The 69,864-nt window shown below is 39.2% G+C and overlaps 6 protein-coding genes and 2 long non-coding RNA genes across 12 annotated transcripts in view; 3 read left to right on the top strand and 5 right to left on the bottom strand.

Moving 5' to 3' along the window:
• tecrb (trans-2,3-enoyl-CoA reductase b) overlaps positions 1 to 3,420 on the bottom strand; it is a 13,193-nt gene extending 9,773 nt beyond the window's left edge. The window contains exons 1-2 of one of the 2 annotated variants that reach the window (XM_053615326.1): positions 3,164 to 3,420; positions 1 to 51 (exon numbers count right to left, since the gene is read on the bottom strand). In XM_053615326.1, the coding sequence (XP_053471301.1) occupies positions 1 to 51; positions 3,164 to 3,178 (66 nt within the window). In that variant the 5' untranslated portion in view covers positions 3,179 to 3,420. Of the gene's footprint in view, positions 613 to 3,163 lie in introns of those variants that run through there. The other variant, XM_053615325.1, reaches the window with a different exon arrangement.
• Positions 3,421 to 6,217: 2,797 nt separating this feature from the next.
• On the top strand, positions 6,218 to 12,218 carry dnajb1b (DnaJ heat shock protein family (Hsp40) member B1b). The gene is made up of 3 exons (XM_053615327.1): positions 6,218 to 6,635; positions 8,449 to 8,990; positions 9,443 to 12,218. Exons 1-3 carry the CDS (start codon positions 6,416 to 6,418, stop codon positions 9,674 to 9,676), a joined length of 996 nt encoding a protein of 331 aa, XP_053471302.1. The 5' UTR covers positions 6,218 to 6,415; the 3' UTR covers positions 9,677 to 12,218.
• Positions 12,219 to 12,551: 333 nt separating this feature from the next.
• LOC128601897 (CMRF35-like molecule 7) lies at positions 12,552 to 17,863 on the bottom strand. Its single transcript, XM_053615328.1, has 6 exons — positions 17,819 to 17,863; positions 17,419 to 17,739; positions 16,454 to 16,522; positions 13,024 to 13,128; positions 12,824 to 12,879; positions 12,552 to 12,735 (listed from the first exon to the last, which is right to left on the bottom strand). The coding sequence occupies exons 1-6, from the start codon at positions 17,853 to 17,855 to the stop codon at positions 12,559 to 12,561; spliced, it is 765 nt and encodes a 254-aa protein (XP_053471303.1). The 5' UTR covers positions 17,856 to 17,863; the 3' UTR covers positions 12,552 to 12,558.
• LOC128601902 (uncharacterized) lies at positions 13,166 to 29,382 on the top strand. 2 transcript variants are annotated; one of them, XR_008384760.1, is made up of 6 exons: positions 13,166 to 13,889; positions 15,058 to 15,166; positions 15,482 to 15,727; positions 15,960 to 16,125; positions 26,126 to 27,852; positions 28,024 to 29,382. It is a non-coding gene; the product is annotated as an uncharacterized LOC128601902 (long non-coding RNA). The 2 variants fall into 2 exon arrangements; XR_008384761.1 differs by lacking the exons at positions 15,482 to 15,727; positions 15,960 to 16,125 and having other exon boundaries at positions 13,170 to 13,889.
• LOC128601901 (B-cell receptor CD22-like) lies at positions 20,797 to 39,949 on the bottom strand. The gene is made up of 13 exons (XM_053615334.1): positions 39,879 to 39,949; positions 39,171 to 39,237; positions 38,506 to 38,853; positions 37,633 to 37,881; positions 36,770 to 36,955; positions 25,110 to 25,193; positions 22,633 to 22,884; positions 22,285 to 22,536; positions 21,928 to 22,188; positions 21,754 to 21,841; positions 21,624 to 21,669; positions 21,086 to 21,366; positions 20,797 to 20,961 (listed from the first exon to the last, which is right to left on the bottom strand). The coding sequence occupies exons 2-13, from the start codon at positions 39,226 to 39,228 to the stop codon at positions 20,913 to 20,915; spliced, it is 2,154 nt and encodes a 717-aa protein (XP_053471309.1). The 5' UTR covers positions 39,229 to 39,237; positions 39,879 to 39,949; the 3' UTR covers positions 20,797 to 20,912.
• On the bottom strand, positions 28,300 to 29,861 carry LOC128601904 (uncharacterized). The gene is made up of 3 exons (XR_008384763.1): positions 29,408 to 29,861; positions 28,746 to 28,812; positions 28,300 to 28,385 (listed from the first exon to the last, which is right to left on the bottom strand). It is a non-coding gene; the product is annotated as an uncharacterized LOC128601904 (long non-coding RNA).
• Positions 39,950 to 42,408: 2,459 nt separating the features above from the next.
• Positions 42,409 to 53,627, top strand: LOC128601891 (golgin subfamily A member 6-like protein 24). Of its 2 annotated transcripts, none has more exons than XM_053615315.1 (6): positions 42,409 to 42,508; positions 47,275 to 47,361; positions 47,460 to 47,585; positions 49,919 to 50,990; positions 51,263 to 51,344; positions 51,496 to 53,627. In XM_053615315.1, exons 3-6 carry the CDS (start codon positions 47,506 to 47,508, stop codon positions 52,587 to 52,589), a joined length of 2,328 nt encoding a protein of 775 aa, XP_053471290.1. In that variant the 5' UTR covers positions 42,409 to 42,508; positions 47,275 to 47,361; positions 47,460 to 47,505; the 3' UTR covers positions 52,590 to 53,627. The 2 variants fall into 2 exon arrangements, with proteins under 2 accessions (XP_053471290.1, XP_053471291.1); XM_053615316.1 differs by lacking the exon at positions 42,409 to 42,508 and adding an exon at positions 46,394 to 46,967.
• Positions 53,628 to 53,704: 77 nt separating this feature from the next.
• Positions 53,705 to 68,947, bottom strand: LOC128601890 (NACHT, LRR and PYD domains-containing protein 3-like). 2 transcript variants are annotated; one of them, XM_053615312.1, is made up of 10 exons: positions 68,806 to 68,947; positions 67,466 to 67,844; positions 65,129 to 66,905; positions 64,670 to 64,843; positions 62,670 to 62,840; positions 57,161 to 57,328; positions 56,780 to 56,953; positions 56,319 to 56,492; positions 55,764 to 55,810; positions 53,705 to 55,596 (listed from the first exon to the last, which is right to left on the bottom strand). In XM_053615312.1, the coding sequence occupies exons 2-10, from the start codon at positions 67,833 to 67,835 to the stop codon at positions 55,043 to 55,045; spliced, it is 3,609 nt and encodes a 1,202-aa protein (XP_053471287.1). In that variant the 5' UTR covers positions 67,836 to 67,844; positions 68,806 to 68,947; the 3' UTR covers positions 53,705 to 55,042. The 2 variants fall into 2 exon arrangements, with proteins under 2 accessions (XP_053471287.1, XP_053471288.1); XM_053615313.1 differs by lacking the exon at positions 57,161 to 57,328 and having other exon boundaries at positions 68,806 to 68,946.
• Positions 68,948 to 69,864: the final 917 nt, after the last annotated feature.

Below are 69,864 nucleotides of genomic sequence, written 5' to 3'. Positions count from 1 at the left end.
CTTGTCCAAGAAGCAGAGCTTGTCCTTGGTCTTGGCATCCAAAATCTCCACCTCGAAAAAGACAACAGCTTTTTTAGCTTTTTTGGTGGGCTTGCGTTTGCCCGGCACCGGCCCTGGGAGGCCACTGACTGTGGAGGCATTCGGAGCCCGTTTGGGTTGAGTGGCCTCTAATGCCAAGGTGTCCATTCTCTCTCTCTCTCTCTCTCTCTCTCTCTCTCTGTATACTCGGTCTTGTTTCTTTGTGTTTTCTATCTCCCTGCCAGAGGAAATCTGTCTATCTGCCTCTATCTCTCCCCCGCAGCCATCCCCTCTCTCTCGCACACCCTGTAAAAGGAGAGCTGGGAAAACCTCTCTGTCTCTCCCCCAATGCCATCCCTCCTCCACCCTGCCCTCTCTTCTTTCCCTCTAAAAAGATAGCCAGCCAGTTGGGGAAATCTCTCTGACTCCACCCACCTGTCTTTCTCTCCCCCTACCTCATTAGGGTACTAACTTTATTCCAGCAACCCCAGCACACACCCTGAAGCTAATAACACCCTGCAAACTAGGGCCGGTTGATATGAAGATATGATATATCGATTTCACCAAAGATAACATGACAACATGCTTCTCTAAGAGTATTGTTTGGTATATTTGGTACTTCTCTGATGGGGCTACACAATAGTAATATTGGTCTTTGCAATACCAAACCATTTTGTTTTATTGTGGTCTATATATTTTTTTTTAATTATGTAGCATGGCTGTTTAGATGTCCGTCAGTAAACCTGAGTGAAGCTAAATATCGCAACATATATCGTGTACACTCTTATAAATGTGGAAGCCTCTCTTAAAGGTTGTGTGTGGTACCCAAAACAGAGAGTTTACCTATCAGTACGTTTTCCAAGTATAACCCTTTTTGGAAGATAATAACCCTTAATTATCCACTAAACACTTAGAGAACTGGCTGAATTGATCAACTGCAGAAATCTGTGGACCAACTGACTGTAGGATTTTTTATTTATTTTTGTAATTGCTATAAAACGAACATCAGTCCGTGTCCACTCTGCAGTTCATCCTGCCCTTTTCTTTTCTATTGACTCACACGCTCAAAGTCAAAGTTCTCCTAGATAAACTTGGCACAAAGAGAACGCTACGTGTTTTTCACAGCCTGTGTCCCTTCCCCTTCAGTGAATAAACTGTTCTTCTGGGTGAATTTTATTTGCATTTGCTCTGACCACTTTTTTTGACCCATTTTCTTGAAGAAAAACAACCCAGAAAAGCTTCATTTTCAGATAGCTCCCTTGCTTTCCGTAGCAACAGATCAAAAATGTTAACTGCTAAGCCTGAACCATACATGCTTCTCCCTTCTGTAACTTAAATTTTAATAAAACTGATATTAAAGTGCTGTTAATATGATATAGACTTTTTAATGTACAGTTTAACACAGGTTTGGGTTCTGAGAGTATGAAGTTCTTGAATAAAACTCCTTTATAATTCAGATTCGATTCAATTCATAAAATAAATCCGTGCTGCAGTCACTGTGGATATTTGTGATTTTACACTGACAGGATCCCTGGCCACAAAAAGCTTAAGACCTGTTCCTCTATGACACGATAAGTTTACCAGGTGTGAAAATATGATAGCAGTTATGGTGCTTGATGCTTATGCAAACACACACACCTCAAGAGGTAATGTAAAAAAATGTCCTTGCTCCCACTAACACCTCCCCCTTATAAATGCAACCAGTGCTAATTATAACCTGCCTACTGGCAATGAAAAACACACACACACACACACACACACACACACACACACACACACACACACACACACAGTGCGCAGACAGGGGATCAGCTTTAAGCTTGTCATAATAACTCTTAAACAGTGCTGCACAGTTATATTGCTTGTTAATCATTACCACAATTTTATTAGCACTGCAACATCTAATCAATAAACATGGTGTTGTCTGATCATCCTGTCTGATATCAGCTGCTCCACATTTCTGGGTCTGGATTAGAGTTGATGATGATTCATGCCCACCCTTGATTTATATGGCATGCAGCATTCACTCACACACACATACACACATACACACACACACACACACACACACAAATCTGTTTAGAATAAAATAACAGGCTAAATTTGAACCACTGATTGGGTGGGTTTTAAATACGTCACAATCGCATAACTAGGTATAGGCAAAGAATCTGATTTTAATCTTGATCACAATATTTGGTATTCTAAAATAATAAACCAGGTGAGATATTAGTGAACTTCTCTACGTCTGCTGCATTGAATCAGCCTCAGGTCAGGAGAATCTGGTCTACACATTGGGACGTATTAGATTAAAATCAGCCCATATTTCTTTCATTTTACTCTCTAGCTGGATTTTCCATACATATCTTTGTGTTGGTGAAAGTCCTTTTTTCTGGAATGAGACCAGTTTTGCCAGTTCGCTTATTTATGCTTGATTCTTTGGCTCCACCACGTGGTTACTTTGGATTAACGTCTCTAAAAAAACACATTTCATTCAGAAACGTGTCGTTTAAATGGTTTATATGGCTAATATCTGGTTCATGCGTGTCGTACGGGGATTGTGTCTATGAACCAGTTGGTTCAAGTTAAACTAGTTTGATGTGACAAGTTTATTTGGGTTCTTTGTATAAAAAAAAAATAATACCCAACTTCCGGGAGTCTGACAGCGTCCGCATGGTCGCTTGGTGCATTAATTCATAATATAAACCTTCAGTAGCTGTTGTGGTCCATAGACTCGTTTACTAGGTTACAATGACTAATCAAAACCATGCCTTTTTATGATAATATTAGTGTGGGCTATACATGAACCTGTCATACCATAAACGCCCATTGAGTGTTACAAAGCAATACAATTAAATGCTACATTATAACGAGGCTGAATCACACGAGTCACTGCTAACATCTCCATCACCATCTCCATTAACCCAATGATTTTCCATTATAAATCTTCTATAACGATTTATTCATGTGCGAGTATTGTCCAATCAATTAAGTGGAGTCTAATCTGTCCTTCACCGTCTGCCCTGCGTCACCAAATTACACATTTGACTAAAAAAATACCTCTATTAACAACACACGCCTTTATCATCATTTAAAAACAAAACAAAAAAAATGATGAAAGTCTGATCATTTGCAGAAACGATCTTACCTCGTAATGCTTCATTTTGCCTGCAGTTTGAACTCGTTGTCATCCGATATAACTGACAGATTCAACGCCAAATCAGAGTGCTCGACCAACATCGCGCGATCCAATGAGCGCCGGGATTGTCGTTGCTCAAACCGGAAGTTATGCAAGATTATAGACAGGTCAGCCGTTGGACAAAGAAACGCATGGGACACGCCCACTCCGTCCTCCTGTCTGAATGAAATCTCACATTGTCTAACCTACTATACAGTGCATTTTTTTAGTTATTTTTTTAGTCGTGTAAGCAAAATGTATATATTGGAGATGCGCAATTTTTGCACAAAGCACTGCTTAGGGTTGATGTCCCTAGAGGGTGCAAAATACCCAGAATGCACTTTGCTGATGAAGAGATTAGGAAGTAGGGCAGGATATGGAACAAAGGGTAAGTGTCATTAGTGCATTCTCACTGTGATTAATAACAAGCTTTAGAATAATTAACAAACAAAACAGAGTGTCGTTTTGAAGTTATGTTATCTCCCACCGCCCCCCCCCCCAAAAAAAACTAAGTTCAACACATTAAAACATTTATTTTGCCAATTTACTAAAAATGTAAATAATTTTTTTTTTAAATAAATAAATCAAACCAGCCATTTCAGTGCCAGCTTCTTCCCCACAGCCATTACCCTGCTGAACACTACACCGTTAGGCCAATGACGTTTTAGTGCCTGTAATCATCCTGCAGCTCTATACTGTATATTCTGTATTATCTCTATATAATTGTAGGTTCATAGTTTATTCCCTAGGTCATCTTTATATATCTGTATATACATTGTATATTATCCATGGAGAGTCTGGGTATATACATTGTACATTTCTCTTACATTTATTACATATCATGGGTGCACAAGGCTCATTGATGTCTGTGAGGAGTGCAGGCTAGCCCGACAGATCCGATGCCACAGAGGAGCTACTGTAGCACAAATTGCTGAAAAAGTTGATGATGGCTCTAATAGATAGGAGTCAGAACACACAGTATCACAGTTTGCTGCGTATGGAGCTGCGTAGCTGCAGACCAGTCAGAGTGCCCATGCTGACCCCTGTCCACCACCGAAACACCTACAATGGGCATGTGAGCATCAGAACTGGACCATGGAGCAATGGAAGAAGATTGCCTGGTCTGATAAATCACGTTTTTTTTTACATTGTGTGGATGGTCAGGTGTGTGTGAGTCGCTTACCTGAGTAAGAGATGGCACCAGGATGCACTATGGGAAGAAGGCAAACCGGTGGAGGAAGTGTGATGCTCTGGGGAATGTTTTGCTGGGAAACCTCGGGTCTTGGCATTCATGTGGATGTTACTTTGACACATACCACCTACCTATACATTGCTGCAGACCAAGTACACGTCTTCATGGCAGTGGTATTCCCTAATGTCAGTGTCCTCTTTCAGCAGGATAATACACCCTGCTACACTGCAAAAACTGTTCAGGAACAGTTTGAGGAACATGACAAAGAGTTCAAGGTGTTGACTCGGCATCCAAATTCCCCAGATCTCAATCGGATCAAGCGTCTGTGGGATGAGATGGACAAACCAGTCTGATCCATGGAGGCCTCAACTCGCAGCTTACGGGACTTAAAGTATCTGCTGCTAACGTCTTGGTGCCAGATACCACAGCACACCTTCAGAGGTCTTGTGGAGTGCATGTCTTGACAGGTCAGAGCTGTTTTGGCAGCACAAGACACACACACACACACACACACACACACACACACACACACACATATATATATATATATGTAATGATATGTTTTATGATAATGTTTGGACATTGTTGTAGCTCATTGTCTTTACTTTTGGGAGTGAAAAAAATTATCCTGCTTTAACCAGCTAGTGTGAGGATATATTCATACACATTTTCAACACATTTGATGTTTTCTGAAGCTGTAAATACATCTGGATCTTTTTGGAGTAAAATTCACAAACCAGTGTGAGAGACGTCTGGGTAAATCATAACCACAATTCATTAGAAATACATTTAAAAGTGAGTTGAAAATAAATTTTGAACACCAATGTGATGTAACCTGCAAACCATTTTTTTTTTTTAACTTACTAGCTCATTATTCTGGTTTACTAAATTGAGTCAAAATTGTATTGAAATCTTGACCTTTTTAAATCTCAAATGAATGAGTTTTAGTCTCAAAATGTCATCCTAACATTTTGACTCAATATTAATTAAAATGATCTATTATATTGACTTTTTATATTCTTCTAACTTTTTTGTGAAAGAAACGTTTGTGATGGTTTAAAAGGTCCGCAAGCCACCCGCATTGTGGATGACCCCACGCACCCCTCTCACAAATTATTCACCTTCTGCATTCTGACAAAAGGTATCGAAGCGTTACATTGACATTATTTATTATTACATTATAATATCTCTGTGTTTTGCACCTTATTCCACGCAATAACCGTGTACTGGTCGGCTCTGCACTGTCCTTTGCTGTGTCTATTGTCCGGTTTAGTAATTGTTGTACTGTCTTGCTCTGTTTGCACACATGCACTTTCTGTAGTCCTGTGTAGTTCTGTGTAGTCTCATGTAGCTCTGTGTTGTTTTATGCAGCACTGTATATGGTTGAAATGACAGTAAAGCCACTTGAACTTAGCAATAATGCAAATTAGCAACAATGTATCTGTATAATAATAAGAATAATAATAATTTTCTCCTTATTATTATTATTATTATTATTATTATTATTAGTTAGTTGGTCATCAATAACAGGTCCACAGCTGTAACTAGGCGTGGCAGCCCTGTTTTCGTAACTCAGCAGCTTTGACGCTGTCTGGCTTTGAATCTCATCCAATCAGAGACCGAGCTTTTTGCACGCATTGTGACGTTTCTCCTCCAATCCAGGCTGTGTTCTAAATCCCACCCTTTCCTCTTACTCAGGCGGACTCTGTCCGTTCTGCCACTATAGTATTCTACACACTTTCTAGTGCACTACAGGCGGATTGGGATTTAGCCTGGAAGTTACCGCTCGGAAAGCTCTTGATACTACTAGACTTTTCTCGAACTTTCGGAAATGCTTTAAAAAGGGAGCCCATGGCTTCTGGCATTCAGGTTTCAGAACTGCACCCTGACGGAATAATCTGACTATCATCCTGAGCACAACTGCGGGAATTAACGCTGTGTTCGGACGATTTGTAACTTTGTCAAACTTCTGGTCAAGTTTTATTATTATTATTATTATTATTACTTTAAACTTATAGATAAATCTCTAGATGGTGAAGATGGGAAAAGACTACTACAGCATATTAGGGATTCAGAAAGGTGCGTCTGATGACGAGATCAAGAAAGCGTACCGCAAACAAGCTTTAAAATATCATCCGGATAAAAACAAGTCGCCCAACGCCGAAGAGAAGTTCAAGGAGATCGCGGAAGCCTACGACGTCCTGAGTGATCCAAAAAAGAAGGACATCTATGACAAGTTCGGTGAAGAAGGTGAGCTGTTTGTAGATCTTTCAGTTTAACCAAGTTTTCCAAGTAGTTCCTTTTAGTTTAGGAATAATTTCTCACGTAGCCTAGTATGGTCGGTGTGTCGAATCCTAAATCCCTTTATAGGTGAACTCACTATGTAGAGTAAATGGTTTATAAACCCTATAAGAAGGTCATTTGGGATGTGGATTAAACGTCAACTCGTTCGTATGATGGTGAAGAAAACCCCTCAAGCTGTAGTCCGTTATTCCTAATCATCCGACCTGAAAACACGAACATATGGGCTGTTAAAGTTGAAATATCGCGATACTACGCGGTACCGTTGATACCTAAGACCGAACATTTCATCTGTGAGAAACCGTTTCTAAAACGGACTGAAACTACTTGCGAGTCTAGCTTAAAGTGTTTTTAATGAAATGCCCGACCTCCTGAAGTTGAATACATTTGAAACCCAAACCTGTCAGAAAACTTAGTTAGCTTAGCATCTCCGTTAGGCGAATTCGACGACGTTACGCTCGTTATTTAGCAAATCAAAACTAATGTAAGAACACAGAACTGATTAAGCTCCAGCTAATCTGGCTAACTGTGTTTTTTATATATATATAAAAAAAAATAAAATAAAAAAAAATAATAATAATAATAATAATAATAATAATAATAATAATAAAATAATTTAAAAAAAAAAACAGTTGCTGGTGTCTCGCGCAACTGTGTTACGTCACTGCTGCTTCTGCTGCTGGAAGATTCCAGCGCGCGCTGCTGCTGATGATGGAAGATTCCAGAGCGCTCTGGAATCTTCTGCCTGGCTTCATGAAGGCAGTGGAAAGTGAAACCGGGTGTTGTGTTGTGTTATCTTTTATTTACACTTTCACGCAACGCATGTTAGATTAAAAGTGATATGAATGAACTTTAAAGCCATTACACGCAGGCCAATGCAATTATAAAATAAAAAATAAAAATAACTTAAACTGTATACAGATAAGTATGGTTTGTTAGCTTTCACTGGTTTTTTTTTTTTTCTTTTTTTTTCTTTCTTCTTAGTTTGTAACTCCTGGAGGTGTTGTGGTTTTAAAAATTGTGAAAACAATTTATTACAAATTCTTTGTACAAACGTCTATTTGCACATCCATGTGTGTGTGTGTGTGGCAAAAAAATAAATAAAAACGAAACTAACAGGTAAACTACAAGACCTATACTTTTTATTTTTAATTTGAGAATGACTTCCATAAAATCTCTTGCAACATCAGTATTGATCATGTTGTCCTTATAATCTGAAAGTGTCTGTGTGTAAAAAGGCAAAAAAAAAACAAACAAAAAAAAAAACATCCAACTAGCAGTGAAGTAAATAGTGAGGTGACTGATCATACACCGACTAGCCACAAATCATGACACTGCAGTAGAAAGCATTTTACATTTTACATTTTACAAAAATGGGGGGGGGGGAGGAAAAAAAAAAGCTTGAGATTGTCTGACCCTGACATCAATGGCAATTTTTTTTTTGAATGAAGTTAGGATCCAGAACATTGCTGGGTGAACAGGTGCACTCCATTGTGCTATTAAAAGTAAGCAATGTTGACCTGACTCTGTACAATTGTATTGCAGGGCTGTTTATTAACTTGGTGACTACAAATGCCAGTCCTGAAGTAATAGTTGTCAAGTAATTCTTCATGTGTATTTTTGCAGAATTTTTTTAAAGGGTTGTTAAAATGGGCTCTAATGCCGTGCCTGCATTGCTTTAATTATCAATTCATAGCACTTCCCAATTGAAGTTAAATCAATTTCAGGGACGACATAAAGTGAAAATCGGTTCTGTTTGCAGGGCTGAAGGGCGGATCTGGCGGTGGCGGTGGTGGCGGCCCCGGCTTCACGTACACCTTCCAGGGCGACCCGCATGCCATGTTTACCGAGTTCTTTGGTGGGCGGAACCCCTTTGAACACATCTTTAGTCACAGCATGAGTGGCAATGATTACATGGATGTGGATGAGCCATTTGCAAGCTTTGGCATGGGTGGTGGGCACCCCTTTGGTGGGAGGATTAAGAAAAAGCAGGACCCCCCGGTGACCCACGAGCTCCGTGTCAGCCTGGAGGAGGTGTTCAGCGGTTGCACCAAGAAAATGAAAATCTCACGACATAGGCTGAACCCAGACGGCCACAGCACACGCACAGAGGAAAAGATTCTCACGGTGGAGGTGAAGAAGGGCTGGAAGGAGGGAACCAAGATTACTTTCCCTAAAGAAGGTGACCAGATGCCGAACAACATCCCCGCCGACGTCATATTCATCGTGAAGGACAAACCGCATCCGGTGTTTAAGAGAGACGGATCAGACATCATCTACCCAGCTAAGATCTCACTCAAAGAGGTGAGTGGAGTGTGTAGTGCATATGAGTTTAGATTAAAAAGTGGCTTTTTTTTTTTTTTTTTTTTTTTTTTAATTTATTGTAATGTGGTGTTTTAGGACCCATTGCTTGGTTTGGTCGTTTGCCTATTCAGTCGCTTCATTTCAGTGTGAACAGACAACTTGAATTCATGTACAAATTGAGACCAGGTCTCCGAATTGTTAGTCGAATCACGTGAAATGATTTCCTTTGAATTTTCAACAATAAAATATATTCTTGTAGCTTTGTGGACTGTTTATATAACAAATGAAATTAGACATGGTTCATTTGAAGTTTAGAATCTTTTCTTCTAAAACATTTAATGTTTTCAGAAAATACAAATTGCAAACATGGTGTTTAAACAGAAAATAAACAGGACATTAATAAGTGGTGTGTTGTCGTTATAGCTGTTTAACTGTCTTTGTGTTTTTCTCAGGCTCTCTGTGGTTGTACAGTAAAGGCCCCAACGTTGGACAAGCGCACTGTCTCCCTGTCACTGCAAGACGACATCATCCGGCCCGGGACGAAGCGGCGCATCACAGGCGAAGGCCTTCCTTTGCCCAAGAGCCCCGAACGCCGTGGTGATTTAATCATTGAGTTTGAGGTGAAATTTCCTGAGAGATTGACTCGGGACGCCAAGGACACCATTGCACAGGTCTTACCCTCGTAATGGTTGCACTTGATGACGTTGCGTCCACCGACTGAAAGATGTGACGCATGAACCTATGAACTGAGTTACGCTGAATTTCAAGCCGGCGAGTCTTTCTGGATGACCAGTCTTCTTTGCTGCGCTTTGATATTTTGCTCAACTGAAAAGATGTTTCAGTTTTTCATAACTGAGAGCTTGTGTTTGAAATTAGCTTTAAATGTACAGTGAGTAAAACTCCACGTACTACTGGAGGACATTCCACGAAGTGAGCAAACCTGATGAACCAGACTTATTCCATCAAGCCTGGCTAGGTTCTCTCGATTTCGTCTCCATGAAAGAAGCTCAGTTATAATGGCAACATATTCCATTTTGGACAAGACTGCTCAGGCTAATGCTGAAGCTTAGCTGAGTTTGATGAATTGTGACAGCTTCTTGAGTTATTTGGTATCTTAAATGGACTGATTGTTTGAATATGTATTCTGTTGGCCATCTTCTGCCAGGCAGTTTCTATGCCTTTATTACTACGCAGGGTATTTCCCTGTCTTCATGTCTTGTAAAGTTTAATAAACAATCTCTGCTTTACAGGGTGAAAAGGTTGCCCTTTTTTTGCTGTCTTTAGTTGACATTTGTGCAGTTGATTTTCGGGGCAGTTCGGGTATTACGTAGATGTGTGACCATCGATTTGTACAGTTTCTCTGGAATTAGCTTAAACATGTCACACCTGGATTTTGTTAGTGAAAAATCTAAATCACTGAAAAATCACTGAGCCTGGAATCACCTGTCTGGTTAAACGAATCAAGGCTGGGTTTTTTTTTGTTTTGTTTTGTTTTGTTTTGTTTTTTTATTTATTTTTTTTTATTATTTTTTTTTAAATGAGCTTGCTTCGTGGAATAACCTCCTGGTGCTGAGTGGTAGAAAGGACCATTAGGTTCACGGTTCACATAGAACCATGTTTCTCACACACTCTCTCTCGCGCTCTGCTCTGTTCAGTATGCACTTTAGCAGTTTGGGATTATAAGTATTTTTGTATATTCAGTGATGAGTTTAAGGTTTTATTGTGATTAGTATGGACTCACTAAACCCATTTTCTTGCATTTTGATACAACACTAATATTGGTGCTCTGCCTTACACGGATATCCTCACAGGATACTAATGAGTGTGAGCTTCAAGTTACATGAAACACGATGGATGTGAAAGGCAGTGTTAATGAAAACGGTTTGTGTGCAGTCTTGTGCAAAAATTTAGAAAATGTCAAATCTGATCAGATGGTATACAGGTGGAAATCAGTTGAGAGTCTGAGGTAGATACTCTGTTAGATTGTTGCATCATACAGTTTGTTTTTTGCAACAGTGATGTACAGGAACAGCTTGCACTGTGTACATTTTAACAGACCTCACAGTCCATTTTTATTTTCCCCCTCATTTTTTATTTATTTATTATTTTTTAACATACATATTGGGGTGCTGTGAGAGGGTGTATTAGTCCAGATCAATAAACATATAAACTAAACACTCCATCTAACCCCAGTTTAGCATATGAGTAAATGAAGCACTTAACCCTATTGGTGTGTGTTTCTGTCTGATTCATCTGAATTGGATCATAAGGAAGCTCAGGCAAAAAAAAAAAAAATAAAATTCTCAGCATCTGAGAATGGTCACATTAAATGGTAAACACTGGCACAGTGCGTCATAGAAATGACAAAGTTGGTGGTATGTATGAATTTTTTTGGGTAGTGGGGTAAAAAAAAAAAAAAATCAGTTTTGAGAAATAAATAAATGACTAAATGTATCTTAACTACATAATCACCATAAGCTTCCAGATTTTTTAGAGTTTATAATTTAGTTTTGAGCTAAAATTTTCAGTGTAATTCATTACTATGGGCTCACTACCACCCCTGATACATGTCTAACAGGTTGTGCTGGGTGTAGGATTATCCAGATTAGTAGTAGAGATTGGTTTAAAAAAAATAAAAAGATGAAATAGTTCTCTATGGGCTAAATTGTGATAATTCAGGAAGAGTTTGTTTATTTCTCATTACTGAAAAAGAAAAAAAAAAACTTCCTCAAAGTGAATACTGTGCAGTGAGTCTTGTGAAATTCCTCTGTTTTCATCCACTGTTTGACTTGAACTCTTATGATGCTTGTAATATGTTATACGTCACTGTAGGTACTATACACAATACAGTTGGCTACTTGAAATGATATTTGAATCACAGCAATTTATGTTCAAAAGCACCTTGTATTCATGATTTATCTAAAACTCATATTTGAAGACCAAATTTCTCCCTACTAAATTTAGGTATATATTGGTTTTAACAGAGTTATCATTCCTCTTCATTTTTTCCATTTTTGTTTTCTTTAGCTTGGGAATTTATATAAAGTGCCACAAATGAATAATCTGCCCTCCATGGCCAAAAGAACAAAACCTGTGTTTAGCGTTGCTGTGTGAATGCCTCGTTTACTGTGTGTCAGGGAAAATAAAGGAATTGGTGTTTAAAATTTGTAAATGAGTTTCATGCACATTTATTGAGTTGTTTTTTTTTTTTTTTTACAGAATATACAAAACTAGTAGGTGATTTATGACTAAATACAAGAAGTGACATCTATGATAATTTTTCTAATGAACCCTTTTGTAATATGTCTATCTCCTAGATGTTTTATGGTAGCAATTCTATTAAAGTATCTGCAGTTTGAGCTTTTTATTTGACAAGAAAATTACGGGTTATAATAAAATCTAATACAAAAGTTACCAAAATTTTCCAAAGAAACTAAGACTTAAATTTTTGTAATACATCCATTGCATGTACAGTGCAATATTCTAAGTTTAATCACTCCACAGGCTTATTTTTGTTATGCACATAAAGCTCTTTTACTCTGAATCTGTCTGGCTCATTCATCCCCCCTCATTCATCTGATTGGTCAGTACTGGAGAACATAGTCTCATATACAGAATCTATCTGGATGGCTTTAATGTGTAGCGTCTGGTAGACTTGATTTGATTGGCTGAGGTTGGACTCATGATTTACATAGACTAGATTTATAGCGTTTGGGTTTTGGTCTCCTGATGAGCTCTCACTGACCTGAAAGCAAAGATGTTGAGAGTAATCAACAAGGAGAATGAGTTATGTGCATGGGAACACTTCATTTCCTGTCATTCTATTAGCTCACCCTGTTATGTCCTGTGCCTCTGGGTGATGCATTGGAAGAAGACGCTGAGAGACAATCTATATGTAGGAGAGCAGGTATCTGGCATTAGTACTGGCATCTTATAGCGAACGTGCAGCTTTCTTTTGAAAGAATAAATGCCAAAGTTTACAGAAAGGTATACCATATAAATAGTAATACAATCCGTGTGTGTGTGTGGTTACCTGTCAACACATGGCAAGTTTTTACTTGATTGTAGTGAAGTGCCAAAGACAGAACCAGAATAATCAGCAAGCCAAATACACACACGGAAATGTAGTTGTGCCGAGCTGGAAGAGTGATTTATAAAGATTAGCACTGTGTCTACAGATCTATAGTTATAGGGTAACATCCATACATCAATCTATCCATCTTCTACCGCTTACTCCTTCTTCAGGGTCACGGGGGAATCTGGAGCTATAGGGTAACAACCAGTGGTAAAGGTAATCAAAGCCATACACTCTTTTACATAGAATACATACAGTATATTGACCTCTGAAGATGACTTTATATGTTGGCCTACTCTTACTATAGCGTTAAGTTACATGACTCACAAGCCATGAAGTATTTGGGTAGGATGGGTTCCCGTCAAGGTTTCTTCCTGTAAAGCTGCTTTGTGACAATGTCTGTTGTTAAAAGCGCTATACAAATCAAATTGAATTGAACTGAAAAATCTATCACAACTCATAACAAAACTTTGAAAACTATATATCGTAGAGAACACAATATAATGCAACGTATATAATATAAATATTAAAATATGACCACATAAAGCGCTACATTTACAGATTAACTTTAAAAGAAGCTACACTACACGCATGTGACCGGCAGATGTCGCCCCTGTGTTGTGTTTTAGCGTTTTGAACCAATGACTCAATAAAGATATAAAGCTTAAAATCACACAACAAAACTGCCAGGCTGTTTGGAGACAGGAAGCGTAATTTGATTGGTCAATTTCAAATGACGCTTATTTAAGAATTTTGATTGGTTCATTACATCCGACGTCGGATTGCTGCAGACCAGACTTCAGAAACAGAGACCCGGAATTCAGGTAAAAGAAAAAAAAAAAAAGCTTTAGAATAAAACTTGTGAATGTTGATTGATATAAAGGGTAGTGACATGTATTGGGTAACATTAACGTCATCTAGATGTAATTTTCTTAGGCTTTTTTGTTATTAGCGAAGGCAATCGCTAGCTAGCTAGACAGCTAACCGTTGCTAGGCAACTTTCTTCTTTCTAACATCAGCTATGTGAAAGTTAACACGTCATTTTTTCCACTATAATCTTCTTGTTTATCAGTCTCAGTATATGCACTACTTCAGTCTAGACTGAAACACAAGTCAGATTTTTCTCCTGAGGACTGTAAAAATGTCCCAATAATCAATTTTTAAGACTTTTTTCTGTACATATGTAATCTGAGATTTTCAGAAAAATGTCAGAGACAGAAAAGCCAAGGTTTTTATCCCCATTTTACTATATATTTTTCTCTTAATGACATTTTTAGATTTTATATACTTATTATTTTATAAATCTTATGCTTGTAAAGTGACATTGACTCTTAACTTATTGTTCTTATTATTCTTTGTAGTAGTATTGGTACAAATTCACCCACAATAGGATTATTAGGAAAGTCAGATTCTATAAAACAGCAAATATTCAAGAAAAACCTCTTGCTGTAGGGTGCTGTAGGGATGATGTATTTTTGTAGGCCAACCAGGAAGTTAGCATTCCCTCGACAAAAAGCCGATAGGATTTTTTTCCATTAGCTCTTAGATTATTGCAGAACATAATCTCTGCTACTTCCAATTCTGGGTCAGGCGGTTTTGCCATTCTGCACATGTTGTGCAAGACAGCTGTGTCTTTGATGAAAAGAACAACCTTTTCTGGGGAATACTGGAGGTAACCTCCATTAGTGTAATGGCATCTCCAACTAAAATTTACCAATAAGTTTTATTCACTTTAGTTTTCACATTTTGAGTTATTTGTTTATTTTAAAAACTTTATTAAAAATATCTTTGATTATTACTTGATTGTAAACAGGACAAAATGTAATTGTAAATTAAAATGTAAATTATCGCCACTGACATTACTTTATTATTGCTCCTATAGTATAGTATGGTATAGAATAATAGAATGCAGTACAACCAATACCCCCTTATTAAAGATCTACATCCGTATGTCGTACTGCATTTCTGCTGGTGTTTGCTCATTGGTCATAGGAGTCATCAAGAATGGCTTTAAAGGATATCCTGAATCACCTAGCAGCCAACCATTTCGCCAACTTTCCTCCAGATCTGCACTGATGTGACTGCAATAAAGGCTTTTGTGGTAAGGACTATACAGTTAACACATAAGGCTATGAGATGATCATAATAGTATACTGTCAGGAACAAGTAATAACAAAATATGTTAACTATATTCCAGTAATTTTATTAATGGGTTATAATGGTGTATATTAATCATAATTGTATAAATATCCCTTAAAACCCAGGTGGTTAGTAATTTAAATAGATTGGAAATTAGTGGGTGCTATTAAACAAATGTTTAGGTTGTAACTGCAATGAAGCACTCAATAATTTATTTATTTATTAATTGAATGAAATCTGTCATCTAACCCTAACCTATCTTGTATTAAAAATGAAGGCATCATGTGTTGCCTCAGGCTACCGTGCCAACAAATCCCTTATAATCATATTATCTCCTACGGCCTGTACATTGAGAGCATGGGACCCTTTTTGGCACACATACGCCGCCTCATCCTCTCCACTAGGGGCCTACATTGGAAACGGTCAGCCATCCACTAGTCCAATTACCCCGGCATCCTACTTGCTCGGGAAAAACTCGGTTTTGATGGCTGAAAGCTCCTCTCCCCTTGGAAACCGAACGTAGGTAGGTGCGAGAGCATTGATTGTCTTGGCCACTTCTGTTAGATTTTTAGATATATGCCAGGCTGTAACATTTTTTCTATAGAAGCGACGTCAGTTAAGATAAGAAAATGCACTTAGGAAATGTTATTCTGAACTAGCTTTTGTCCTAAATGAGGTCCTAACTGAAAATGCCATGGTTACCAGACAGATAAGATAGGATACTAAAGTTAGGATCTTTCTGTAATACGCCCCAGAACAAGATTTTTACTGCTTGATGTTATTTGGCCAGCAAAGCAGACAGTAGCGGTATAAGCAGGACGTAAGCGGGAAAAAGGTTGACACATCCAAGTGACTGAGCCTGACACACACACACACACACACACACACAAACTAATGCTGCTACAAGCTTACCATGAGAATGTAAGTACACATAAACAGTGACTTTATAATGTAGAAAATAAAAATTAAAAGGTGACAAGTATTGTACAGTGCAATCGACATGTGTGAACGATGTGTGTGTGTGTGTGTGTGTGAGTGAAAAAGAAGAACTGAGGTGAAAGTCATAGTGAGAAATGGTCTTTGTGTGTGTGCGCATATGTGCTACCTTTATTTGAGGAACGGTTGCCAACATTTCTAGGTGAAGTGGCCTCGTGTTCAGCAGCTGCAGTCAGTGACGGTCGAGTTCCAGATCCTCTAGTCACCTGTGTGTGTGTGGGTGAGTGTGTGGGTGTGTGTGCATGTGTGTTACCTTTAACTGATATCCCTGGGCCAAAGGTTGTCAACAATGATGTTTGAAATGTTGCAGTGACTTGAGGGGCTGTGTGTTTGTGTGTGTGTGTGTGTGAGTGAGTGCGCAGGCATGTGTGAGTGGGGGGGGGGGGGGGGGGCGTCGGAAGGTGGTGTAAAAGAAAAAAGGGACAAAAAAAGAGAAATATAACATTCCAAAATAATCCGTAACATTTTTGTTCTTTAAAAAAATTTATAAAAATGACAGAATCCTTCCCATTTTAACGTCACTCAGATCAGGATCGCGGAACTAACAGCACTCATATTTTGTTCGTGGCCGGAATACTCAGAGCTGATGCTCTGTCTGTTCGCTACTAACAACATGGGGAAGTGCAAATTTAATGAAAATTGGCGATTGAACCAGTTTCGCAGCATGGCCGAAACGGTTACCAGGCAATGTATGTAAGTGTTTCAAACCCGGCACGATAGAAATCAAGGCAGTGGAATCCCACATGAAAAGTTGGTCTTCATCCCGAGTGGCATTAAAAATTATCAAGTCTAACTCGTCTTAAGCTGTAGGAACCCTGTTTAAATTCAGATTTAACCCTTTTAATTCACTTTGTTGCTCTTAATCTCAAGATTACCTCAACATCATCATAATATAAATAAGATTCTTATCATAATAATTACAAATTATTAGTTTTTCATGTTTATAGGAGAAATGTCCAAGTGTTGAAGTCGAACAATAAGCTTCTCCTTAATCGCTCCATATACAAACATGTTGTCTGTTTAAATCTTGTGAACCACTGATGACACTCAAAACTTCAACCGCTCAGCTCACGTTTCATAATTTACTTTTTTTTGTAAGATAAATGATGAAAAACAGAACAACTTCAAAGCAATTGAATAAAACAGGAAATATAATTTTTAGTATTGTAAAAATGTAAAAACGAGCCATGTTTCACCCAAATGGCTAAGAATTCTTACCGTCCAGCACTTTAAGGACCACTTCATGATACGTGTCAATGCCAGCTCTCTCTACTCCGCACCAGTACTTCCCCTCGTCTGACTTCTGAAGCCTGTTGATACTGACAGTAAATCGTCCTCCTCTGTCATATAGGGAGTATCGGTCCTTCTTGGCTATCCTCCCCACTCCTACAGATCGGATGAGGACGTCTTGGTCTCTACACTCGAGTCTGCAGAAGTATTTTATGTTTGTTGCGGCCCACGAGTGTGAACAGGTGAAGTTGAGTTGCTCGTTCTCCGTGCCCTTCAGCCTAAGAATAGCCGACATCTCTCTCTGGACAGCTGGAGAGATGGATGAAGATGCAAACTCATCAATACTATCATGTTCTGAAGAAAAACAGAGGATTCACCCCAAACTCACCAAAAAAGAGCCAGCTGAAGACATAGAGCTTCATCATGAGCGTTATTAACCTGACACCGCAACCGTGAAGTTAAAAGCATGATGGATGGTTTCGGAGGTTTTGTGTGTTAGAAGAATGGTTTCGTTATTAATTCACACTTCTCTGGCGGATTTAGAAGGTCTAGACACACTTCTCTTTTATCGTGTACTAATTATATGGTATGTCCCACAGTCCTTGGTTTTTGCAGGTGCATACAGTACATACCACCTACCACATTTTTATAGAGGTTTCTTTGTATTATTAACTATTGTGATTTGAAAGTCATGATGGATTTAGTGCTCTGGTGGCCATTTTACAATTCCCTGCTGACCGAGGGCGAAAACTGTCAAGATGACCCGATGTGCTGCTTTTAACTGCAAAACAACGTTCGCTAAAGGATGTGGAAGTGCCCACAGGTTGTAATTTATACAGACCATGTACCTATTAAGCATGCTCGCATTTTCAATTAGCAAGGGGGGGGGAAATGAGAGTCCAAACAAATAACTAATTACATGTATATAAAGACTGCATTGCGATACTGTATATGCAGACTTCTTTTTTTTTTAAGTGACTGGATGGGTAAAAATCACTCACCCAAAACAGATGATTTCCCAATACATATATATATATATATATATATATATATATATATATATATATATATATATATATATATATAACTGGATAGCTCATGACATCACCAACAGTGAGTTCAGAATGTTAGGGAAAACAAAGATGGCGGCACAGGAGCTTCACTGTTGGTGATGTCATGTCTGTTGGAGAGTTTTATTTATTTATTTGTTTATTTATTTATTTACATCAGTGTTCTCACCCACCAGCCAGCTCTCTGCTGTATCCATATGTTATGGATCCATAAGTACAGCTTGCTAGTGGATAGCTAGTGGATCCTTATGTATCCATAAGTACAGCTTGCAATCACTACAGCTCCCTAATGCCCAAATAATTCAAGCAAACAGCCACAATGAGCATTCACTCATTTCGCACCATTTTGCTTGTGAGAAAGAAATGGCTTTGTGCTGTTCAGACGAGATGAGGGTGACCATTTTAGGCAATATGTGCATCTGTAGCAAGTATTTCAAAGAATCTGACTACTCAGAATCTGTCCATAGCTAGCTACTTTGGCTATGATCTTAACAAACCATTTTATTTGTCTAACAATCACCCATCAAATCTTGTTAGCATTATGGTGCTGTTGAGAGTTTTCTTTCCAGGCTAGCCAGGCAGGGGCCTGCGACCAAAGACAGTAGACAAGGTTCTGGCAGTATTTTTATTAAAATCTCAAGAGTGTGGGCACTGCTCTGAAGTTCATCTAAAATCTACCAAAGTGAGAATGCCACAGGACAGCTATAAATATGGAAGCGGAAGAGAGAAAATATCATTACATAAAATTCATGTTGAAGACAGTTTGTGTTTATGCATTTGCTTTACATATCACACAGATTGAGTTTAGCAGAATGTAGTCATTTTCTTTAATCACAGGTTTATTGCTAGAGGATCTTCATTGTATAATTTGACATCATCATACAGTGTGTTGTAGAATTCAGCCAACATTTTATGGGGATCATCTCGTACAGTGTGACAAGTAACCATTTCTTTAATTATTACTGTTTGCAGAAAACTATTATTACTCTTCTTCCTATAATTGTTCAATTGATATGACTACACAACAAACACCAAATATTTTCTTGAAAAAAAAAAAATTAAATAGTACTGTTTTTCAGATTATTCAAAATCAAACAGGTTTTCCAGTACAAAACACTCACTTAAGCATAAATGTGTACACAAAATTTTTCCTTGTTAAATATGTTTAGAAAAATAAAATCCAAGGAAATTGTAAAAACAGAAGCAGCAGACTCGTAACTTTTAATGCACAAATTATTTGTACATTAATTCCAGCCCAGTTTGTAATAACCCTTTAAACTGATTTATTCACAATGGCCAAAGAGTATGTGGACACCTGACCACCACACCATGTGCCCATTCCAAAACCATTGAAAGTGAAAAACAGTTGGTGTCCACTTTGCTGTTATAACTACTTCCACTCTTCTGGGAAGGTCTTCCACTACATTTTACAGTGTAGCTATGGGAATTTGTGCCACACGAGCATTAGTGAGATCAGCCACTGATGCTGGGTGAGGAGGCCTGGGGTGCAGTCAGTATTCCAATTTTCCCCAAAGGTGTTCAGTAGGGTTGAAGTCAGGGCTCAACATCATGTCTTCATGGAGCTAGTTTTGTGCACAGGGGCATTGTCATGCTGGAATAGGTTTGAGTATCAGTTCCAGTGAAGGGACATTTGTAATTCTATAGAGTACAGAGACATTCTATACATTCTATTTGTGTGATTCCAACTTTGTGGGAACAGATTATGGAAGAACCATATATGGGTGTGATGGTCAGGTGTCCACAGACCTTTGGTCAAAGAGTGTATGATTGTAAATTGTGAATAAATCAATTTAAAGAGTTATTACAAAATGTGCTGGATTTAATATACAAATAATCTGTGCATTTCAAAAAATGCTGACTTGTAAAAAAACAAAACAACTAATAATAATAATAATAATAATAATAATAATAATAATAATAATAATAATCCTGAGTTTTGCAACTGAAACAAGTTGAAGCATAAATCCTTAAAAGTAAATGCAGTCAAAGGCGCAACCTACTGTCCATTTTTGAAACCATAGCATTTTAGAGAGGACAAAATCTGTTTCTTTACTGTGCAAAATGAACCAAAATGCTGTAAGTGGGAAAATATTAATAACAATATTAACCAGTTAAGTCAATACTGGAGTTAAAATAGAATTTTGGATTGCAAATCTTTTCTGTATGTTATACCCTTTTTATAGCAGTCTTCTTGTAATTTAAGTGGTGATTTACAGTAGTATATGGTATATACAAAACAGTCATGCAGAAAATGTAGAATTATTAAAATAATGGATGTAGTTTAAATATCCAACCAGTTGCTTGTCTTCTTTCTTTAGCTGTAGTTACCCATAATTGGGTAAATGTTCAGTTGACATTCATCCTGAACAGATCCTTGGAATTTTGTTTACTTCAGCTGCTGTAAATCACTGATGAATCTTCAAATGCAGGAGCAGCAGACCTGCACAAAAAGAAATACATCCGAAAGTGTTCAAAAGGATGAGGTAATAGTTAAGTTGTATTAAATTATTATTTAGTGGCCAAATAAGTGACTTACACATTCTGATCACATTGGTTTCACTAACCTGTAGGCAACACCAGTGTGATTAAATCTGATATTAGAATACTGATCTTCGTCCTCCTGAGTCTTTCCCACCACTTGGTCACGCTTGTGCTGGACAGTAGCATACTGAACCTCCTCAGCAGCCCCAGAGCCAGAAGTTTGCACTAGAGAACGTTCTGCCCTCCTGGGGTCACGATGGTGCTGTATACTGGCATAATGAACATCACTCTGATTGACCAGATCTGGATCAGGTGTTGGATTGTTGGTTGCAGCACTCAGGTTCACACTGCTGTAGGTATTTTCCTACATTTTAAAGACATTTTGCAGGTAATAAATGAGCCAATCATCTCGCAGTGAGAGAGTTAGGTGGTTAGATGTGTTTGTGCAGGTCATGATAGACTGGTATCTAGTATCTTTGGTATAGCTGGCTACAAGCTTAAGAATATCAATGATTAGTTGTATGTGCAAGTACATATACACTTCTAAACACAGGTCTTAAATGAGAAAACCATCTTAAAAACACCATTGTGTGCCATTCCATAGAGTTTTAGTTGACTTGCCTGACTTGACTTGGCATCTTCACTGGAACCTCCCCTACTCTTTCTCCTAAAAGTAATAATAATGTTATGGTTCACGTTGCAAACATTAAGCTAATGAAAAATGTTGATGAAAAAAGATGCATATGCTTACCTCATATATAAAACACCAAGGATGGCAAGTACACATCCACATCCAACTGTGACTCCAAGAATTGCGTACAGAACTACACTTCTTCCCCCTGTGTGCAGACAAATATTATTCAGCTAGAACTCATTCACCTTTATCAATGCTACAAAGTGTTATTTGTTATGATAACTGTAATACCGTTTGAAGTGAGAGGCACTGCAGCGGTGCTCTGACTCCCGAATTTATTCTGAGCCACACAGTAAAACCATCCACTGCTGCTGAACCTCAACGGGAAGCTGTAACTCTGTCCAGATCCTACAGGTGAGCTTTCATTCACCTTATACCAGTTGTAGGTCTCAGCAGGTGGGTTAGCATCACTGCTGCAGCTCAGAGTCACTACACTGCCCTCCACTATCTCACCAGAGGGACTGATGGACACTGAGACATTCTTAGGGGGATCTGAAAAAAGGGCAATAACAGAAACTTAAAAATAGTTAAGTGAGAACCAGTGGCTCAGTGGATATCAGTTAGTCACCTGCACAATCAGCCACTCACACAAAACGTTTACTGTTGTTTCAGAATATTTCTCTCCGTGTTGATTGCTGGACTTGCACTTGTAATCTCCACTGTCCTCATAGCTGATCTTGTTAACGGTGTAGGTTTTTCCTTTGATTTTAAATGATGTTCCTTTAAACCAGGTATACTCCACAGGTGGGTTGGCATTACTGCTGCAGGTCAGAGTCACTGAACTGCCCTCCACTATCTCACCAGAGGGACTGATGGACACTGAGACATTCTTAGGGGGATCTGAAAAAAGGGCAATAACAGAAGCTTAAGAATAGTTAAGTGAGAACCAGTGGCTCAGTGGATATCAGTCAGTCACCTGCACAATCAGCCACTCACACAAAACATTTACTGTTGTTTCAGAATATTTCTCTCCGTGTTGATTGCTGGACTTGCACTTGTAATCTCCACTGTCCTCAGAGCTGATCTTGTTAACGGTGTAGGTTTTTCCTTTGATTTTAAATGATGTTCCTTTAAACCAGGTATACTCCACAGGTGGGTTAGCATCACTGTTGCAGGTCAGAGTCACTGAACTGCCCTCCACTATCTCACCAGAGGGACTGATGGACACTGACACGTTCTTTGGAGGATCTAGAGATAGAAACACAAACTACACAGTATGAAGGGGTTTTTCGTTATTAATAACCAGACTATGAAAGCCATCGTTACTTCATGTTTTACTGCAGTAACACATTAATTTACCTAAAAATCAACACAAGTGAAATTACTGAAAAATGTCATAAAATCACAAACAGTATATTTTAATTATTTATATTTTCTTTTGGTCGTGTTAGAGATAGAAAAAAGTGTCAAGATGCAACTAAATAGTATTTATACTAGTATACAGGTGTGTATGAGTGTTCTAGTGTTCAAGTATGCTAGTGTTGGAGTGTGCAATAGTGCTAGCATGCAAGTCAGCATACGTTTACATTTATTCATTTAGCAGACGCTTTTATCCAAAGCGACTTACAAATGAGAAAATACAAGCAAAGTGATATATCAAGCAGAGAACAATACAAGTAGTGCTACCATACAAGATCCATTAATTGAGTTCCAGAAGAAGCAAAGTGCGCAGATTAGAGGTGTAAGTGCCAGAGTAATTTTATTTATTTATTTATTTATTTATTTATGGGTTGGTTAGGTGTTGACGGAAGAGGTGGGTCTTTAGCTTTTTTTGAAGATGGTGAGAGATTCTGTGATCCGGATTGAGGTTGGAAGTTCATTCCACCACTGAGGAACAGTTAGTATTAAAATGATCTTGAAAGAGCCCTTGAGCCACGCTGAGTAGGCACTACTATGCATCGGTCGTTGATTGATCGCAGATTGCGTGAGGGAATGTAAGCCTTCAGGAGAGTGTTGAGGTAGGGGGGTGCTGTTCCTGACCAGGTCTTGTAGGTGAGCATCAAGGCCTTGAATTTGATGCGGGCAGCTACAGGAAGCCAGTGGAGGGAGATGAAGAGGGGTTTGACATGGGTTCTCTTGGACTGGTTGAGGACGAGGCGTGCTGCTGCATCGTGAATCATTTGAAGGGGTTTGATGGAGCTGGCCGGGAGACCCGAGAGTAGTGAGATGCAGTAGTTCAGTTTTGAGATAACAAGAGCCTGGACTAGTATCTGTGTAGCCTGTTCGGTGAAATAGAGTCTGATTTCCTTGATGTTGTACAGGATGAACCTACAGGACCGTGCAGTTGTTCAGATGTGGTCTGTGAAGGTCAAGCTGTCATCGAGAATCACCCCAAGGTTCCTGGCCGTCCTGGTTGGCTTGAGTGTGGTTGAGCCGAGCTGTGGTTGATTGAGGGACAGGCTGGGATGATGAGAAGCTCAGATTTTGCCAGGTTGAGCTTAAGGTGGTGTTCCCTCATCCAGACCGAGATGTCCGACAGGGAAGCAGAGATGGCAAGCAACATGTATACTAATGTAAAAGTAATATGCTAATATTCACATATTTTACTGTTAGTATGCTAATTCACATGTATGCTAATATTCAAACAATCTAGCTTGCTAGTATGCTAACTCACATGTATGCTAACATTCAAACATACTAATGAGCTAGTATGTAAGCATGTTAATACACATGTATGCTGATGTTTAAGTATTTTAGGATGCTAGTACATTAATGTGTATGTATGCTATTCTAGTGTGCATTTATGCTAGTCTGTAGTTAGCCGAGTCTGTAAGCTTGCTTTATATTCTGCAAAGGTGTATTTAAACATAGTAATTCTAGTTAGCCATTGTGCAAGTATGCTAATACATTAATATTCTAGTAGGTGTAAGTGTGTCATACTGAAGCTAGTGGCATTGTGGAGTTTTAACCCAGATCAGACAGGTTTAACTCTAGATAACAAGAGAGAACAAGAAGAATCAGCCAGAGCTGAACAGAGAGAGAGAGAGAGACCGACCGCCTGCATGCCCACTTTAATTATTGACATGTAATTACACGTGTGGTTAATGAGTAGCTAATCTATAATAGATTAGATAATATAGATAATGTGTATATATTGGTGCATTGTATAGTTTTGGAGTGAGTTGGCTCTCTGAGATGTGAGCTGCAGGACTGATTCTCTCAGCAGTATTCTGTAGGATTAAAATCGTTAATCACGTACAGTGCAACCCTGATCCGAACACATCCAGTGAAACCTCATATCACCTGATGACTTGTTGGGTATAGGATAATAATTTAAAATGATATCATAACATATTTGTGTTGTTTGCTGTTTGTTACCGCTTGATTACTGATGGGATTTATTTTACATGTGGATTCAGCGTGAACTTTTAGTGTTGCTAGTTTTATGCGTGAATAAATAAATCTGTACTTACACTGGACATCAAGAGTGACAGCAGGGGAGCGATAACTTTGTCCCTGTACACCACACCTGTAATCGCCTGCATTATTCTGACTGACTGATGGAAAACGGAGCGAGTTATAGGAGGAGACGGAAAATAAAGGATGTCCATTTTTATTCCAGGTGAATGCTGGAGTGTCAGTCAGGCTGCAGGTGGTTTTACACGTGAGAGTGACTTCATCTCCCTCAACCACACTAACAGGAATCATCTCCACCTGAAGCTCTGTGAATGAGAGGAAAGAGATGAAACATGCAGTGCAGCCTGTGGGGATTATTGTCCTGTTATTAACTCTTATTATTTAGTTCTGAATCATAAACCTACTGCATATTTACTAGCAGATATTAGCTAGGTGGAGACATGCCTGATGCAGACATCCCACCCAGTAAAAACTCATTTCAGGGAGGTAGCTCCACCGCCACCCCTTTTGGCTTCATCAAGTAGGACATCAATAGAGTAGCTCCATAGCACCTAGCCAGCTAGTTTAAATAACATTAGCTATGCTAATAAACCAGTGACACCTGTTAGCTGTTAAACTCACCTCAACATGTCTTTTGCAATCATTTAACCCACCATGGGCAATCGAAAAGTCGCAGCTGCAAACAGTTTCAGCGAGAAAACTCATTATTTTTCACCCCGATTAAGCAGGGGAACACTTTATTGTAGTCTGGGGTGAAGTGGGTTTTGTATTTTCGATTTTTTTTTGGACACTTCAGCGTTACTGAACTACAGTGGTACACTGAACTGAGAGAGGTCGAAGATAAAACTGATACAGTAGGTCTGGTTAGCTGAAAGGGAGACCAATCAGGATCTGCTCTCTATCACTCTCTCACTACATCTTGTCACTCGCTCTCTGGTCTCTCCAGTGACCATCTATTACTAGACATTCTCCAGTCTCACTCGCTCTCAAAAAAATTGATTTCCAGAATATTGCATATGGGTGCTGTTCATTTCTTATTTGCGCATCCTTGTTTCCTTTCCTCGCTTCTTAGCTCCAACCCCTTAGGATGAGCGGGAAGGATGCAAGGATGAGATGTGAGGAGAGAGGAATTGAAGCAAGCCAAGTGGAAAATCCTCGCTCTCTCAAACGTCACTTCAGAGCCACGGTAATCAATGATGGCTGTGCTCCGCTGGAGGACCTCACTGCACTCCAGGGTCTGCCGTTATATTGTTAGAGCTCGGTTAATAACAACATTCTTAATAAAGCAAGATGCACTGATGGAAATGAATTAATGAACAATAGATAGTTTATCGCATCTTTTGTGCAGCTTTGCATATCCAAACATGCAATTACTTACAATACTCATTTTGAGCATATTATTATTTAATTATATTTCACACACAATTCCATCACATCATCAAAGGACTTCTTGTTTGAGATTGTGTCAGATGTGAAAGAGGAGGGGAATTTATACATGCATCAGGTTTATCACATAGGACACACCTGTGTATCTTCGCTCCTAGCTCCTCTGGAAGCTTCCCCACTCCTCGTTCCTCGTCTCTTTGAGGTGCAATTAGAGAATTGTTGTGTCCTTCAAGATGGCTGATTTCGATTGATTTCTGGGTCACGGGCTGGAGGACGGAGGAGCGAGGAAACGAGGAAGCATCAGTTTGAGTGTGGAGAAACAACCTATAATTTGCGGGCATCAGGGAGCCACTATCGATATGCAGGAGAGTCCCGGAACTTCCAGGAGAGATGGGATGTCTGTTAATATCTATGCTATTTAACTATGCTTTTAATATAAAACACAATGTACAGTTGTGCCCAAAAGTTTGCATACCCCTTGCAGAATCTGCTAAATCTTAATACTGTTAGCAAAATAAGACGGATCATAAAAATCCCATGTTGTTGTTTATTTAGTGCTGTCCTGAATAAGCTATTTCACATAACAGATATTTACATATAGTCCACAAGACAAGATAATAGCTGAATAAATCAAAATTACCCCGTTCAAAAGTTTACACACCCTTGATTCTTAATACTGTCTGTGTTACCTGGATGATCCACGATTGTGTTTATGTTTTGTGATAGTTGTTCATGAGTCCCTTGTTGGTCTTGAGCAGTTAAACTGCCCACTGTTCTTCAGAAAAATCCTCCAGGTCCTGCACATTCTTTACTTTTCCAGCATATTCTGTATATTTGACCCCTTTCCAACAGCGACTATATGATGTTGAGATCCATCTTTTCACACCGAGGACGACTGAGGGACTCGCACATGACTATTACAAAAAGGTGCAAACATTTACTGACGCTCAAGAAGGCAACACGATACATTAAGAGCCAGGGGGGTGTAAACTTTTGAACAGGATGATCGGTGTAAATTGTTATTATTTTGTTTAAAGATCTTTTTTTTTTTCATTTAGTACCGCCCTTCAGATGCTAAATAAGATAGTTACATGTCCCCCAGAAGACAAAATACTAACCATTTACACCGATCATCCTGTTCAAAAGTTTACACCCCCCTGAGTCTTAATGTATCGTGTTACCTTCTTGAGCATCAGTGAATGTTTACTCTGGATCCACCTAGAACCTGACCAGGATAAATTGGTTACTGAATAGAGGAATGAACTGCATGATACTGCATGTAGACTGAAACTCACACATTTAAAAAGTAGTTGCTCAGTTAATCAGTCAGTTACAAGATGCTGAATATCATTAACGTTAACTTGGAAAATGTTTACATTAATATTTTACAGCTTCAACTCAGCTGACATATTGGTGAGTTTTGTAGCTTCTGTTACTGATAACTAGCTAGATAACTAAAGCTAATGCTAGTGCTCACAGAGCTCTTTATCAAGACAAATGTTTTCTTTGTAGAAAATCATGGTAGAAGTGTGTCAGTTTAAAATATTATTTTAATAATGAATAAAGTACAGTGTGTTATTTCAGCTGATGGGACTTACCTATGACAGAAAGATTAACTCCATCTCTACCCTGATACTTTCCTCCACTTCTTCTTGTTATAAATCTGAAGTAGTATTTGCCTCGGTCCTGTTCTGTCACATCACTCAGTCTGAGACTGCAGTTACTCCGTTTGTCTCCGAGGTATTGAACCCTGCCTGTGTACTTTGGGTCTGAAGACAGATCAGGAGGCTCTTTATCTGTAACCAGCTCTCTGCTCCAGAAAACTGTCTGAACTCTGTAATCATCTGGATATGTGTAATTGCAGCCCATGGTTAATGTAGATCCCCTTAGAGCACAGATGTTGCTCTGTGTGTAAGACACACCCCACCCTGGCTGGGAGAGAACTCCTGTAACAAGAAATACAGAAATGTGTTGATAATGCATGTACAGGTCTCAGACAGTGAGAAAGCCTGCGTAAACTCTCCACTGCAAACATCTGAGCTCATTTATAACTCAAAGCTACACAGGTCATGCAGTACAGCAGGAGAGAGAGAGAGAGTGTATGTGTTTGTGTGTGTGTGTGTGAGAGAGAGAGAGAGAGTGTCTAAGAGAGAGAGACAGAGAGAGAGAGAGAAATGCAGAAAAGAGGAACTTAACAGAACTGCTGAACAAACACTAATAGCATAACACACAAGGATAAAATAAAAGCATACACAGTTATATATATTTATGAGAAATAAAATGGTGTACATTTGCAAATGACTCACCTGAAACCATGAGCAGAAACAGCAGAGAAAGGGGAGGAGTCAGTCTGAGTGATGTCATCAGTGCTCCCTGTATAATCATCACATGGAAAAATACTGTTCAGTTTTAAAAACGCCCTTAAATCTGCGGTGTGTTCATAATTGTAAAGCAAAGTGCTGTGGGTTTACACCTGCAGATACATTAATATGCGATATTAAATGTATACACACGTGAAATTTGCTTTTTTTCTTCTTCTTTTTTTTTTTTGAAAGAATCATTTGGGTGAATTGGATGAATCAATTCCCAAATGAGAACAAATCAAATTGTTTTTACACAATAATTAAAAAATCTGCATTGAAAATGTTTTGTTATTCCATTTTAACTACATTTATCCAAGTCTTCAAATGATAATATTTACATCCTTTACTGTGCACAGTGTTTAGATGTGTGTAGTCTCTGTGAGTACTGAATCAACTGAATCAAATCTCACAAAACAGTCCTTGAATCAAATCAGTAAAATGAGACATATTGCTCTGAGACATGTTTTGTAATAGAAATGAATAAAAAAAGTCAACTTAGACTTGACTTATAAAGAGTACCCGCTTTAATTTCAGTTATTATGCGAATAATTGAGAAATTTAATTGTAAAATTCAAACTGAATAAATTGCTAAAAACTTTTCTGACCTCATTAAGAGATGTTCATCTCCTGCATCCAGAGAACAAAAACAGAAATAACCCGTGCAGCTCTGAGGGTTTAAACTGTTCAACTAGTCCAAGGTCACATGTGTTGCTGTTTAACTTTAACACAGACTGGCATGTTTCTTCCTCTTTCTTTACTAAATAAGTTTTCCTTCCTCTACATGTTAAGAAATGCTTACAGTTAAAACTCTTCTTTCATTTTTACCCTCTGTGTTCTCTATGGGAATCACACTAGAGACACAGTCTGTCTTTTGATTTGTATTTCATTTCCTAAAATAATTGACTGATTTATATATTTATAATATTTATTTCTAAGTAAGCTGTAAGTATGTAATCAGGCTGGATATCTGTCTGTAGGTATAGTATATGTGTATTTAAATTTTATTCATTGATTAATGCATTCATTTATTTAAAAAACATTCAACATTTTTTTATTGTTAAAAATGTTTTTTAGGATACAAAAACATTTTGTTAGGATACATGGCATCATGGACTCTATCAAATATCAACAGATATTAAATGAAAACCTGACTGCCTCTGCCAGAAAGCCTCAAATGGGCCGTGGTTGGATCTTCCAGCAGGACAATGATCCAAAACATCATCAAAATCAACCCGAAAATGGTTTACTGACCACAACATCAAGGTCCTGCCATGACCATCCCAGTCCCCTGACCTGAACCCCATAGAAAACCTGTGGGGTGAACTGAAGAGGAGAGTCCACCAGCGTGGACCTCGAAATGTGAAGGATCTCGAGAGATTCTGTATGAAGGAACGCTCTCAGATCCTTCGCCATGTATTCTCCAACCTCATCAGGCATTATAGGAGAAGACTCAGAGCTGTTTTCTTGACAAACGGAGCTAGCACAAAGTATTGACTACCACTTTCCACTTTACTGCACAATAGGGGGAGCATGCCGCAGTACTCTGCATTTAAGATATTTTAAGAACAAACAGGCGATGGGCGATATTTATTGCTCCTAAGATGTTAAACATTTTCAACACATTATTTTATAAACAATTTTACTGTCTTTTAGTAGATTATTAATTGTGTTGAAGCACCACTGTAGCTCAGTGCTGATTCAGGATCAGTTTCCTCTATTTTTTTTTTTTTATAAAGATATTAGTCACAAAATCTGACCCCAGACTAGCACTCCTCTCTCACTCACTAACACATACACACACACACAAATATGATGTGTTCATTGTAGCAGTGTGACGTTTGATGGCATCTAACTTTTATTTACAATGGCCATTATACGCAAGCATTATTTTGAGGTAAACATTTTAAAGTAAAACCCGAACAGATCACCTACTACCTCTGACATTTGTGTTGCTTAATTCACGGCAGATTATAACATTTCCTGTGTGCAATAAATAAGAGGAAAGAGGAAGAAAAGAGTTATTTTGAAAAGTAACACTGTCTACTTCATGTGTGATGTGGCAGTTATCTACCACAGTATGTTATTACAACTTTAGAAGGAGATATAAAACTGTAGACTTCAACTAACTGGTAGACACTACCATGTTATTAGCCTACCTGATTTGGTCAAATGTACTTAAGCAATTAAAAATGTCTCATTTCTAAAATAAAAAAAAGCACAGTTATGAAAACGCCACGTGACAAACACTACAAGGCAAGCAAGAAAGTTCTGCATTAAATGTAACTCTAAACTGATCAAATGTGCAACCTATTAATTTGTCGAATAGCAGATAGCTGTTATCTAAGAATTAATAGAATAGAATAGAATAGAATGCCTTTATTGTCACTATACACATGTACAATGAAATTAAGAGCCACTCCTTTTTTTTTCTGTGCCAACATGTACATAAAATAAATACTAAATACTATAGACACTATATAAATACTATAGACACTATATACCTATACTGTGAAATCAGTACATGTGTGTTTAAAATGGTTATAGCTTTTGGGAAAAAACTATTCTTGAATCTATTAGTCCTTGTTCTGATGCACCTGTAATGTCTCCCTGAGGGCGAAACAGATCAGAGCCAGGGTAAACAGATCAGAGCCAGGGTGAGAGCTGTCCTTAATGATAGTTTTTCCTCTGCTGACGCAACGGGAGGTGTAAATATCCATCAGGGAGGGGAGAGGGCAGCCGATGATCTTCTGTGCTGCTCTTATTACTCTCTGAAGCCTCTCCCTGTCTGCCACGGTGCAGCTGCCATACCATATCGTAATACAGTATGTCAGCAGGCTCTCGACGGACGAGCGGTAGAAGGTCAGCAGCAGATTGGGATCCAGATTGTACTTCCTGAGAACCCTCAGGAAGTGGAGCCGCTTTTGAGCCTTCTTAATAACCGCTGTGATGTTGTCCGTCCAGGAGATGTCAGCGGAGATAAGGACGCCAAGAAACCGGAAGGTGTGGACCCTCTCCACACACTCACCCTTGAGTGACCAATTTGGTGATGAGAGTATTCGGAATGATTGTATTAAAAGCCGAACTGTAATCCACAAAAATCATCCGGATGTAGCTCTGTTGCTGCTCTAGATGTCTCAACACGGAGTGGAGAGCTACGGCGATAGCATCCTCCATGGATCTGTTAGCACAATATGCAAACTGATGAGGATCGAAGTCTGGGGGGAGGTAGTCCTTGATGTGCTGAAGAACCAATCTCTCAAAGCACTTCATAATAACTGGAGTGAGGGCCACAGGACGATAATCATTTAGGCTAATGGTGGGAGACTTCTTTGGCACTGGAATGATTGTGGCTGATTTTAGGCAGGACGGGATGACTGCTTGGGCCAGGGAGAGATTGAAGATTCTGGTAAAGATGTAGGCAAGCTGGTGGGCACACGATCTGAGCACCTTACCAGGTACTCCGTCTGGGCCAGCAGCCTTCCTGGGGTTCACTGCCAGAAACATCTGTCTAACATCGTGTTCCCTCACAGTAAATAGAGTGGAGCAGAAACCAGGAGGGGATGGACGCAGGGCTGGACTGGTTCAGGAGCCAGATGAGGGTGGAGGCAAGGCTGGAGCGGATGAGTGCTGTTGTTGTGATGTTTCAAAGCAAGCAAAGAAGCAATTTATCTCTTCTGCCAGCATCGCACTCAGGTCTCCTGTTGTCGCATCACGGCCTCTATAGTTTGTGATGTCTTGTATGCCCTGCCACACCTCCCGTTTATTTTTACTGGACAGGTGGGACTCTATGCTCCTCTTATGGTCCGCCTTAGCTTCCTTAATACCACCTGTCAGGTTGGCACGAGCGGCTCTATACAGAGCTCTATTACCAGACCTGAAGGCAGTATCGCGGGCTCTGAGGAGTGTGCGGACCTGGTTGGTCATCCAAGGTTTCTGGTTTGGGAAAACCCGAATGTTTTTGTCCACAGTCACATTTCCGATACAGAACTTGATATAGTCCAGTACCGTTCCTGTTAACGTTCTAGCTCCTGGTGTTCAAATAAATCCCAGTCTGCCTGTCTGAAGCAGTCCTGTGGTTTGGAGAATGCATCGTCAGTCCAGGTGGTAACAGTCTTTGTAGTTTGACTTTGTAGTCTTTGACACTGCGTCTGAGGGGGGTGTAGGCAGGGGAGAGCAGGAGGGAGAGATGGTCCGGTTGGCCGAGGTGGGGGAGAGGTATGGCTCTATACGCATGCTTAATGTTAGAGTAAACATGATCCAGAGTGTTCTCCCCTCTAGTAAAACACTTAAAATTTTGATAAAATTTTGGGAGTACAGTCTTCAAGTTCGCCTTATTAAAGTCTGCTGCAATTATGTGAACACCGTCGGGGTAAGCCCGCTGCTGTTCGTTTATGGTGTTCAACAGGAGAGAGGGCGCTGTGTTCACATTGGCGTCGGGTGGAATATACACAGCCGTGATAATCACTACTGTTAGCGCTCTCGGTAGAAAAAAGGGCCGACATCTTACAGACATGTACTCGATGTCAGGGGAACAATGTTTATCTATCATTGTTCCGTTATTACACCAGTTCTCATGCACATACATACAGAGCCCCCCCCGCCCCAGCTCTTACCGGAGTCCTCAGTCCTGTCCCAGCGAAGCATAGTACGACCTGCTATCTGCATGCTAGCATCGGGTATCCCAGGATGAAGCCAGGTTTCAGTGATAATCAAAACACAACAATCACGAACGTAGCGATTTCCAGCTAGTTGTAATTCCAAATCGTCCATTTTATGCACTAGGGATCTAGCATTGGAGAGAAACAGGCTCGGTAAAGGTGGCTTGTGTGGTTGTTTTCTTAGCCTTAACATAACACCGGACCTGCATCCCCGCTTCTGCTTCCTCTCCCTCCTCCGTCTGCGCCGCCTCCTGGACCCGACAACAATCCACGGAGAGCCCGGTAATCTCGCTATGTTGTCTGGGATGTTGTGCGTGTGATGAAAGACTCTCGCAATAGGTATCTGGTGCTGGTCCCCAATATCCATAAGGTTCTGGCTTGTGTAGCGAATTTTCGCAGAACCGATAATACACAAACAAGTAATAAAGAAATAGTAAAAAACTAACAAAAAAGAGCACTGAAAAGGAGAGCTGTGAGCCGCTGCGACTGTGCGCGCCGCCATTTGAATCTTATAACTTATATAACTTATAATTCAATTTAATTTTTATTTAAACTTTCATAAGCATAGTAATGTGATACTTAGAAATGCTTTTTTTTATTTATTAAGATTTAAAATGTTTTCATCTTTTTAAAATGTAGTATAAATTGTGACATCACCAGTATTTCCACTTCAAAATATGGCGGCTTTCATGACCCACAGGAACAATTCTACCTTTGGCCACTAGAGAGCACCCAGACTGTCAGCGCAGAACTTTTTCTTCTGTTGTCTTTCTCCATTTCGTGTTTCACCATTCTCAGGTGTTTTCATTTTCCTGACTGATTAGTGTTCCTATTTAAGTTGCCTGCCGCCCCCCCGCCCGCCCGCCGGCCGCCGGAGAATTGTATTAAGTTAGGTTATGTTTCTGAGTTTTTACCTTTATGATGTTGTTTCAAGCCTTATAAGACTGTGTGTGAAAGGGAAGTTATGTTTTACAAGACAAAATAAAACTGTGACAAGAATAAAGCAGGTCAAAAACGTCATGAATTTTTATTTAAGAACAGAAGTTCTTAACACACATCTCACCCTGGCTTGTTTGTTTTATAGTAAAATCCGGCTGGATTTCACGTCAGGTGATATTAACCTGGCATCCTGAAGTGAGCAATGATCATGGATCAATACAAACACAATAGATTTATTTCAGTTTTATTTATTTTCAGTTTATTTTAACAAGATTTTTAAAAGGTTTCGCAGTTTCATGAAGCAGTGTTTCAAACGCGGCCATCACTAAGAAATAGAAAAATGGTAATCAGATACAGTTAATGTATGAGAGTGGCTGAGTAGTTGCCATTGAATAATAAATTGTCTGCTAATCCGATATCATGACATGACTGTATATTAGCTTCTGTTTTGTGTTATAGAAACCTTGCTTTGTTTCTATTTGGAGAAGGTGGAGAAGGTTCACATCATGCTGTATGTAAAGGACCATAATAAGGATTCGAGTCCAGGAGTTCCCACCACCCTAACCTCCACCCTCCTCTGCTCCACAGCGTATTATAACTCATTATAAATAAACCATACTGAGAGTTTTTACATCATATTTATTGTGTAAAATGTACAAAACGTTATCAGCACACATTTTTGCACGGTGTCTTAGTTTAGCAGGTAAAATATAAACAAAATAATTATTAAAACAGGACAAAAACCTATAGTACACATTTAGTAAAAGAATCAATCAACAGCACATGCAGTCACACACAATATATTGTTCATAGAAGTAAAGCTCTCATTTTTCAGCTATTTGAAGTTTGAATTAATATTTATCCAAAGCGCTTTCTCTCTCTCTCTCTCTCTCTCTCTCTCTCGACATGGTGTTGATGTTGACGATCTCACTGTTGCTTTCTTGCAGGCTAGAAAAACAAACCGTGAGTTGGAAATGTTGAACAAACACACGTATAATACTACAGAAGTCCAGAAAGGCCATGAGTGTTTTTTCCTTGCGATAACAAAAGTTGTTTTCCAAGATCACGTAACATTTAGCATTACATCATTGTGGCCTTAACTGCTTTAAAACTTCAGATTTTATTAATCAAAAGATGAATATTTTTAATTTATTTGATTACAAGCAAAGTGACAAACAAACGGAAACACTCACTGTTAAAGTATCGTAATCAGGAGAGATGGACTGAAAATCCAGAGCTGTGTACGGGTCTTCAGGAGGACTCAGGTGAACGGTCTGTGTGAGAGAACGAGAAATAAATCATGTGTTCATCATTCTTAGTGATTCTTTCCAGATCTGAATGCCTGAAGTGCATCTCTGAAGACACTTACTGCAAGCGTGTCGTACACGTCATTGGAGGACCTGGTCTGAAGATCAAGAGCTGTGTACGGGTCTTCAGGAGGACTCGGGTGAACGGTCTGTGTGAGAGAATGAGAAATAAATCATGTGTTCATCATTCTTAGTGATTCTTTCCAGATGTGAATGCCTGAAGTGCATCTCTGAAGACACTTACTGCAAGCGTGTCGTACACGTCATTGGAGGACTTGGTCTGAAGATCAAGAGCTGTGTACGGGTCTTCAGGAGGACTAGGGTTATTGATCTGTGTGAAGATTATAAAGAATGTGTTTGATGTTTTTCTTTTTTTAGGAATTCCTCCAGATCTGAATGTCTGAAGAAAGAAGCTTGCATTCTGTGACTTAATACATTACAGCATTTTCTACTGTAGCTTTGTTTAGTGATGAAAAGTGCCACATTTTGTAGAAAAAGCTAAAAGTCAGGTTTGTGAGACTAGACCCTGGTGTTTCCTCAGTTCATTATGATTATCACTCTCTATTGTGCTGTTTTGAAGGTAATCATGAGGGGTTTATGTTGCCGTCCAAAGTGGTTACCAAAAACAAATTACTATTGAAGCGATAAGTCACACTGTACCATTCCATCCTGTTACAGTTCACTTACCTGACTAGACGATGATACCTTGGTGTCATTTATTGAACCTCCTCTTCTCTTGCTCCTAAAAAGTAACAACAAGAGGGTTCAGATCACAGATATTGTAAGCAAGTTGAGGAAAAATACACATGCTCACCTCATACATAAAACACCAATGATGGCAAGTAAACATCCACATCCAACTGTGACTCCAAGAACTATGTACAGAACTACACTTCTGCCCCCTGTGTGCAGACAAATATTATTCAGCTAGAACTCATTCACCTTTATCAATGCTACAAAGTGTTATTTGTTATGATAACTGTAATACCGCTTGAAGTGAGAGGCACTGCAGCGGCGCTCTGACTCCCGAATTTATTCTGAGCCACACAGTAAAACCATCCACTGCTGCTGAACCTCAATGGGAAGCTGTAACTCTGTCCAGATCCTACAGGTGAGCTTTCATTCACCTTATACCAGGTGTAGGTCTCCACAGGTGGGTTAGCATCACTGCTGCAGCTCAGAGTCACTGAACTGCCCTCCACTATCTCACCAGAAGGACTGATGGTCACTGACACGTTCTTTGGAGGATCTAGAGATAGAAACACAAACTACACAGTATGAAGGGGTTTTTCGTTATTAATAACCAGACTATGAAAGCCATCATTACTTCATGTTCTACTAGGATTTCTTTAGTTAATTCTGATGTCCGGTGAAACTATCATGTGAATAGCTTCATTGGAAATATATTTACTGAAAAAAAATGTTGACGTGTTCAATACTTATTTCCCCCACTGTACATTCGGCAGGTTCCATTTATAGAGGTTTTTAGAGCTCAGTTGAAAACGTATGTTTTTAACCTACCTTTTGAAGGAAAGGAAAGGAATCTTGAGTACTTGTCTCAGTGTTTGTAGGCAGATTAATTGTTATTTGGTATTTTTTATTATATTGCTCTTTATCTTTTACTATTTACTTTTTATACACTTTTCTAAAATAATTGTGAAGCACTTTTTTCTTTAAATGTGTATATAAATCAATAAAAGTTGAAGTTGAAAGTGCAACCCTGATCCGAATACATCCAGTGAAACCTCATATCACCTGATGACTTGTTGGGTGTAGGATAATAATTTAAAATGATAATCATAACATATTTGTGTTGTTTGCTGTTTGTTACTGCTTGATTACTGATGGGATTTATTTTACATGTGGATTCAGCATGAACTTTTAGTGTTGCTAGTTTTATGAGTCAATAAATAAATCTGTACTTACACTGGACATCAAGAGTGACAGCAGGGGAGCGATAACTCTGTCCCTGTACACCACACCTGTAATCGCCTGCATCCATCTGACTGACTGATGGAAGACGGAGCGGATTAGAGGAATTGACTGAGAATAAAGGACGTAGATTTTTGTGCCAGGTGAATGCTGGAGTGTTAGTCAGGCTGCAGGTGGTTTTACACGTGAGAGTGACTTCATCTCCCTCAACCACACTAACAGGAATCATCTCCACCTGAAGCTCTGTGAATGAGAGGAAAGAGATGAAACATGCAGTGCAGCCTGTGGGGATTATTGTCCTGTTATTAACTCTTATTATTTAGTTCTGAATCATAAACCTACTGCATATTTACTAGCAGATATTAGCTAGGTGGAGACATGCCTGATGCAGACATCCCACCCAGTAAAAACTCATTTCAGGGAGGTAGCTCCACCGCCACCCCTTTTGGCTTCATCAAGTAGGACATCAATAGAGTAGCTCCATAGCACCTAGCCAGCTAGTTTAAATAACATTAGCTATGCTAATAAACCAGTGACACCTGTTAGCTGTTAAACTCACCTCAACATGTCTTTTACAATCATTTAACCCACCATGGGCAATCGAAAAGTCGCAGCTGCAAACAGTTTCAGCGAGAAAACTCATTATTTTTGACCCCGATTAAGCAGCTTCAACTCAGCTGGCATATTGGTGAGTTTTGTAGCTTCTGTTACTGATAACTAGTTAGATAGCTAAAGCTAGTGCTCACAGAGCTCTTTATCAAGACAAACGTTTTCTTTGTAGAAAATCGTGGTAGAAGTGTGTCAGTTTAAAATATTATTTTAATAAAGAATAAAGTACAGTGTGTTATTTCAGCTGATGGGACTTACGTGCGACAGAAAGATTAACTCCATCTGTACCCTGATACCTTCCTCCATCTGTCTTTGTTATAAGTGTGAAGTAGTATTTGCCTCGGTCCTGTTCTGTCACATCACTCAGTCTGAGACTGCAGTTACTCCGTTTGTCTCCGAGGTATTGAACCCTGCCTGTGTACTTTGGGTCTGAAGACAGATCAGGAGGCTCTTTATCTGTAACCAGCTCTCTGCTCCAGAAAACATTCTGAACTGTGTAACCATCTGGATATGTGTAATTGCAGCCCATGGTTAATGTAGATCCCCTTAGAGCACAGATGTTGCTCTGTGTGTAAGACACACCCAACCCTGGCTGGGAGAGAACTCCTGTAACAAGAAATACAGAAATGTGTTGATAATGCATGTACAGGTCTCAGACAGTGAGAAAGCCTGCGTAAACTCTCCACTGCAAACATCTGAGCTCATTTATAACTCAAAGCTACACAGTGAGAAGCTACACAGGTCATGCAGTACAGCAGGAGGGACAGAGAGAGAGAGCAAGAAAGAGAGTGAGAGAGAGATGCAGAAAAGAGGAACTTAACTGCTGAACAAACACTAATAGTATAACGCACAAGGATAAAATAAAAAATATGCACCTATATGTGAAAAATAAAAATGCTAATGCAATTTTGGAAATGACTCACCTGAAACCATGAGCAGAACCAACAGAGAAAGGGGAGGAGACAGTCTGAGTGACATCATCAGTGCTCCCTGTATAATCATCACATGTGGAAAAATACTGTTCAGTTTTCATGTCATAAAAACATCCTTAAATCTGTGTTAATAATTATAAAGCAAAGTGCTGTGGGTTTAAACCTGCAGTTACATTAACTATCCATTACAGGTGTGCCATGCGTTGTATAGTTCAGTGTGTGTGAGTAAAAAAAATGTAAATCCTCCCCTTAATATGCGAAACTACGTGTATACACGCATTTGACACTTGCATTTTTTTTCTTTTTTTTTCTTTGAGAAGGATTCATTTGGGTGAATCGGATGAATCGATTCCTAAATCTGAACGAATCTATTTGGGTTTTTTTTTACACAATAATTCAAACAATCTGCAATAAAATGTTTTGCTATTCCATTTAATTTGCATGTATCTAAGTCTTCGAATTGTAATATTTCCATCCTTTACTGTGCACAGTGTTTAGATGTGTGTAGTCTCTCTGAGTATTGAATCAACTGAATCAAATCTCACAAAACAGCCCTTGAATCAAATCAGTAAAATGAGACATATTGCTCTAAGACATGTTATGTAATAGAAAATTGATTTAATTTCAGTTATAAAGCGAATAATTGAGAAATTCAATTGTAAAATTCAAACTGAATAAATTGCTAAAAACTTTTCTGACCTCATTAAGAGATGTTCATCTCCTGCATCCAGAGAACAAAAACAGAAATAACACGAGCGGCTCTGAGGGTTTAAACTGTTCAACCAGTTTCTTCCTCTTTCTTTACTAAATACGTTTTCCTTCCTCTACATGTTAAGAAATACTTACAGTTAAAACTCTTCTTTTATTTTTTACCCTTTACACCTGACCCTTGCCTGTTCTTTGATGACGCTTTTGGTTTGCATCTTTTGTCCTGTTTGCCAAGTTTAGTAAAACCACTGAGTACTTGAACTTGCTTCCTCAACTGTTATCTGACAGCTGTGACGTAAATCAGACAAAATTAAACATCTCAGGTTTTAAGATGGCACTATGTCTGGTACTCCGACACTTCTTTAAAAAAAAAAAAAAAAAGTTTTAGGCATGTTGCTTCTTCTTTTCTTGCGTGTGGCAATTCAGGTCACTGTAACTGAAGCTTTATAATCGATACGTGCATGCAATTTAAACACATATCTTTGGGAAAGTTTAACATTAGCTCATTCTAGCTTGATTGTGAACTAGAGCGAATAGACGGAGGGAAATATAGTAGGCATAAAAGACAGAAAAAGAGGCATGGGATTAAAAAAAGAGAAGACGGTGAAGTTAGTTTCTTATTCACACATTCACACTTTTTCTCTGAATATACTCTGATTGTCTTGTGTCACTGGAACACTAGGGTCCATAACTCAAGTGCAGTAAATCAGAAAAGTGTGAAATGTTTGATATGACCTCATTTCATGAATAGACTTTGTGGAAATCTTACCCACTATACCTCCCACACAAACACACCGATGAGCTGAATTATAGTATTGAAACATATCCTTAAAACAGTAGCTCAAGTTGTACAACAAAAAGCGCCTTCTATAACACTAGCTGTGGTAATTAAACCTCATATTTTTAAATAATTATAATTCATAATAATTGATACTGAGAAATCTGATACAGTTAATGTATGAGAGTGGCTGAGTAGTTGCTATTGAATAATGAACTGTTTGTATTTCATCATGCATCTTCTTTAGCTTCAACCCTTGAGACTGCATTCACGTGGTAGAGGGCGGGATCTACTTCTTTGTTTCCTGAAGCTGCCTCAATTTCCTGTGAAGGTGATTTACTTGGTGGAATGGAAAGCATTTCACAACTTGCTCCCATTCAGGTTAGTGAGCTACTTCTTTCTTCTTTGCACTAAAGTAATTATTTGATTTCCAAGTTTCTACGTCCTGTGTTAGAAAACATGACACTAGGGAGCTTGCTGGGAAAAACATCTGGGAAAATGCACCGTCCCCTAATAAACTATCTAAAAAATACTGGGATAAATGAGAGACTTTAGTAATTTAGTATGAATATCTAGTGTGTGTGTGTGTGTGTGTGTGTGTGTGTGTGTGTGTGTGTATGTATATATTTATATATTTATTTATTTATTTATTTATTTATTTTTTTATTTATTTACCCTGCCAATCTGCTGCCCACACTCCAGTCCAGTAGGTGGCGGTAATGCACCTTAAGTTGGTTTGCCATCCGACATTAAAACAAATAGAAGTCGTCGTCCTGTGTTGGGGCCTGAAAAAAAGTGTGAATCTGTAACAAGTACTACTTTTTCAGTGTTCCTTCTTATTCACTCTTTGAGGCCTTTTACTACTGCAGTGACTTCTCCTGTTTGTGCTGATTCTTCTATCCTGCCTCTCTTCTGTGCAATGGTTTTTCTTCCCTCCTATAAAATACACCCCCAAGCTGTCTTATTTCCTTTCTTTCCTCCATCAGTGTATAGCCTTGGGCATTTACTTCGTTTAGGATGTTTTTCAGTGGTGCATTCTGGTTTGGACATTTTCTTTTGTTTGAATGGAAACTGTATCATCCAGAACCATCATCCACTGATCCCACCTAAACCCATGAGCGCGAGGTTGATATTTTATTAGGTTCTGCCTAAATCTAGTAATTTCCCATAAGGGTGTATTTATTATTATGAGCTGTTCTCTGGCTACAGCTTTTTAGAGATAATAGCCTTTTGGCGAGCACTTCATACAGGCCATTTATGATGTGTATATAATGATAAATAACATGACATGTTGCATTGGCATTTGAGTTTCATTCAGATTTGAGAATCAGTAAGGGCTAGAATGGCATTTGTAGGCCCATGTGTACCTGTGGTGTCAGGTAGACATTTATTTATTATTTATTTATTTTTATTAAAAAAAAATATTTTTTTACATTTTTCTGTAGTAGGCCTATGTGTGGTGAGTCTGTACTTTAGTTATAAATTCATGTAAATCTATGGTCTTTATAGCCATAGTAAATGTCACTTTTTTTACATGTAAAGTGGGGGGGGGTGGCACTTTAAGTGTGGTCACTCTAGAGCACCACACTGCTTCGTATGCATATTGGCTTCTAAAATAAACGCTGGGCTACATGGCAACACTTTGCTCTCAGCCTATTCTTAATCTGATTGGCCAAAAATTGTTTTTTTCCAATACGAAAGTGAAAGACTGTATCTTCACGTGAAAATGAAACAGTCAAAGTAGAGCACAGCACAAATTCTACCGTCTTTCTGTTTACAGGGGATAAAGACCTTCTCTGAAGATAAAGACCTTCTCTGAAGAGCTATTACATCTTCAGAAGAGGTATTTATGTATTTTATTTGCACTATAGCAGTTGGGCCTCTTTTGTATAAATGTTTTTGTAAGCCAAAGGGAACATAAAGTGTGATTTTCTTCATACGTACGTGCATATGTTGATAACAGGATTTTCACGAATACTTTATATTTGCTTTGTCCCTGTGAATGTTTTACAAAAAATTCACTCGTATCCAGCTTGATTAATGAAGCCAATTATGTGAATGACAAATCAGCTCTTTTTGAATAAAAATTTGTCTTCAGACAAAGCATATTGTTTCAAATAATTCTTTACTTGAACGTCTTTACTTTAATTCTTTAATTAACATCAAAAATGATAGTTTGACCAATCATAAATGGTTCAGAAGTCCTAATTATTTAATTTACTATTGCACAATGTATTTACAAAGTGCCTTGCAGTTAATGTTGAATGTTTTATTGTAGCAGAGGCAATGGCCAGATATCACCCTGGGTCGCATACAGTAAAATACACACATATGTGCGCTGAGGTGCCTATAGTAATTTCACGACTAATACCACAGTGATGCACATTGAACATGATATGCAGAAATGATGCATAAATTAAAAGAAGAAAACCTAGTCATACTTCTAAAAAGTTTCTTTTAAACATTTTATCATTTATTATAGTCTCAAGAATACGAACACTCACTCATGGTGTGAAACTAGTATTTCAGTGCCTGACAAGATGACTGAAGGTGTCAGTTGAGACTTCAGTCATGTCATAATGGAAACCTTATGGTCAGAAACTCGTATGAAAATCATAGTGACCTACAGAAACATTTTTTCTCTCCTTGGAGTGGTACCTTATAAAAGGAGTAAGAGTTAGTGTGTATTTATGGTGGCTGAGCTGCATTATTGGAAGGCTTATTGAACAAGTAGTTTAGTGATGCTTTTTCACTGTTTACTTGGCATTTTGTCTAAATATAAATCAGCTGTGACACAAACGTTTTTGGTAATTTTTAGCCGATTGGCATTTATCAACATACCCATGTGAGTATAAAAAAAATCAGTGTCAGATACATTTTTGTAAATATTCCAGGACTTTTTAGTTCCGTTGGAATTACCAGCAAGAACATGATCATGGGTCCAGCACAGTGTAGAACAGTGTACACAACAGTACCATGATCTCAGCAAGCATCACACTGGGACAGGCACCACTTGCAGAGAGGGGGACATTTGTAATGGTGTTATTTATAAATAATGAAATTATATAGAGGGTTAAGAGGCTATACAAATATATAGAAAATCTCGGAAAGTCTATCTTCGTAACCTAATTAACATAAAATTAAATCATATTGAATGCACAGCCAGCACTTTTGATCTGAAGCTAGGACTATTAAACATTAGTTCTCTTGCGTCTAAGGCTCTTATTGTTAACGACATCATTACTGATCAGGAATGTAATTTAATGTGTTTAACAGAAACTTGGATTAAACCAAACGAGTACATAGCATTAAATGAAGCCAGTCCTCCTGGATACAGTTATGTACATCAGCCTCGTTCAACTGGTAGAGGAGGAGGTGTTGGTCTCATCCATAGTAAAAATCTAGTCGTCACACAAAAACCTAAGCATAAATTTAATTCTTTTGAAATTCTTTATACCAGTATAAGTTATGTAGCCACAAAAAATAAGTCAATTCCTCTAATTATTATTTACAGACCCCCAGGGCCATATACTGAATTTCTTAGTGAATTTGCAGACTTTGTCTCAAACCTGGTTGTGTCTGTAGATAAAGCATTAATCGTCGGAGACTTTAATATTCATTTTGATAACCTGGAAGACCCTCTAAGATTAGCGGTTGTGTCCATCTTGGATTCAGTAGGGATTAATCAGAACGTAATCGGGCCTACTCATAATGGTGGTCACACTCTTGACCTCATACTAACATACGGACTAAGTATAGAAAATATTATCATTCTTCCGCAGTCTGAAGTTGTCTCAGACCATTATCTTATCTCGTTCATAATACGAATTGATCATAATATTTCCACCTCGCCTCGCTACTGCGTAAAACGTACCTACACATCAGCTACTGCACCGAGCTTCATAAATAACCTCGCAGAAACATCAATTAGATTTGGATCACCGTCAGATCACATAGAACTCGATCAGGCGACTGAAAGCTTGGAGTCAACACTCCGCTACACGCTAGATAGAGTGGCTCCACTCAAAAGGAAAATAATTAGAGAAAAAAAATTAGCACCCTGGTATAACGATCAAACGCGAACCTTAAAACAGACAACTCGACAATTAGAACGTAAATGGCGTCAAACCAAACTGGTGATATTTCAAACAGCATGGAAGGAGAGCCTACTGAAATATAGGAAATCTCTTGGCGATGCTAGAAAAATCTATTTCTCCACCTTAATAGGAGACAACAAAAACAATTCTAGATTCCTTTTCAACACAGTAGCAAAATTAACTAGGAATAAAACCACTACAGAGAGAAACACTCAATCATTACATAGCAGTGAAGATTTCATGAAATTTTTCATCGATAAGGTTGAAAATATTAGACGTGAAATACAGGCAATTAAATTAAAACCGGACAGTACTGTAACAAACCCATTACATGACAATGTAGCAATATCAGATCAATGTTTAGAGTATTTTGCTTCGCTTAGAGAGACCGAACTAGCTACATTAATCTCTTCAGCCAATTCATCAACTTGCATACTAGATCCCGTACCTACATGTTTCTTTAAACAGATTTGTCCAGGAGTAATTGAACCACTTCTAAATATAATCAATTCTTCCCTAAGCACTGGCTATGTACCTAAATCACTTAAATTAGCAGTTATTAAACCCTTGATTAAAAAACCTGATCTTGACCCGTCTCAATTGTCCAGCTATAGACCAATATCAAATCTCCCCTTCATCTCTAAGATTTTAGAAAAGGTTGTAGCAGAGCAGTTATGCTCGTACTTAGATAGGAATAACATTCATGAAATGTATCAGTCAGGGTTTAGACCTCATCATAGCACAGAGACAGCATTAGTTAAAGTAGTAAATGACCTTCTACTGACCTACGATCAGGGTTGTGTCTCTCTGCTTGTGTTACTCGACCTTAGTGCAGCTTTTGATACTATAGATCACACTATTCTCCTTGATAGATTAGAAAATGTTGTTGGTATTAAGGGAACAGTCCTCTCCTGGCTCAGGTCTTATCTGACCGATCGTTATCAGTTCGTAGATGTAAATGGTGAATTCTCCATGCGTACTGAGGTTACTTTTGGAGTTCCACAGGGTTCTGTTTTAGGCCCACTGCTCTTTACTTTATATATGCTACCCCTAGGTCAAATTATTCGTAAACATGGAATTAGCTTCCACTGTTATGCTGATGATACACAGTTGTATGTTTCAGCGAAGCCAGAGGACAGACAGAAGCTTAGTAAAGCTGAGGATTGTGTAAAGGACATTAGACATTGGATGTTAACTAACTTCCTTCTACTTAATTCTGATAAAACAGAAATACTTTTATTAGGCCCACGTGTAGCTAGAAGTAATCTTTCTGATCACATGGTTACTCTGGATGGTCTTTCTGTTTCATCATGTGCAGCAGTTAAAGACCTTGGAGTGATTATTGACTCCAGCCTATCATTTGATGCTCATGTAGATAATATTACTAGGATAGCCTTCTTTCATCTCAGAAATATTTCTAAAATAAGAAACATATTGTCACTACATGATGCGGAAATACTAGTTCATGCATTCGTCACCTCTAGATTAGATTACTGTAATGCCTTACTGTCTGGATGTTCCAGTAGGAATATAAATAAGCTCCAGTTAGTCCAGAATGCAGCTGCTAGAGTCCTAACTAGAACTAGAAGGTACGACCATATCACACCGATATTATCAATACTGCATTGGCTCCCAGTAAAATCTCGCATTAACTATAAAATACTTTTATTAACCTATAAAGCACTAAATGGTCTCGCGCCACAATATCTAAGCGACCTTTTGGTTTTATATAATCCGCCACGCCTACTTAGATCAAAAGATGCAGGCTATTTGACGGTACCTCGAATAGTGAAGGCTACAGCAGGGGGAAGAGCTTTCTCTTATAGAGCCCCACAGTTATGGAACAGTCTTCCTATTAGTGTTCGGGACTCAGACACAGTCTCAGTGTTTAAGTCTAGGCTTAAAACGTATTTGTTTACTCAAGCCTACCCTGACTAGATTCTGTTCTACTACTTCGCAGTCATAATAATCTTTTTTCTCCCTCTCTCCTTTCGCCGAGCCCCACATGAATTTATGGAGATACTAGAGATCCAGATCCTTTCTGCCTCTGGATGGAGCTCAAATCTTCTTTAATTCCAGACTGCTGGGACTACGGCTGCTCCTAAGGCCATACAGACTTCATATAAATCCTTAATGAACTTTTTCACACTATCTGTTGTTACCCAGATGAGGATGGGTTCCCTTCTGAGTCGGGTTCCTCTCAAGGTTTCTTCCTCTTAAAACATCTTAGGGAGTTTTTCCTTGCCACCGTCGCCACTCAGTGGCTTGCTCAGTTGGGATAAATTCGCACCTTTAATATCTGTATACCATGTTGATATTTCTGTAAAGCTGCTTTGAGACAATGTCTATTGTAAAAAGCGCTATACAAATAAAATTGAATTGAATTGAATTGAATTAAGATCCTCTCACTTTGCTCTGGTTGTTCATACTGTTGCTCTGTGAAAGAAGCCAGCCCAATTCTGTTCAAATTTAAATTAATTTAAGATTCTTTTCTGTATTATTTTCCTACCAGTGCCATGAATGTCTCAGAGACTGACTCTGACACTAATTCAAACTCGGATGGCAGAACTAGGACAAACCCACCACGGCTTGCAAAGAGGTCTGTAAAACTGAATAAATTCATAATGGTATGAAACATATTCTCAAATATATTATGTGAACATGATTTTTTTTTCTTTTCTTTTGTAAATAAAATAGCCAGGGGCCCAACAGTCAATAAGGAAAAGTGAAAAGTTGTATAAACATGCAGACAACAGATTATGAATCTTCACGCTCACGGCCCAATTTTAATGAAGATGAACGCGATTTTTCCAGCAGTTCAAGGTAAGACTTCTGCTAGGAAATGTAAGAATGGTAAGAATTTTGCAACACCTACTGTGCTATATGTCTGGATTCCCCAAAATAGTCTTGTTGTTCTGATTAGTTATTATCTTTTTTATTTATTTTTTACATAGAATTAAATTCTTTTTGCTTGTCCATATTAATCTGTATGGTGCTACAGTATTTATTGTGCAGTTTTCGTAATCCATATGTTCAGTTAGATTACTAGGTATTATGCATAATCTAATGAAGGGCAGTGCTAGTGGCACTAGTCAATTCTTTCACATAGTCTCTAGTCTTGAGTCTAATTTTAGTTCTGTGGTCTGAAGCAGTGGTTGGTGTAACATGTAGGTGGTGTAATGTTAAGGTGTTTGTAATAAACTTGGTTCTACAACTGAGCATAGATTTATTCGATTCAATTCAGTTCATTCTTTATTACAGACCCATAGGTCAATATCAAAAAGTAAAAAGAAAACATACAAACACATATTTACGAACAACAAACATTATTTAAAAACATACAGACTTTCATTCCAGTGCTTCCAAAAGCAGGAAACATGCCTTGTTTCACATAATGTAATAATATTTATTATTATTATTATTAAAGACCACTATGATACTATTTTTTTGAATCACTTCATCGACACATGAAATTTTACATATTATTCATTAAGATAGCATACAAAGTGGGTACATTATTAGATACAAACCTTGGCATGCACTTGTCCACCTTTGGAGCTTCTGCAAAATTCTTTACGCATCATTAAATGCCACCTGGAGCTTTTTCATCTTGGCTTTACTATATTTACACCACAAGTGTGCCGTATAAAGAGATGTTAAAATAGATCTTTTTAGAGCTTACTGTACATCATCTATACACAAATAAAACTTACGAGCCAGCATTTTTGCCTGTCCACACAAGTTACAGCACTGACGCTGCACATCATCGTCGTCATTTAAATCATCTCTAATGATGTGACCCAAGTATTTTACTTTATTTACCATGTTTAAAACTTGATTTGGTCCTCTTTGGTTTTAACCATCATAACCACACTCTTCTTAGTATTAAATTTAATATCATGCTGCACAACATAGCTTGAAGATACTCGAAGCAACTGTTGTAATCCAGCACTATAAGGAGACAGAGTAACTCAATCATCAGCATACACCAGATGGTTAATAAGACTATCACCTTCTACAAATCCAGTCTTACAATCATTTAACTCTATAGAGAGACCATTCATGTACAAGTTAAAAAGAAGAGAAGGTGACCGTATACCTCCTTGCTGAACCCCATAAAAGTACGCCAATACATTCCTACCCCATTGAACTTTTATGATTTGATGTATTTACCAGTACTGTAAGATCCTTATCAGGTATGGGGGAACCCCTCTTGTAATTTTATAAATAACTTCGTATGATTGATTCAATCAAACGCCTTAGATGGATCTAAAAGACACAAATACTGTAGAGCTATGTCTATTACACTTTCTAACCACTTCCTTTAAAGAATATATGCATAAATCACATCATAAATTACTTTTAAAACCAAACTGATTGTAGTTATTAAATATTCTTTGAAACTATTCATAAGATTTTGCTCAAATACTTTTGAAATTACACTTTCCAAAGCAATTGGCCTATAATTTTCTGTACCAGATATTTTACCTGTTTATGGCACTAATAAAACTGTTAATATAGAATCAGGAAGCACACCATGAATTAAAAATCCTGTGAAACACAAAGCAAGTAACACTAAAATCTTTGTATGAGCTTGCTTCAAATGTTCTGCTGTTATTTGATTTGGACCACATGCTTTATTCACTGCCAGTTTCTTAATTGAGTAACTGACCTCAACAGGTCTAATAATCCCACCATCATCATTCGAAACATAACCACCTTCAAACTCCTGTCTCTTAAGATGATTAAAAATATCCCTTAAAATATCCCTGATAAAAATATCTCCAAATCCAAAGACATAGTCAAGACAGGTAATGGGTTCAAGCGATCAGCAAACAGGCATAAACTGGGCTAAGCGGAAATCACAATGAGGAAATGAGAAACAAGGTCATACTTATGAAACGCGAAAACAAGAAATGAGAGGCGAAAGTTGGTGATGAGCTATGCTCATCTACACTGGGCACTATGAACTAACTAACTAGCTGCAAGCTGCAGTGCTGTCTATAGGAGAAATCATGACCACCTCTGTGCAAATGCATGATTTTTATGACTTACATTATTTTTGCATATTTCTTTTATTTATTTCGTTAAATATAAAACAGTATAATTCATTCTAAAAGTAATATTACAAGTAAATAATTAACACTTTCCAACAGACAAAGACAGAAACAAGGAGAAGGACAGGAGAAGAAAAAAATGTCTGACAAGTTAAAGGAAATGACAGAGAAGAAGAAACAACTTGAGAGATCGTTAGAAGAGGAGAAGAAAATGAAGACCAAAACGGAGGAGAACAACAAGAAACTTGAGAGCTTGTTAGAAGAGGAGAAGAAAATGAAGTCCGAAACGGAGGAGAAGAACAAGAAACTTGAGAGATTGTTAGAAGAGGAGAAGAAAATGAAGACCGAAACGGAGGAGAAGAACAAGAAACTTGAGAGATTGTTAGAAGAGGAGAAGAAAATGAAGTCTGAAACGGAGGAGAAGAACAAGAAACTTGAGAGATTGTTAGAAGAGGAGAAGAAAATGAAGACTGAAACGGAGGAGAAGAACAAGAAACTTGAGAGATTGTTAGAGGAGAAGAAAATGAAGACCGAAACGGAGGAGAAGAACAAGAAACTTGAGAGATTGTTAGAAGAGGAGAAGAAAATGAAGACCGAAACGGAGGAGAAGAACAAGAAACTTGAGAGATTGTTAGAAGAGGAGAAGAAAATGAAGACTGAAACGGAGGAGAAGAACAAGAAACTTGAGAGATTGTTAGAAGAGGAGAAGAAAATGAAGACCGAAACGGAGGAGAAGAACAAGAAACTTGAGAGATTGTTAGAAGAGGAGAAGAAAATGAAGTCTGAAACGGAGGAGAAGAACAAGAAACTTGAGAGATTGTTAGAAGAGGAGAAGAAAATGAAGACTGAAACGGAGGAGAAGAACAAGAAACTTGAGAGATTGTTAGAAGAGGAGAAGAAAATGAAGACCGAAACGGAGGAGAAGAACAAGAAACTTGAGAGATTGTTAGAAGAGGAGAAGAAAATGAAGTCTGAAACGGAGGAGAAGAACAAGAAACTTGAGAGATCGTTAGAAGAGGAGAAGAAAATGAAGACTGAAATGGAAAAGGAGACTGTACGAATTGAGAGGTTGTTAAAGACGGAGAAAAAAGAAAAGACTAAAATGGGAGAGAAGAACTGGGAACTTGAGAGATCGTTACAGGAGGCAGATCATGATAACAGAAAACTAAAGGTTAGAATAATTTTATGGAAAACTTACAATCATACTATCTCTGTTTATAAGTGAGATAGTCTTTATATAATTATCTTATCATTTAGAATTAAGTTTTCACATTGGGATACTTTTTGTTTAGCCCAAAGATCAGAATGTGCTCGCTAAATAGAACTGCCTAAACATAATTGCCACTTAATCAATCATCTTTATCACGTTTTCAGTGTTTCTACTGCCTAATTATAAAATATTATTGCCTCAAACACAATTTTACCTCTTTTATTTTTTTGTAGAAAAACATTCAGTCTTTCACTTGGATCGCCTCTGTGCTGGTTCTGGTTCCACTGTGTATTGGATTGCGCTTAGCTTTCAAAGGTAAACATTGATCAAAATACAGCTACCAAATATCCAATCCAATTTTCACTCTAAAGTTGTCACATCAATAATATAATATTTAATATAATAAAATAATATGATTCTGTTATATACACAGTATCTATAGACGTTTGTGTTATCTGCTTTTTAGGACATGAGATGAATCATCATGAGCTTAGACTGATGTTGGTGGGGAAAACTGGAGCAGGAAAGAGTGCATCAGGAAACACCATCCTGGGTGAAGAGGCCTTCAGAGTCGAGGCATCTCCTGCATCTGTGACCGCAAGCTGTATAAAGAAGAACAAAGTCCTGGATGGAAGAAACATCACCATAATTGACACTCCTGGTGTCATGGACACATGGTTAATATCTAACCAAACGGCCCACCATGCACATGAATGTATCTCCATGTCTTCTCCTGATCCTCATATGTTCCTGCTGGTGATCAGACTGGGAAGGTTCACAGCGGAGGAGAGCAGTGCTGTGAAGTGGATTCAGGATAACTTTGGAGAAGAAGCTCTGAAGTTCACCATGATTCTGTTCACTGGTGGAGATCTTCTGGAAGGGAAACCAGTGCAGAAGTTTATCAGTAATAGTTATGATCTCCAGAATCTTGTAGATACCTGTGAAGGTAGATATCATGTTTTTAACAACTATGATCAAAGTAACCGCACTCAAGTCACAGAGTTATTTGAAAAGATAAACGCAATACTACACAAGAACATGGGTTACTTTTACACAAAAGAGGTTCATCAGAAGGTCCAGAGAAGCACCAGAGAAGAGGAAGAGAGGAAGAGAGTGATTTTAGAGAAAGAGATTAAAATGGAGGAAGAGAAGAAGAGAATGATGTTGCAAGAAGAGATCAAAACAGTGGAAGAGAAGAAGAGAGCTGTGATGGAGAAACTGATCAGAGAAGAAGAGAAAATTCAAGTTGAACAGCTAGCAAGTGAGGTGAAAGCAGAGGCACAGAGAGAGTGTAACATCAAAGAGAGAGAAATCAGACATGAAGAGGAATTAAATAGGAAACTTGTAGAAGAAGAGATGAAGATGGAGGAGAGGAGGAAGGTGAATGAGATGGCAATTAAACTGAGAGATGAACAATTAGAGAACAAAAATCTTAAGGCAGAGTTAGAACATGCTAATAGTACATCTTTCTGGTTCAAGGTCTCAACTGGCATACTCAGTCTAATTCTGGTCCTTGTAATGAGGGTGAACAACTACAAAAAAAAAAAAGAGAATAGCTGAATCATTAGGCTAAGGAGCTAAAATAGGGTCCCTGGTATCTTTAAAATTAACAGCAAATTGAAATTAAACTTCCCCGTTTTCCTGGTGCAAGTCGTTTAATTTTCCATATGGTCTTACAGATGATAATAATGATTTGCAGGACCCAATTTATATGTAAAGTTATGAATGTTAACTTTAATTAAAACTTTCATTGAAATACTCTAAATTCAAAGGCCAAAAATTCAGAGCTGATGCACCTCGTCAGATATGTCATTAATTTTGTGGGTTTTTTTTTTTTTTTTAAATTGAACTAAATGACTTAAATTGTTAATTTTATTCAAATTACAGATATGTACAGTCAGCTCCAGACTTATTGGCACCCTTTCACAGAACAGGCAAAAACTATTAGATATCAGATCTCACAGTTGGCTTGGGATTGTACATCACTTTGAATAAAAGCAGTAGGCCAAGTGAAGTAAATGGAAGAGAGAGCCTACTGCCACTGCAACCCCCACTAAAAAAATGCAGTAAGAAAATGAATGAAATTGTGGTGTTAGACAAGACCAACATCATGATCTGGTGAAGCGTGGGAACTTCATAAAGGACCAAACACTTATTATGGGAAAAACTTGAAACATGCCAGTAGGCCAGTAGGCACTTCTGAAACATGCCAGTTGGTGGACTGGCTAAGATAAATTGTCCCTAGTTGTGAATAAGTGTGTGAATGGTGTCATGTGATGGACTGGCTTCCCATCCAGGGTGTATTCCTGCCTCATACTCCGTTCTCCTGGGATAGGTTCCAGATTCACCCTAACCCTGACAAGGATAAAACACTTACACAGTTACTGAGTGAGAGCCTTTTATTCAAATAAATCTATACAATGTTTCTGTTTGTTCATTTTATATATTCATTTTATATCTTACTTATTTTTCAGAATCAATTGAAATGTGTATGATTATTTAAAATGATACATTTTTGTAATAAGTAAAGGATAGAATAAAAAGTAAGGGGATTTTTTTTTTATCATGTGTTTGGAATTTTTTTATTGATTAAAATGAAGACTAAAATGAATCAATTGTGTTTTGTTCTTACCAGTTAAACTGTATGAAGACTACTGAACCACTCTGTCACTCGGTTCAAGAAAGTCATGGCATGACCATTTTTATTACCTCAAGTCCGTTTAATTTCATTTTACCATCTTTAGACACATAACCATGGTAGATATGACATTTTCTTCCTAGAAATAAAAAAAGATGATCTTTTCATGAAAGGTACACGTATGACAGAAAAATGTCTGAAGTCACCTGTAATGATCACTAAATGTGAGAAAGATGATCCAATACAAATCAAAGTGAAGTAGGTAACACATTCAATCTACTTAAACAGTTTAAATGGGTTTCAATTAAAATCTCTGAAAAGATGCTCGAGCAATCAAATACTTTTTTTAAATGCATTCAAATTAAAACTTTAATGCTGAAATAAACGGTTCACAATTTCATACTTGTGAAAATCATGAAGTAGATGGAATAGCTAAGATAAACTGCCCCTGGGTGCAAATGAGTGTGTGAATGGATACAGTGCCCTCCACTAATATTGGCACCCTTGGTGAATATGAGCAAAGAAGGCTGTGAAAAATTGTCACTTGTTTAAAAAAAATTCACAAAAATACCCTGCTCTCATGTATATCAAACAATTGCAAACACAACACAGGTTTATCAAAAAACTTTACTTTGTTAAATATAGGTGCACAACAATTATTGGCACCCCTACTGTATGAATTCATATGAGAAAATATATTTGAATGTACTCCCATTTATATTTAAAAACAAATTTTTAGTACACCTGGGTGACTAGGAACAGGAAATTCTTCATGACTTCCTGTTTCACAGGGGTATAAATATGAGGTAACACATAGGCCAAACTCCCTTAGTCATCCATAACAATGGGTAAGAACAAGGAATATAGCTGTGATGCAAGTCCATGAAAATATGAAACATCAAAATGCAGAACTTCCTCAAAATATATTCAGAGTATAAAAGGCAACACTTTAGCGAATGTGTTCTGTTGTGGTATATGTGATGTAACAATGGTTTATCTAATTGAGAAGCCTGATCTAGCACTACATCTATCATAAAGAATATAACTAACACTTTCAGATACTTATCAGATCATTTTTGGTAACATTCCTGCAATGCATCTTTAACTGAGCATTTTCTAATTAGCATTTGAATAAAATCTGGAACATGGTGCCATAACGACAGCTTGGGTTATCACATCAAGAGACTGGTGCTTAATAACTCTTCACCAGGAGGCAGCACTGTTTTACAACACAGATATAAATTACACACATTGTGAGATTATTGTATTTTAATTATAATATTTTACAAGCCATCCTTAAATAGAAATAAAAATAAATTCCTGTTACATTAACCTCCGTTCATATCAAAAGTATTAAATGCCACTTTTTGTTTTTTTAGTTTGAAGAATGGATGAGAGAGATAGAGGCACCAGCATCCTTGAGTCCAAATCCTGCAAAAAGTGGTTCAGTAAACGTTGTGCGGAAAGTGTGTATGTGCGTCCGAGTGTGTGTGTGTGAGGAGATGGTGTAAAAGGACAGAAATCCAATTGGGTAGTCCACATACACTCCTACTCTGTTACCCTGGGGATGTGGCCTGACCATGACCTTGTTATTGTGCACTACCGAACAATCTTTATCATCCATGGACAGCTCCAGGCTCCAGGACTTTTTTGAACGTCCGAACAGGCAGTCATTTCTGCGTCCCTTCTTGCTGATAGATTTGTACGCCACAGCGATGGAGGCCCCCCGATGCCACTCAGCCTCCCAGTAACAACGTCCAGACAGACTCTCTCTACATAACACCTGCGTCGCGTACTGAAATCTCTGTCTGTAGTCTTGACATTGACGTGGACATGAACCTTCTGGCATAAGCGACATGCTGGTGTCAGAAGCGGTCAGTGAGAGGCGTGTGTTTGCTGTGTTGGGATCCAGCGTCAGCCTGCAGGCATCTGCACATGAAATCTTTTACTCAATATTACATTTATGATACATACACACCTTTCACAATATTTCAGATTTTACTACAAAAGTCAAAATTAGGACTCCAGAAGTACCATCAGTTCTTAGTCTTTATTCATTACTCATATCAGCAGTAAGATTTGTACTTTTGACTTACATTTCATGAGGCCTGGTGCTATTCTCAACTCTCCACTTTGGTCCATTCTAGAAGTGCAGACAATAAAAATCACGGGAATGCACAGGCACACACACATACACACACACACACACACACACCTGAATTATTATAAAGAGCTGTTCTTGTTGACTCTTGACTTATGACTCTTTGTTTATCTGCTGGTGAGCAGGGCAATGGGAAAGGGGAGCGGGGTTTGCCCCCTACTGGCCAAACAATTCACACCTCTCAACAATAACATTGGTATAGAGATTAAACGGACAGCACAACTAAAGCTTTTTTGATAGTAAAACACCATATACAACTGCCACAATATAATAATAACACAAACCTTGTAGGTTAAAAAAAGAAATAAATACTTATCAAAAACTGCAAATTCTTAAAGCCCTGAGTGTCTACTTTCATATGAGCCAGTAACTACTACTGTGGAGTGTAGTACTTGTATAATACTTGTGGTGTATCAGGATTTAGGAGAAGATCATAATTTTGTATGTTTGGCCTAACCTAGACGAGGTCATAAGAACATGCTCCTCTTACTTAATGGTCTCCAGTTTACAGATTGAACTCCTCTTCTTTACTAAACGTTGTTCCCATTCTGAAGGTCCTAGATGATTGTAGCTTAAATCCAGCTCAGTGAGGTATGTGGGGTTTGAATCCAGAGCTAAAATGAGTGAAGAGCAGCTCATTGCTGTGAGACAACAGCCAGACAATCTAGAGATAAGAATACAGAGAAAAAGCACATTCAGGAAAACACTTCCTTTGCAGGTGAACTTGTTACACCTACACAAACTGAATGATGCATGACGTATCAGCCTTATATAGTGTATTGATTAGGTCAGAATACTAAAAAAACGTCGGTGTTTGCACCCATTATTCCCAGGATGATTGTAGATCCACTGTGACCCAGGATTAAGTGCCTAGTGAAGATGAATGAATGAATGAATGAATACATGCTTGTTGGATGATTTACATCTGCCATTTTTTGACAAAACACTTGCCTCAGTATTTCCAGAACACATTCTGAACTCCTTAATCCATCAGACAGCCCTTTCACACCAGAATCCAGCAGGTCGTTATCACTTAGATCCAGCTCTCTCAGGTACGAGTTTGGTTTTTGCAGAACTTTGGCGATATCTGTACAAGACTGCTGAGTGAGTTTACAGTCCGAGAGTCTATAAAAAGGGGAGGCAGGAAAGAATATTTCAGTAGCCTAGAGAAATAGGTTTATTTTAGTGCTTGGCTCCTTAATGAAAAACATCAATTGCAACAAACGATTCAGTATTTGATTCAACCCTTCAGGCTGTGTGTTAGTGTGCACAGTGTGTTTAGTACAAAGTTTACACAGCGTTTTTTTTTATTATTATTTATTTGACACTTACTTAAGTATTTTCAGATTACAATGTGAACTCCTCAGGCCACCAGAGAGCATCTTCATTCCTGTATCTTGCAGGTCATTGCAACTCAGATCCAGTTCTCTCAAAGGTGACTTTGCTAAAGCTTTGGCAATGTATTTACAACATTCTACAGTAAGCTTACAATCTGAGATCCTGGGAAACGAGAGCACATTTAGAATAAAGAGAGTCATAAAAGCTTCACTGAAACAAAGGCTCTTCCATTTCCTTTTACACTTTTCCAACAAAGCAATCTATAACAACTTTCAAAGGGAACTTCGAGGTTGCGTTTAGCATAATAGTATGGGAGCGCCCTTGCGCGTGTGACCGGTATCTGAAGCTTGTGTGAAATCATGCCTCTCCTTATAGGCCTGTCATGATCAGGTGACGTGGCAATTAAGCGCGTCGCATGATAAATATATGGCACCTGTGAACCACGCCGCCAGCCTTATTATCTTCAGCGAGACTCCATGGCTTTTGTTTGTGTGACTAAAAGACGTGTCATTTCTACTCTATATTTTCTCAAACTCTCTAAACTTTCTATCCCTTTTTAAAAAGAAAAGAAAAGAAAAGAGAAAGAAAGAATGAGCGAGAGAGATTTCAGAAAGTATGTTACGCCTTGTTCCCGTTTCATCACGGGAGGAGACGGACACGCTTTCTGTGTGAAGTGTTTGGTTGTGGAGCATGCAACGGCAGCCCTTGAGGGGTCTGTCTGTCAGCATTGTGAACATTTCACGATTAGGCAGCTCCGCTCGCGTCTCGCTCTCTTCTCGTCCGAAGGGAATTGAGTTTCAGAGCCTTGCGGATCTGGGCCGGCCGCTGCCGAGGCAGCCAGCCAGCTCAGGTCCTGAGGATCTCGTATGGATTTGGAAGAGGAGCCGGAGACAAGCGCTGCTCTATCTCTTGCTCTGTCTTCCGGGTTCGGCTCTCCGCCTGACTTTGGAGCTCACGTCGTGACTCCTCCTTCCCCTATAGAAAGCCAAAACAACCTCACTGACTCCGATGAGTCAGTAGAGGGTGCCGTTGCGCCAAAAACCGAGAGCAGCTCTCAAGCATATAAAGAGCTGCTTGAGGTGATTACTAGGTGTGTTGAAAAGTTGAATATAGACTGGCCCGGGGACGAGGAAGTGGCTCGTAGTAGGCTGGATGAGTCCTTCCTCTCCAGTGAAAATAAATATAAATCTCCCTCACACTGCAGAAAACTCCCCTTTTTTCCAGAAATTAATGATGAGATATCACGCTTCTATAGAAAACCATACACTAGCCGTGTTTATAACCCCGCGACGTCTGATTACTCAGCTGTCATGGGGAGTGAGCAGCACGGCTATTTAGCGATGCCGAAGGTGGACGAGGCGCTTGCCAGCCACCTCTTTCCATCAACGGCAGGTAATTTAGGGAGGCCAACTTTACCTTCCAAGCCATATAAGGCCACCTCGGTGTTGGTGGGCAAAGCCTATGCGGCAGTGGGTCTTGCTTGTGGGTCACTGCATACAATGGCAGTGTTGCAGGCCTATCAAGCAGACCTGCTGAGTGAGCTCGATACTGGGGAAGGAATTGGGCCAGTGGCAGAGCTGCGCCGCGCCACGCCACAGTTTTATCTCTCCGGGCGACCAAACAAACGGCCCGTCATATCGGCCGTTCAATGAGTAGCATGGTTGTGGTGGAGAGGCACCTATAGTTCAAGCTCTCAGGGATGGCGGACAAAGATAAGGTCTCTTGCTGGACGCCCCTGTTAAACCTTCCGGCCTGTTTGGCGGTGCGGTTAATGCCATCGCCAACAGGTTTCCCAAGGCAAAACAGCAAACGGCGGCGTTCAGCCAGTTCCTTCTCCGTCGTGTCGAGTTCACCCGGGCAGCCATAGTGGAGCCCGGGCCAGCACAAGTGCGAGGGAGGCACAGAAGGCGAGTGTGGCAGCCCGCCTCCCCCTGCGGAGAGCCAGGGGGACATAGGGGCCACAGCTGCAGCCTGCTAACAGGCCTGATCTAAGAATGATCAAAAAAGCAAAGTAGCCAAAGAAGGAACGGTCCTGATGGGCCACGGAGGGACGTATCAGGGGACATGAGGTTGTTAGGGCAGATAGCCCCCAGTGCTACTGTAGGGCCTGCCCTAGCCAAGGCCATCCCACCTTTTTAGCCTTCTCTGGTCAGCGAGCTGTCACAGGGCAACGGAAATCTGATGCTTTCCCTCCAACAGAATGTGGAAAAGCTAACATCACTGAAAGACCATCTGGCAGCGTGGATACTACTGCCAAATGTGTCTCCATGGGTTCTGTCTACCATAGAAAAGGGTTACCGGGTCCAGTTTAGAACTCGACCCTCCCGGTTCAGAGGTGTGCTCACCACAGTTGTCAGCACAGAGCAGAGCCCAATGTTAGTGCAGGAAGTAAGTTCCCTTTTGGACAAAGGGGCCATAGAACATGTACCACGTTCCCTAAGGGAGGGAGGTTTTTACAGCCGTAATTTCCTGGTCTGCAAAAAAGATAGAAGTATGCGGCCAATTTTAGATCTGCGTCATCTGAACCGTAGTCTTCGGACTTACAGGTTCAAGATGCTGACTCTCAAACTTATCGTGCCAAAGATTCAGTTCGAGGACTGGTTTGTGACGATAGATCTGAAAGATGCATATTTCCACATAGGAATATCGCCCAGTCACAGGAAGTTCCTGAGGTTTGCGTTTGGAGACAATGCATACCAATTTTGCACCTTCACAAAGTGCATGGATGCTGCTCTGGCTCCCTTATGACTCCAGGGCATCCGTGTACTAAACTACCTGGATGACTGGTTAATTCTAGCGCGATCCAGGGAACTGGCACTTCAACATCGAGATGCTGTTCTTGCCCACATGAGGAGCTTGGGGCTCAGGTTGAACCTCAAGAAAAGTATGCTTTCTCCAGTGCAGAGGACAACTTTTCTAGGGGTTATATGGGACTCTACTACGATGAGGGCGTTTCTATCCCCAACACGCATAGGATCGATAGGATTTTCAGCCAACATCATCCCATTGGGCCTATTGCACATGAGACCGTTTCAGTGGTGGCTGAAAAGTCAAAGGTTTCATCCGAGGATGCCTACGTGCTCTGAGTATTTGGAGGTGTCCGCAGTTTTTAGCCTCGAGTCACACTCTAGGGGTGTCTCCTTATTGCAAGACGGTAATGACAGACACCTCCCTCACGGGCTGGGGTGCAGTCTTAGATGGCTGTCCAGCTCACGGTCTTTGGAGCGGCCCTCATCTGGAGTGGCATATAAATTGCCTAGAGATGCTGCCCGTATTCCTAGCACTGAAATTCTTTCTTCCTCATTTGAGAGGTCAACATGTGTTAGTTGTGTCAGACAACACAGCGGTGGTCTCACATATCAACCACCAGGGAGGGTTACGTTCACGCCCCCTGTTCAGGCAGGCGCAACTAATCCTTCTCTGGGCAGAGGGAAAGTTCTTGTCAGTGAATGCAATCTACATTCCGGGCAGCTGGAATGTGGGGGAAGACATCCTGTTGAGGCAGGGGCTGAGGCCCGGGGGTTGGCGGCTCCATCTACAAGTGGTGGAGTCCATATGGCGGAGGTTCGGACAAGCGGAAGTGGATGTGTTCGCCTCCGAGGAGACAACACACTGCCCACTGTGGTTCGCCCTCACTCTTCCTGCACCACTGGGGTTGGACGCCATGGTGCACACGTGGCCGAGGTCACGTCTATATGCTTTCCCTCAATCGCTTTGCTCCCACAAGTTCTAGCGAGAGTTCACCAAGACCGTCTAGGTCTGCTGCTAGTAGCACCTTATTGGCCAGCTTGAATATGGTTTTGGAGATAATTTCCCGGCTCGATGGTACTCCCTGGGAGATTCCCATCCGCAGGGATCTACTGTCTCAAGTTGGAGGGCTGATTTATCACTCTCGGCCAGAACTATAGAAACTCTGGGTCTGGCCCCTGAGGGCACCAGTTCATAGCTCATAGATGTTAAATGCTAGAGCACCATCCACAAGGAAATTGTATGCGCTCAAGTGGCGGCTTTTTGACTTGTGGTGTGAGGAACGTCAGCTAGAACCAGTGAACTGCGCAATAGCTACAGTCCTGGAGTTACAAGAACGTTTCTCAGCAGGGTTGGCTCCTTCTACAATCAGGGTTTACATGGCCGCCGTTTCGGCCAGCAATGCCCCTGTTGATGGAGCCTCTGTGGGGCAACATCCTCTAACTTCGAGGTTCATGCATGGAGTCAGGCGGCTGAGGCCCATCTGCAGGCCGCGCATACCTTCCTGGGACCTTTCTGTGGTCTTGAAAGGTCTGTCAAGGGCCCCATTTTAGCCCTTAGAGTCAGCCTCTGAGAAGCTTCTGACTCTAAAGGTAGCTCTGCTGGCCCTGACATCTCTCAAGCGAGTGGGAGATCTACAAGCTTTCTCTGTTGCCCCTTCCTGCCTTGACTTTGCCCCTGGATTAGCCAAGGCCATCCTGTATCCTAGGCCGGATTATATTCCTAAGGTGCCTACATCGGCTGCCCATCCTGTGGTGTTGCAGGCTTTCTGCCCTCCTCCGTTCCTCACACCGGAACAAGAGAGGATGCACCTGCTGTGTCCAGTAAGGACTCTCTGTACTTACGGCCACCGCTCCGGCCAGTGGCGTAAGTCAGAGCAGCTGCTGGTCTGCTTGGCGGCGACAGTAGTGGTGATGCTGTATGAAAGCAGCGCATCTCTAATTGGATAGTGGAAGCAATCTCTATTGCTTATGAGGCACTTGGTCTCGCTACGCCTCTGTGCATAAGGGCTCATTCCACTAGGGCGGTCGCCTCCTCAAAGGCTTTGTCCAAAGGGGAATCCCTACAGGATGTGTGTGCTGCTGCAGGGTGGTCTACGCCACACACATTCATTCGTTATCACAGCCTGGATATTCATTCCACCCCAGGCTCGAGTGTCTTGCAGTGACCCTTGGGCTTGGGTCTTTTTGAACAGTCCGTACCCTCGGTATGACGGAGTGGGTATTCTCGTTCCCATACTGTTATGCTAAACACAACGTTGAAGTTCCCTTTGAAAGGGAACGTCTGGGTTACGCATGTAACCCTGTTCCCTGAGAAGGGAACCAGACGTTTCTACATAAGAAATAAAGTATTCAGGCTTATGTTTTCAACGTCATTCAGTGTTAATTAAAAATATTTAAAAAGATGTAAGTGATTTACATATATAGATAGTTCTGTATGTAAGGATATGTACTTAAAAGAGTTGTTCAACTTATTTAAAAAAAAAAAAACCCACCACTTGCTATATATCATATAGATCACAACCTTCCAGCAAAAAAATGGTCTTTAAATGCTCAAGGTAGATAAATTCCCAAATTTGGTGCACAAAGTGGAAAAAGGTCAAAAGCAGGCAAGGTGAAGCCTTGTATACGGATATATTTGAGAAAAGACTTCATATTAGTATAAGAACAATTCACATTTCAATTCACATTTTTATTGAAAGTTCACAGAAACTGTTTTGTGGAACAGGAAAAGTTATACCCATCCTGAGACTAACCTTAATGTGTCCAGTTTACAGTTTGGGCTCTGTAGTCCTCTAAAGAGTTGATTTACTCCCTTCTGCAAGTCATTGAAGCTCAGGTCCAGTTTTCTCAGGGATGAATTTATTGAACATAGAGCTGAAGCAGTATCTTCACATGACAGTGTGGTCAGCTTACAGTTGGAGACACTGTAGATGCGAGACAAAATATTTTCAGTACAGTTTGCCAATTACACTTGCCCATTTTTTAATTGTGTACACTGCTTTAAATTGAAATACAATTTTTACAGAACTTCTGCAGTAATCTTGGATTTTTTTTTTTATTTTTATTACTACAACTCAGTAAAAGTTTGACTGAGACTTTGTTGGAGATTCAAGTTAAAAAACAAAATCTGGTTAGTCAGCATTTGCAGATAGTATGCAAATTACATTCAAAAGGTGTTTAGTGGGGTTGAGGTCAGGGCTCTGTGCAAGACACTCGGATTCTTTCACCTTCTTCCAACCTTAACACACCATGTCTTCATGGAGCCCGCTTTGTGCATAGGGGCATCGTCATGCTGTTATATGTTTGGGGTCTCTTAGTTCCAGTAAAGGGAAGCATACAAACACAATCTATACAACTATGTTCTTGTGTTCATATACTTTTGACCACATAGTGTCTCTCAGCCTTGAGCAGAGCAAGCAGTTGCAGCAAACTCATTGCGCATTTGTGTAAACCATTATACCTCAATAGTTTGTCACTGATTCTATAAAAAAATTGACTTCTGGGATTTGAACAAAAAACATTGGACTACTGATTGGTCGCAAGTTCAAATCCAAGCACTGCCAACCTGCCACTGGTGGGCAATTGAGCAAGGCCCTTAACTCTCAACTGCTCAGTTGTATACATTAGATAAATATAAGTCACTCTGGATAAGGGTGTCTGCCAAATGTCATAACTGTAAAAAAAAAAAAAATGTCTGAAATGGCTCCTATATGAACAACTCTCATTTCCAGATGTTGATGTAAAAAAAAAAAAAAAGAAGTACATTTCAATTGTTTCATTTGGTGCTGCAACTGGTATTGCCTGTAGTCCATGCTCCAGGGTCTTCACTTTGTTTCAGAGCTACCAATTTGTTCTCCCTGGTTATCTCCTTCATCCCAAATACATGACCCTAGGTTGATCGGCTACTTTAAATTCCCCCCGAGGTGTGAATGTGTATATGGTGCCCTGCTATGGACTGGCATTCTACCCAGGGTACGTCAGTCCAATTTTTCAGAATTGCCATAGATTTGGGCCAAGACGTGTCCAGTGACTTCATCAAAACACACCATGTAATGTCATCACAATGTGCATTCAGCCAAAACCCTCTTCGATTCATGTGCTTTGAACATGAGCACAGCTAAAAGGACTCATTTACCACACACATCATATCATCATAACACACATCATGGTGAAAGACGTGCAAAACAATTTCGTGCAATTGTAATTTAGCCATTTTAATTATTTTCCATAACCCCCCCATCCCCACCCCCCAAATCTGCAAATTGCTTCTTAGGTTTTGGAAAAAGCTGCAGCAAAATCAAGCATTTTGGGCCTCAACAATCACAAAAAATGTGTTCTATAGGTTATAATTCTGCATTGAGCTCAGCGTTCCCAGAATAGGCTCCAGATCCACCACCACACTGACCAGGACACAGATTGTTCTTACTATAAATGAATGAACAATTGGTATGACGGTGCCAAATACTCTAATGGCTACATCTACTTTATATACAACTTGTATTGCATGGAGAGGTGCACAAATAATACAAATATTCTAAATAAACAGTAAAATTTTAATTAATTCATCTTCATTAACTGCTTTATTCTGGTCAGGTAGAGGTAGATCTGAAGATTATCTCAGGAACACTAGATATGTGAACATCTGCCATGTATTGGGAGGGGGGAGGAAACGGGAGAACCTGGTGAAAACCTACGCAGATGTGGGGGGGAACAAACATGTTTTTGCAGTAATTTTTACATTGTGTCTCTTTACCTTAGTATCTCTAGGTTACAATCAGAACACTTCAGCCCTTCATAGAGCAGTTTCAACCCTGCATCCTGTAGGTCATTGTTACTCAGGTCCAGCTCTCTCAATGGTGAATTTGCTGTCTGTAAAGTTGATGCAATGTTTTCACAGGAATTCTCTGTAAGGTTACAGTCTGCCAGGCTACAGCAAGAGAAATCAGAGAGGTATTCATCAGCTTGTAATGGGAGTACACAATGAACCACAATAACAAATTGTTTCCTAAAAATAATATTTAAAGCAGTTACTTCTCACATATTAGTAGATATACTCACATAGAAATGTTCAATAGAAATGTTCAGTAGAAATGTTCAGCAGGAATGTTCAGTAGAAATGTTCAGTAGAAATGTTCAGTAGAAATGAAACTGAAGATTTTTTGTTTGAGCTGAAATAAAAATAAAAATAAGAAAAAAAAAAAGATATACTCACATAGCCTTTTTGCAGTTCCTTAGAGCTGGGATTAGTCTTCTACGCCCCTCTTCTGTTGTGTTGTATTTTTTCAGATCCAACTCATCCATCACCTTCTCTGAAACCTGAAACATGTTAGCCATTGCCGAACACTGTGCAAGAGTGAGCTTTTTGGACTTTTTTTTAGACTCGAGGTAAGTCTGAATTTCTTGCTGAAGAGTGTTATCCTTCATTTCTATTAAGCAGTGTGAGAGATTCAGCCAGCGCTCAGGGTTGATGTTTCTTTTTTGTCCGCATTTCAGGTTTTGTTTTATTTTCTCGATGCTCTCAGAGCTGCTCTTGGTAAAGGGCAGTAGACCTTTCAGGAGTCTCTGGTTGGATTCCAGTGACATGCCGTGAAGAAAACGGAGGAACATATCAAGATGTCCATTCTTGCTCTTCAAGGCTTCTGCCACTGCATGTTTCATTAGCACATCCAGTGGTATTTCTGAAGTCACAGCCTTGGTCTTTGGCAGAAACATCTTCACTTCCCCCATGTCCTTGCGCAGATAACAATAGAACACATAGAGAGCGGCAAAAAATTCTTGGAAGCTCAAATGCACAAAGCAATAGACTTTTGTACAGTAAAACTCTGATTCCATTTTAAAGATTTCTGTGCAAATCCCAGAGTATAAGAATGATTCTTGGACATCGATTCCACACTCATCCAGGTCTGTTGCATAAAAGAGGACATTGCCATTTAACAGTTGTTTGAAAGCCAACTTGGCTAGTTTCAGAATCATGTTTTCATTGGACTCCAGCAATGACTTTGAGTCTGTTTCATGTCTTTCATCAAACTTTTTGTTCTTCGTGATTATCTGAACGAGTAAAAAGTGAGAGTACATTTCAGTCAGTGTTGTGGGGATTTCTCCTTTGCACTCATGGGAAAGCCAAGGCTGAAGAGCAGTAACTGAAATCCAACAAAAGACTGGAATGTGGCACATAATGTGAAGAGTCCTTGCTTTCCTAAGGTGCGAGATGATTCTGCTGGCTTTGTCCTCATCAGTCACCCTTTTTCTAAAGTACTGCTCCTTTTGGGAGTCATTGAATCCCTGAATTTCTGTCACAAGGTTAATGTAACGAGAGGGTATCTGATTGGCTGCTGCTGGTCGAGAAGTTATCCATATAAGAGCAGAAGGGAGTAGCTCTCCGCTGATGAGGTTTATAATTAAGGCTTCCACTGTGGCTTTGGTGTTAACACAATTAATGCTTGATGTTTGTCTAAAATTCATTTGAATTCTACTCTCCTCAAGGCCATCAAATATGAATAACATTTTCTCGTCGACATACATGCTTGAGTGACAGCCTTCAAGTTTGGGATGCATGTAAACCAAAAGTTGATGAAGACTACGATATTCATCTTTAATCAGGTTCAGCCGACGAAATGGAAGTAGAAACAGAAACATAACATCTTGATTAGATTTATTCTCGGCCCAGTCAAGGATGAATTTCTGCACAGACACTGTTTTTCCAATGCCGGCAACACCCTTCGTAAGAACAGTTTTGATTTCTTTTTCATTCCGACCGAAGAGGTCACTGCAGTTGATTCTGGTCTTGTCTGAAAATTGTGAATTCTCAGTCATCAAAACTTCATGCTCATTATTACGAGTTTCACACTCTCCTTTTGTAATAATGAGATCTGTGTAAATGTCATTAAGTGGAATCCTGTGCTTATCTTTAGCAGTCTCTTCGACTATGAAACGATTTTGATCCTTTAGCCAGTCTTTATGTCTTGTTATGACACTGTGACGATCTTGCCCTGTTCACAGAAAATGATAAACAAAATGTCATTGTCATAATACAACTATACTAACTATAATTATAATACTAACTATAATTACACAAAATGTTGACGCTAATCCATTTTGAGATTTTTGAAATACAATGCCTATTAATAAATAATTTTTAAATCAGTTTTAATGAGGTTAATAAATCATGTGTTACACATTTATAGTTTATTTGGTTTACAATGATGCTTATCTCATAAAATTCATATTCACGTTTGAGTATCTGAACTTGATGGAATGAACTTTCCCTGAATGTCCAGACAAATGAGTCACTGACTGACTTCAGACTAAGAGTTCTAACTCTTCACCAAGCACTTACAGTAAATGACACTTCTATTTTAAAAAATCCACTGTCAGTATTTTCCTTCATGTCGTACTAACCACTAAAGCAGGGTTTCTAACTTTATAGTGTTAATACTCCCTAACCCCAGTGTACTATCATGACTACATGTTTTTGATATCGACTACAACGCACTTCGCTCTGGAATAGGGCAATCTGCTAAATGTACACTGGTGCAAATTGCATCCTTACCTTTGTCTGATGCATTTTGTACTTTGGCTGGTTTACACGTCTGGCTTGGTGCATTGGCCAGTTTCTGCTTCTTTAAAGGCACAGCATTGGGATCAGGCTTTTCCCGTTTCATTTCTTCTGTTAATTTACTAGCTAGATTATTTTTATACATTTTTTTCAAAATGGCTATAGTGGCTTGAAGAGCACGCTGTTCCCCATATATTTCGATCATTTCGTCAACCACTTTTTCTTTTGGTTTTTGGTGCACCTTTCCCTTTGGAATACATTGGAATCCCTCTGGTGGGTTACTAAGAAGATACACAAATCTTCTCAAATCATCATCCACTAATTCATCCAAGGCTTTAAGAAGCATGCACGGGGAACTGGTCATGGTGGAAGGCTGAAAAAAATAGTAGTTGTTGGGATTTTATTAAAGGCTCTTTTGAATGACACATTCTTACACATGGTTTGACCTCCTGGTTCAGTCTGACGCTGTATTGGTTATTTCCTTATTCAATTAAATCACCTTTCTGTAACCTTTTGTAGTGAAAACCAAACATACAACAAACAACACCATATTCTTCACAAGATGGTTATAAAACAGGTTATTATGCTACACTCAGAACATTAGCAATCACTGAAATCATAGTAAAGCTCTGGCATTTAAAGACATCTGGTAATATCTCATATTTATGATTAAATATTCCACTGAAAATCTTAAATATTTGAATATTCTCCAGCCATGGCGTTCAAAGTGTTGTCTGGGGACCCCTAGGGGCCATAACTTTGTGTTTTAGTTTTTAAATTTTATTTCGTGATGGATCTGTGATTATCAACTACTTGTAAAAGAAACATTGGTGAAAGATTTGTGCTGGTTAATGACATACTGATAAACAGCTGATCTACTCGATAACAGATTTGATCAGGACTGGAGAGTCCATTTTGGAAGATAGAAGTGCTTACAGATGCACTTGAGCAATATCTCGGCACTATTTGACATAAAGTTAAGACAAATCGTTCTTCAAAACAACCATCTTTCCATCCATTAAGTGTGTTCATTATTCTTTTCAGTGATGATCCTTCAGAAAGTCTCCTTTAAGTTATTACTTCAGAAAGAAAAAGCGCGTAGAACACAAACACCGCCATTACGCAATCTCTCTCTCTCTCTCTCTTTCTGTCTGTGTGTGTGTGTGTGTGTGTGTGTGAGAGAGAGAGAGAGAGAGAGAGAGAGAGAGTAACTTTTTTTTCCAGTCTGCTATATCCATTTCCTGGTCAGAGCTTAATTAATGCTGGTAAACGTTTGAGTCTTACAACACTTAAAATACCCAAAAGTCAAACTGGATTAGGGAAAAAAACATTACCTGTAGCTGTGAGGTGGCTGCGAGAAGTAAGAGAATGAATCACTACCGGAAAATGTTATTGTATTACTGTACGAAAAACTACCGCCAAAGCATCCAGCCTATTCAAAATAAAAGTCAGACAATTTGAAGACGAAATCTAACTTTGATACAGAGTGTCTCAACCAGCTCCCTGGTTCAGCAGGAACAGTATATGGTGTAGACAAGTTGGGGCACTGGTAAGGACCCTGGCTCGCTACACATTGGGACACTGATAACGATTGTAAAACGTCACCAAAGATTAAAAACATAAAAATATTTCTGTCATAATATGTCAAGCAGAATCATAGGCAAGCTAGTGGGGTGTTTTTTTAATCATTGAACAATTAAAAGTCGTTAGACTCAAACAAACCGTAGATAGAACATCAAATAAATAAAAAAATCGCTAACGTAATTGAAACATTTGAGAGATACAACACCAACAACAAGAAGCTACAAATATAAGCATATTTGTACAAGCTACAAATATAAGTATATTTTTTTATACTTCTATTTGTAGCCGGAAGTTGGCTGAGGGTTCGCCCCCAATTTTTTTTCCAGCTGAGTACAGTGTATATATAAAAGTATGTGGACACTTGACCATCACACCCATAAATGTTGAGCACACAATTGTATAGAATGTCTCTGTATGCTGTAGCATTACAATTTCCCTAAGAACTAGAAGGTCCAAACCTGTTCCAGCATGACAATGCCCCTGTGCACAAAGCGAGCTCCTTGAAGACATGATGTGTTAAGTTTGGAGTGGAAGAACTTGAGTGACCTTCACAGAGCCATGACCTCAACCCCACTGAACACCTTTGGGATGAACTGGAACTGCAGCCTCCTCAACATACCAACATCAGTACCTGACTTCACTAATGCTCTTGTAGAGTGTGTGAATGAACACAAATTCCCACAGCCACGCCCCAAAATCTAGTAGAAAGCCTTCCCAGAAGAGTGGAGCTTATTATAACAGCAAAGGGGGAATACATCTGGAATGGGATGTTCAACAAGCACATATGGGTGTGATGGTCAGGTCAACTC

The sequence above is a fragment of the Ictalurus furcatus genome, chromosome 26, assembly GCF_023375685.1.
Source record: "Ictalurus furcatus strain D&B chromosome 26, Billie_1.0, whole genome shotgun sequence".
Lineage (NCBI taxonomy): Eukaryota > Metazoa > Chordata > Actinopteri > Siluriformes > Ictaluridae > Ictalurus > Ictalurus furcatus.
The sequence above is the reverse complement of the archived record's forward strand: the minus strand, read 5'-3'. Positions and strand labels throughout refer to the sequence as shown.

What these genes read in the sequence shown, in the direction of transcription:
- dnajb1b (XM_053615327.1), top strand. Translation starts at nt 6,416, where the DNA reads ATGGTGAAGATGGGAAAAGACTACTACAGCATATTAGGGATTCAGAAA. An exon ending in TGACAAGTTCGGTGAAGAAG is followed by an intron (nt 6,636 to 8,448) that starts GTGAGCTGTTTG and finishes TTCTGTTTGCAG; the next exon opens with GGCTGAAGGGCGGATCTGGC. An exon ending in CTAAGATCTCACTCAAAGAG is followed by an intron (nt 8,991 to 9,442) that starts GTGAGTGGAGTG and finishes TGTTTTTCTCAG; the next exon opens with GCTCTCTGTGGTTGTACAGT.
- LOC128601897 (XM_053615328.1), bottom strand. Translation starts at nt 17,855, where the DNA reads ATGATGAAGCTCTATGTCTTCAGCTGGCTCTTTTTTG. An exon ending in GGTCCTTAAAGTGCTGGACG is followed by an intron (nt 16,523 to 17,418) that starts GTAAGAATTCTT and finishes ACAAACACACAG; the next exon opens with CCCCTCAAGTCACTGCAACA. An exon ending in CCCAGGGATATCAGTTAAAG is followed by an intron (nt 13,129 to 16,453) that starts GTAACACACATG and finishes TCACTCTTCCAG; the next exon opens with CTCGGCACAACTACATTTCC.
- LOC128601901 (XM_053615334.1), bottom strand. Translation starts at nt 39,228, where the DNA reads ATGATGTCACTCAGACTGTCTCCTCCCCTTTCTCTGTTGGTTCTGCTC. An exon ending in AGTTAATCTTTCTGTCGCAC is followed by an intron (nt 37,882 to 38,505) that starts GTAAGTCCCATC and finishes TCTCATTCACAG; the next exon opens with AGCTTCAGGTGGAGATGATT. An exon ending in AAGATGCCAAGTCAAGTCAG is followed by an intron (nt 21,367 to 21,623) that starts GCAAGTCAACTA and finishes TTTAAAATGTAG; the next exon opens with GAAAATACCTACAGCAGTGT.
- LOC128601891 (XM_053615315.1), top strand. Translation starts at nt 47,506, where the DNA reads ATGCAGACAACAGATTATGAATCTTCACGCTCACGGCCCAATTTTAAT. An exon ending in GATTTTTCCAGCAGTTCAAG is followed by an intron (nt 47,586 to 49,918) that starts GTAAGACTTCTG and finishes ACTTTCCAACAG; the next exon opens with ACAAAGACAGAAACAAGGAG. An exon ending in ATTGCGCTTAGCTTTCAAAG is followed by an intron (nt 51,345 to 51,495) that starts GTAAACATTGAT and finishes TCTGCTTTTTAG; the next exon opens with GACATGAGATGAATCATCAT.
- LOC128601890 (XM_053615312.1), bottom strand. Translation starts at nt 67,835, where the DNA reads ATGACCAGTTCCCCGTGCATGCTTCTTAAAGCCTTGGATGAATTAGTG. An exon ending in TGTAATCTGAAAATACTTAA is followed by an intron (nt 56,954 to 57,160) that starts GTAAGTGTCAAA and finishes CCCTTTTTATAG; the next exon opens with ACTCTCGGACTGTAAACTCA. An exon ending in AGCACCAGGCCTCATGAAAT is followed by an intron (nt 55,597 to 55,763) that starts GTAAGTCAAAAG and finishes TTTCATGTGCAG; the next exon opens with ATGCCTGCAGGCTGACGCTG.